Source organism: Talpa europaea, assembly GCF_964194135.1.
Source record: "Talpa europaea genome assembly, chromosome: X".
Classification (NCBI taxonomy): domain Eukaryota; kingdom Metazoa; phylum Chordata; class Mammalia; order Eulipotyphla; family Talpidae; genus Talpa; species Talpa europaea.
Window position 1 is genome coordinate 95,730,797 of NC_140081.1, and position 67,011 is coordinate 95,797,807.

General features: G+C 64.3%; 5 protein-coding genes across 11 annotated transcripts; 1 reads left to right on the forward strand and 4 right to left on the reverse strand.

The window, feature by feature from the left end:
* Nucleotides 1-3,226: 3,226 nt before the first annotated feature.
* Nucleotides 3,227-4,103, reverse strand: UBL4A (ubiquitin like 4A; the record flags this gene model as incomplete). Its single annotated transcript, XM_084258691.1, has 4 exons — nucleotides 4,033-4,103; nucleotides 3,802-3,907; nucleotides 3,438-3,652; nucleotides 3,227-3,337 (listed from the first exon to the last, which is right to left on the reverse strand). Exons 1-4 carry the CDS (start codon nucleotides 4,078-4,080, stop codon nucleotides 3,227-3,229), a joined length of 480 nt encoding a protein of 159 aa, XP_084114817.1. The 5' UTR covers nucleotides 4,081-4,103.
* An 824-nt stretch (nucleotides 4,104-4,927) lies between these two features.
* On the reverse strand, nucleotides 4,928-6,502 carry SLC10A3 (solute carrier family 10 member 3; the record flags this gene model as incomplete). Its single annotated transcript, XM_084258800.1, has 1 exon — nucleotides 4,928-6,502. The coding sequence occupies exon 1, from the start codon at nucleotides 6,443-6,445 to the stop codon at nucleotides 4,928-4,930; it is 1,518 nt and encodes a 505-aa protein (XP_084114926.1). The 5' UTR covers nucleotides 6,446-6,502.
* Nucleotides 6,503-13,542: 7,040 nt separating this feature from the next.
* On the reverse strand, nucleotides 13,543-20,314 carry FAM3A (FAM3 metabolism regulating signaling molecule A; the record flags this gene model as incomplete). The annotated part of the gene is made up of 10 exons (XM_084259063.1): nucleotides 13,543-13,749; nucleotides 14,651-14,777; nucleotides 14,870-14,954; nucleotides 15,232-15,282; nucleotides 15,663-15,721; nucleotides 15,837-15,960; nucleotides 17,643-17,666; nucleotides 18,071-18,184; nucleotides 19,038-19,109; nucleotides 20,284-20,314. 10 exons carry the CDS (start codon nucleotides 20,312-20,314, stop codon nucleotides 13,654-13,656), a joined length of 783 nt encoding a protein of 260 aa, XP_084115189.1. The 3' UTR covers nucleotides 13,543-13,653.
* Nucleotides 20,315-23,352: 3,038 nt separating this feature from the next.
* Nucleotides 23,353-35,079, reverse strand: G6PD (glucose-6-phosphate dehydrogenase; the record flags this gene model as incomplete). Its single annotated transcript, XM_084258454.1, has 13 exons — nucleotides 23,353-23,847; nucleotides 23,927-24,019; nucleotides 24,086-24,162; nucleotides 24,240-24,475; nucleotides 24,568-24,754; nucleotides 24,961-25,054; nucleotides 25,389-25,514; nucleotides 25,590-25,748; nucleotides 26,781-26,998; nucleotides 27,492-27,600; nucleotides 27,682-27,719; nucleotides 34,310-34,437; nucleotides 35,004-35,079. The coding sequence occupies 13 exons, from the start codon at nucleotides 35,077-35,079 to the stop codon at nucleotides 23,757-23,759; spliced, it is 1,632 nt and encodes a 543-aa protein (XP_084114580.1). The 3' UTR covers nucleotides 23,353-23,756.
* A 4,834-nt stretch (nucleotides 35,080-39,913) lies between these two features.
* On the forward strand, nucleotides 39,914-47,641 carry IKBKG (inhibitor of nuclear factor kappa B kinase regulatory subunit gamma; the record flags this gene model as incomplete). Of its 7 annotated transcripts, none has more annotated exons than XM_084258807.1 (9): nucleotides 39,914-40,103; nucleotides 42,149-42,360; nucleotides 43,315-43,433; nucleotides 45,372-45,524; nucleotides 45,863-45,959; nucleotides 46,685-46,828; nucleotides 47,006-47,148; nucleotides 47,240-47,301; nucleotides 47,499-47,641. In XM_084258807.1, the coding sequence occupies 9 exons, from the start codon at nucleotides 39,920-39,922 to the stop codon at nucleotides 47,639-47,641; spliced, it is 1,257 nt and encodes a 418-aa protein (XP_084114933.1). The 7 variants fall into 7 exon arrangements, with proteins under 7 accessions (XP_084114933.1, XP_084114928.1, XP_084114927.1 ...); XM_084258802.1 differs by having other exon boundaries at nucleotides 39,920-40,103; nucleotides 45,863-45,938; XM_084258801.1 differs by having other exon boundaries at nucleotides 39,920-40,103; nucleotides 43,318-43,433.
* Between the last annotated feature and the right edge of the window lie 19,370 nt (nucleotides 47,642-67,011).

The following is a 67,011-nucleotide window of genomic DNA, read 5'->3' on the forward strand; positions in this document are numbered from 1 at the left end:
GGAAACGGAGAGGTCCCCATAGAGAAATGCTGGTGAATAAGTAGAAAGAACCAGAAAACAGCCAGCCATTCTGCAGCCACCAGGGCAGCTTGGCTGGCAGAGGCATTGGTCTGGGCTGACAGAGGTGAGTCACATAAGGCTGCCTCAGGTCTGCAGGAAGCGCCTGGAGTCCTTGTGCATAGGGAAGGGAAAGTGCACCTTTCCCTTGGGGACACCCTAGGAGAGGCACAGGTGGCTTCCTGTCATTAAAAGCCTGGCCCAGAGCTACCAACTGCAAGCCCTGTGTGCCCTTGGGCCCCAGAGAGACGGGCAGGTGCTCGGGAGAAAGGGCGCTGTGAGCACAAGGGGAGCGCAGGACAGTGAGGGGAGGCAGAGGAGGGCTGTGGGCTAGGCCTGGGTACCCCCCAGTGTGAACAGCTGGCAGGGATTTAAGAACCAAAAGGCAATGGGAGGAACAAGCAGAGAAGTGAACGTGGGAAAGGCCGTGGGAAAGGCCGGAGAGCAGGGCAGAGAGCAAGGAGCACAGTTCTGTGCCAGGGAGGCCACCCAGACTGTGGTACCCGCTCCAGGGAGCTGCAGGCCCCCTAAGCAGGTTTTGGCCAGGTCTGCACCAGAGGCCTGTGAGGTGGCAGCAGATTATGGGCACAGCCAACTGCTGCCAGGGCATCTCCAATTCAGTGGGGCCCAGCTCCCAGCAAATGCTGCCATCCTGAGTCCACCATCCCCCGGGCCCCAGGGAAACGCCCCCAACCTGATGGCGGGTGCAGCTGTTTGTGTCTCCGGCCATTCTAGCTCGGGTCCTGCCATCAGCTGGGGTTACCAGACAGCCTGGCCTGAGAGCTGCACCACGTCCCCCCACAGTGGCCAGTTAGCCCCCACCTGCTGGGTGACCCCTGGCTCAGAGGGGTCAGTGCCTGCTGTGACCACCCCGCCTGGGGTGGGTGTTTGTGTTTAGGGCCGCCCCCAGTGTCAAGGCGCAGAGACCAGGTGTAGCCTCTGGCTGCTCCATCTCCACATGCCATTCTGTCTCCTCTCGCGATGCCCCTTCCCGCCCGGGCCTCATGGCGTGCCCTCCCTACTCCTGCCACAGGGGCACTGTCATTGTCCTCACTCCTGCTGCCACTTCTCACCCCAACAAGGCCGGAGAGGTGGCTCCGCCCTGCCCACACATAGCTTCTCGGCAGCGCTGGACCCCCTCCCCTTTCTGGAATTGTCTCCTTGATTCCTACACCAAGTCTCCCTTGGGCACGGTGGGGATGCCCCTGGGCCCTGGTGTCCCCAACGCTGCAATTCCTCAAGAGCCAGCTGTCTCCCTTTCAAAGGCTCTGGGATAGCCCGGCCGGATACTGGGTCCTGGCTGGTGTGGCTGCAGCAAACACCCTGGACTTTGCCCCTTGGGGGCACCAACACCTGGGAACAGTCACCCAGTACACAGCACCTACCCTGCAGAGTGCTGTCACCCAGGCCCGGGAGGCGCTGCTCAGTGACCATCTCCAGAGTGTGTCTGGAAGGCTCCGGGCTGTCGCTCCCCTCAGCAGAGTTGCTGTTTGGGGCCACCGTTCAGCTCTCCCCAAATCTGACTGCCCCTCTACGCGCACAACCTCCGCCAGACCAGAGCTGTTCTCCTGCTCACCCCTGCCCAGGCGCCAATGACTGCAGGCACAGCCCCATTCTGAGCACTGAGAGGACAGCTTTTATTTGCTGGGCATCTGAGCAAGCAGCTCACCGCGGCGGGCACTGGGGGACCGGCAGGCGGCTGTCTCTGGGTCCCTAAGCCGGACGATGCAGGCACCACAGAACGCAGAGGGGAGGTAGGAAGAAACCAGGTACTTGGTGAAAAGCGCATCTGCCAATACCCTTGGACTTCTCAGCCTTGTGAGCCAATCCGTTTCCTTCATTGTTGAACAGTTTCCTCTATGGAGGAACCAGTCATTGGAGGCCAGAAGGCGCCTGGCATAGTTTCTTCCGGATAGAAGTCAAAGGTTCGCACTCACCTTTAGAGCTACCTGAAATTTCAACACACATCTCCTGACTCAAAAGAAAAGCACTGGGAAGTCGCTGAGCTGCCCGGCCGCGGCTAGGTGGGCCCAGCCCTGGGGAGGCCAGGGCTTCATCTGTTCGTTGAAGCCTTCGACTGCCGCGCGTCTGTCCGTCTTCCTGGCGTCCTGCGCAGCGGCTCCCTTCCAGCCTCCGCTGCCCGGGGTGCCCTCGGAAGAGGAACAGGCGCCTACATGGCCTCTGGTGCCCCCACACAACGCAGGGGGAGAACTGGGGTTGCCCAGTCTATGCTCTGCCTACCCCCGCATCCCGAGCTCTCTCAGGCAGTGAGGGCTGCGCTCAGTGGAAGCCCTGTCCACGCACGCGGCAGAGAAGCGCCCCACTCCGTGCTGTGGGCCAGCAGGGGCGCCAAGGCTGAGCTCGGGAGCTGCTTGCGGAGTGGCCTCATGTCAGCCACCTGCCACCTGAGCGGCGAGAAGAGCCCCTGTCCGGGAGAAGACAGGCAGAGGAGGCGCCCAGGGGCTGCTGCAATGCCAGGAGCCAGGAGCCAGGACGCCTCGTCTCTGCGCCATGCCTGGCTGGAGCGCTGCTCGAGGCCTGTTTGTGTATGAAACAGGAGGAGGGGGTGGGTGCGGAGCCCCTGGTCTGAGCTGGAGGAGGGGCGAAGGAAACTGGGGTTTAAGCTGTGGCCCACGCAGTGAGGCAGAGTCAACTTGTCTGGGCCCATGTACACCCCTGATGCCCCAACCTGCTTTTCCATGGGCGCGCAGGCAGCTGCTGCTGTGGGGGCCCCGGGTTGAGTGTCACTTGGCCTCCCGCGCAAGGTCAGGTGATGGGGCTGGGCAGCAGGGGCCAGCTGCTGCTCCGCTCTTGGGAAGGCGCCCTGCGAGGGTTTCTACTCTGTGGGCTCAAGTCGAAATCCCAAGCCCATCTCTTGGAGCCTTCCAGAGTCCCTTTCCCCTTCTCACCCTGAGGCACTTCTAGACACTGGCAGGACTCAGGTCGGGCGCCCCCACTCGCTCCCGGTGGCCTTGCTGTCTCACCTTTTGTGCTGCCTGAGGGAGCAACCCCACATGAAGAACTCTGAGTGGCGCCCGGCACCTATGGAGAGCCAGGCCCAGGGGCCCGGCGGCTATCGTCACCACGAGCCACATCGCCAGAGGAGAAGACATTTAATGCTACATGCAGCTGGCGGCCTGATGGGACGCCTCCCCACGCCCGGAGAATCCTATTTGGGGAACCCCTTCTCCACAGCCTCCGTCACTTCAGGGTGCAGGAAGCGGCTGGCCAAGCGTTCGATGTCATCCAGGGTCAGACGGCTCAGAGACCTCTCATAGTCCTGAGGAAAGAAGGCCAGGAGGTTCAGGGGGCGCCAGCGGGGGACGTGGGGCAGGCATTGGCCAGGAGCAGCTAGCAAGGGGGTGGGCTGCCCTTCTCACCCTCTGGAGCTGGTCCAGGACTCTGCTGGCATCTGCCGCGCTGAAGTGGCGGGCCAGCACTTTGGCCACCAGCGGCCAGGCGGGTGGGGGTGCGGGCGGGGCCTCACCGGGCCTCCTGGCAGCACTTTCTTCCAGCGACACCTTCTCTAGAGGTTTGACCACTAGATTGAGCTTGGAATTGGGCCCGATGCTGTAATCGGAGAGTCTCTTCCCATCTGCCGGAGAGAGTGTCCGGGAGTTGGTCAGCCCAGCGGCGGGTGGCCCGGGGAGGCGGCTCCGGCTGGAAGGGGCCAACACCTTCCCAGGGTCACACTTGGCCGGAACCGGCCCGCGGGGCGCCCCGGGCGTCTCCGTCCCCGGTTACCTGCCAGGGCCTTGCCCTTGAACAGGAGCCGCTGCTGGCGCACGGGGACGTTCAGCTTCTCCGCCACCAGCTGCTTCAGCGCGGACACCGGCTCGTCCTCCGACACCTGGCCGGGCCGAGGGTGGGAGCGGGATTGAGCCCGCGGGTCCCGGGCGGGGCAGCGCTCGCGGCCCCCGCGCCCGGCCTCCCCGGCCCCGCCCTCGCCCGGCCCGGCCCGGCCCTGCGAGCTACCTGCAGGCTGCACTCGCGGCCCTGGAGCGCCTTCACCGTCAGCTGCATGGCGACCGCGCGGCGTCCACTGCGGCCCGTACGCACGCCCACCGCCCCGCCGCGCGCCGCCGCCCCGGGCGCGCGCCGGAACCGCCCGCCGCCGCCGGAAGCCGCGAGAGGGGCGCGCCCGGCGCCCGCCCCGCCCCGGGGAGGAGCACCCTCGGGTCCCGCCTCACGAGCGCGTCGCCCGCCCGCCAGATTTTCGCGGCCTCTCGGCCGGGCGGCGGCGCCAGCGACTGGGCCCACCCGCCGGGACCGGGAGAGGAAAGGCCGGGGCCAGAGCGGCTCCAGGGGGCGGTTGAGCGCGGGAGGCCCGGAGCCCCCCGCCCGAGCTCGGGGGAGGAGCTGCGGGCGGGGCCCACCCCCGGCGGGGGCTCCGGAGTCCGACCACGGCTGGGTCACCCCTTTGCTGGCTGGCGGGGAAGCAGCCGAGGTGGAGCACGGGCCGGGAGCTAGGCCTCTGCTTCGTTCTCCCGCTTGGGCGCGCCCCAGAGCCCGGGGGCCCGCCCGTCGAGAGGGGTGTCCGTGGAGGCAGGGCTGGGCAGGCCGCCCCGTCCCCACACCAGTCTCCGCCCAGGCCCGCAGCTCCCGGCCACCCCCCTCCCGCCGCCCCCCTCCCGGCCCAGAGGGCAAAGACTAAAGGGACCCGAGTTGCTTGTTTCTTTTATTGAAGTAGATTTTCTGGGCGGGGCCCACCTGCGATCAGCGTGGCCTCCTGAAAGCTGGAGAATACAAAACAGTAAAAAAAATAAGCCTGGATTTTTCCGAGTGCATAGTGCATGAGAACTAAAGGCCTTTGGTACACAGGGCCTGTGGGTGGTGTGCAGGTGGGGTGGCGAAAGCTTGCCCCAGGGCCTTAGTGGCCTGGCCACAGGCTGCTGTAGATGAAGTGGCCCACGACGAAGGCCAGCATCTCCGAGGTGCCGCCAAGCGCCACGATGAAGGGGGCCTGGGAGGCATAGTCTGCCTGAAGGCGGCGCAGGGAGAGCTGCAGCATGGCCAAGGCCAGCAGGCTGTTCTGCACTCCCACCTCGATGCTGACCGTCCGCCGCTGGGCCACGGGCAGCCTCAGGCAGGCGGCCAGGCAGTAACCCACCAGCAGGCCGACTGGTGGCACCGTGAGGCCCACCAGCACGATAGGCAGCCTGACGCCCGCCAGGATGAAGACCCCCATGCGGTAGGCCAGGAAGAGGCCACCCAGGAGCAGCACGAAGCTGAAGGGCTTGATGACCTGCAGCAGCAGCTGGGAGCACTTGGGGAGCTTGGACTTGATCACCACGCCTGCTGCTATGGGAATGGCGATGAACAGCAGGGTCCCCAGGATCTTGGAGACAGGCACGTGGAGGGTTTCGTGGATGCTGAGCAGGTGGCTGTAGACAGCTGAAGACAATGGCAGGAAGCCAGTGGCAGCCACTGTGGAGATGAATGTCATGGAGATGGCCAAGGTGACATCCCCTCCAAGGAGGAGGCTGAAGAGGTAGCTCCCCCCGCCACCAGGCGCCGAGCAAGTGATGATGAGGCCCAGGGCCAGGGCCTTGGGCAGCATGAAGACCTTGGCCATCAGGAAGGCGTACAAGGGCATGACCAGGAACTGGCCCAGGAGTCCCAGGAGCACGGGCTGGGGGCTCTGCAGGAGCCCCCTCAGAACCTCCAGCTCCACTTTGCACCCAAACGAACACTTGTTGACAAAGATAAGAGGCAAGAGCAGGTAGAGAATGGGGTTCTCCGAGAAATGGACTAGCCCTGTGCTGAGGGCAGCAGGCGGATCCTCAGCAGGCGAGACCTTGATGCAGAAATCTCTCTGCTCCTCGATCAGCTTAGGTGGGGTCTCCTGGGGGTCCACCAGCTGGAGGCGGAGCGGGGCCAGCCCGGGCAGACGGGAGCGGATGTTCACCACGAAGCCCCCACCCCCGCCCCAGGCCATGGTGCTCACATTCTGGATGGTCAGCACCTCTGTGTCCAGGGAGAAGGCCCTCAGCACAGGACCAGGCCCTGTCCTGTTGCCCTGCACCGGGTACTGGCTTGAGATCACAATGATGCCCTCCCTCTCCTCAGGGAACTCAAACTCCATCACGGAGCCATCCCCAATGCTCAAGTAGTGGCCCCCGGGCAGTGGCACGGTGTGGCTTAGAGCCATGCTGAGGTTGGCACTGGCTGACCCCCGGGCCCCCCACGGCAGGCTGACGAGCAACAACACGACGACCTTCAACAGGCTGACTGAGCCTGTACGCTGGCTGCAGCCTCCCGGACCAGGCCACTGCTGGGAGGTGCCCCCAATCCGGACCCTGCGTAATACCATCGCTCCTCCCGAAGGCTGGCGTGCCCCAGTCCTCTGCGGCTTAGGAGGGCAGTCCTGCTGGGGCCTGCGGGTCATCCTGACAAGGGTCCATGGGCGGGGCCTGGCCCTGTGTGGCTGTCCTGGATGGCAGAGCTCCTCCTGGGGAGAAAGGGACACACAAAGGTGGCTGGAGAGCCCTGTCCTTGCCCCGACCCAGGAAGGTAAAGGCCAGATGTCGAGCTGGCCTGTGATGGCCACTCAACTGTCCCTTCCCCAACACAACTGCCTCACACTTCCCACCCCTCATTCAGAGGCCGTGTCCAGACAGGAGCCTCCCTTCAGCTGCCTGTACCTGCCGATCCCCTGGCTTGCCCAGTGCAGCAGGAGCAGGTGGCACCATCCCCATCCTAGTCCTGTCCCCGAGAGCCTGTCCCCAGCAGCTTCCAGGCGCAGCCGCAGGGGATGCAGTTCACCACTACTGGGGGTGAACTCTTGAGTTTTGTCCGCAGACAAGGAGACCAGGGAGAGCCAAGGCAGGGCATCGGAGAGTCACCTGTCAGGCAGAAAGTGGCCGGCAAAGTGGCACGGGCAGTGGGTGACCGCAGGGTTAAAGGCCCCAGGGGCTGAGGGCTGCAGTGACACAGCTGGTACCCTGCTGCGGAGGCTACCTGGTCTACCCTACCTGCCCACAACGATGAGATGGGGGTGCTTGTGGGGAGCAGGTTCTCTCGCCCCAGGGAAGTTGCCAGAAGGGGCAGCAAGAGGGGGTCATTCCTGGCCCCATGTCAGCTGGGGAGCCTCTTTGTCAGCTCTGGCTCCTCTGGTGGTCCCAGAATTTGAGCTCCGAGAACTGCTGTGTCACCTCTGCTGGGAGTCCAGGTGCTCCTACCCACGCCCACCTGCTCCTTTATCAGAGTCTGGAACTGCCAGTGGGACGGAGGGTGTTTCTGGGCAAGAGGTTGCCGCAGGGTGAAAGGAGGAGGACTGCTTCCTTCCACTCCCCAGTCACAGCAGGCACCACCCTCTTGTCAACCTGCTGAAACTGGGGTGACCAGGATGGGGACACAGTGGTGTTACATCACTGTTGTTGGTCACATCAGGCCCAGCAGGGTCCCGATCCTGGAAGAGCCTTGCAGTCTGGGCGCTGGCGCCCCTCACCTGAGACTGGGGGTCAGGGAAGGAAGGGGCGAAGGTAGGTCAAGCAAAAGCCTCATTCCTGGGAAGGTTCTTCCCTCCACACACCCCCTGGGCTGCCGTGGCGTCTGCTGCTTGGGTTTTGGGTCACTTACCCTGGTGGCCCAGGTCCAGCCCGTGTCCCACCGCTGAAGAGGGCGGCAGGAAAACCAGAGGGAGTGTGAGGAGCAAAGTGGAGAGAGTCAGAGGGAAGTTGAAGATATCGGGACTGAAGCCACGGGGGCAGCGGCTGAACCAGTGCAGAAGGGAGAGGGGACTAAGGACCCGCCATCCTGTCCCGCCAGTGGGGCTGACGGCTTGGAGTCACGGCCAGAGGGGTTTGGCCCTGATCCCACATCTTTTCTGCTTGCGGGGTGGGAAGAGTCTGAGCCGATAAGCCCCCAGGCGGGGAGGGAATCCGGCGCGCGGCCTCTCCACCCGCCCAGGGTCCGGTGTAAGGGGAGCTCGGCCCCGGGCTCCCCCCTACCCAGACTCCGCAAGCAGTGGGGGATTGGGCAGAGGCAGAGCTCGGGCGCGAACCCGGGCGGGACGGAAGGAGGGCACGCCGCCACCGGGCCCGCACGGCCGCCCGCAGCCGACACGACCCGCCGGAGCGGGAGAGCTCGGAGCGGGGCCCGGGCCGGAGGCCGCCTTCCGTCCGCCCCTCTCCAGCCCCAGGCCCTGACCTGCCGCCGCGGCCCGGAGCTCGGCGCCACCGCCGGAGCCCACCGGCTGGCGGACGCCGGCGAGCTCGGCCCAGGCCCCGCCCCGCCCCGCCCCGCCCCGCCTCGCCCCGCCTCCGGCCCGCCTCCCCCGCGGCGACCCACGTACCACTCGCGGCCGGGGGCGCTTACTGCCGGAAGTGACGTCTCTGGGAGCGACGAGCCGACGCGCGCCGGCCAGGCCCTCTTCCGGGTCGCGGCCGCCTGGCAGTGGCCTTGCCGGCGCTCGATCCGGGGAGTCCCGCTCCGGGTTGGGGCCGGCGTCATTGTCCTAACCTGACAGGTTGGCGCCAGCAGCAAGTTCGGAGGCTTCCGGGAAAAGGCAGGGGGGAGCTGAGAGGAGCTGCTGGAGATGGTGGCGGTCTCCTTGGGAGCTCAGGTCCTCGTGGTTTTCGCTTGTTGGAAGATGGACGAGAAGTGAGCGACGGTGCGGTTAGACGACGGCCTGGCACTGGCGAGGCGGAGAGACACGATTATTGGGCCGCCGAGGGCAAACGAGGAAAACAGGTTATATAGTCTGAAAGTACAAGGCCGACCTCAGTACCCAGACGCCTCCTGCAGTGAGATTTGTAACCAAAATTAACGCGAGTGGGATCAATAATTCCGGTGGAATGGCAGGTGCACGGAGCACACCAGTGTTAGCAAAATGGCAAGATTCGTATAGCATTAAAGTTATACCTCGAGCTCAGCTGTCCAGTGATGCCCAAAGGAAAGCGGAAGCTTCCACAGCCACCAGAAGGACCAACATACAATAATTGCTTTTAGTGCATCTCAAAGTTGTCTTAACAACTGTCTACTCGTGTTAACGTCTTGATTAAATATCACAATGTAAAAGACCTCCCCCGCCCCCATTAAGTAAAAGAATTCTAGCTGATACCCACGATGACCTGGACACTTTTTTTTTTTTTTTTTTGTGGGACCCTCGCCGGCGGCCGGGGAACGAACCCGCGCTGCAGAGGCTGCGGGCAGCCTCGCAGCCCAGCGCTCAACCGCTGCGCCACCAGGGGAGGCCCGACCTGGACACTTGTAAGAATAAAACTGACCTGTCCACCCATTGTGTTTTCAGGTAACGGAGGAAAAAAGCACATTCTCTCTCTCGCTAGGGCTCTGTCCTCCGCGCATAAACCTGGGGTGCCCAAAAGTAGAACTCCGATTTCTAAGATGAAAGGATGACTGGGAGGATTGCGGCTGTGGAAGCACGTGTTCTTCTGAAAAGCACAATCTATGAAAGGAGAAGCAGAACGGCATGCCTTACCCTTCTTGCTTAGAAAACAGCTGCAGTTTAAATGGCCCAAAGTGGCAGGTAAGTTGTATGTGTCGCAAATTGTGTTACTTTCCGAAGCTGCGTAGGTGCTATTACCAATATCGAAGATTTGTTCAGGCTTGTTTTGATATCTGTATTTATAATTGAAAAAATGTCATGGGGAGAGGTTAAAAAAAAAGTGCTGAGGGTGTAGAAGGGACCTTGGAACTCAGAAGACAGTGAACCATTGCAGTGTGGAAGCGGGTTTCTGTGTCCCCAAAGGCTGTGGGAGCTGCTGGAATCCGTCTGCCACCAGGCCAGTGGCTGCCCACTGCTCTGACAGAGCCCCTTGGCAATATGGTGAAAGGCGGGGGTGCCCAAACCTGTGGGTAGGGAGTGTACACGGGAGGTGCCTATGGCATCACTGCAAATGTCCCAAAACTTAAGTGTTTAATTTCAAGTAACTTTAATAAATCTGTTTAATTCACCTAAATACACTTTCTTTTCAATGAATTCTAAAATGTGTGTTCTAAACTTTGGATTCCTATGGCCATATATTATGTAAGCAGATCTGCAGGCATCGGGTATATGCTCAGGGTTTACGTCTGTGATCAAGAGCATTCAAGGGGCCATAGCTCTCTAGGCTGTTCTTTTTTTAAAAAAAAATTTATTTATCTTTGCATACAAAAGCTGGGATATAAGCCAGACATGCAGGGGTTGAGAGGATTCACCACAGACAGAGTGGGGAGCAGAACAGGCAGATCAGCTCCCTGGCCAGGATCGCACTCTGGCTGGCTGTCAGGAGCTTCATAGTCTGAGAGTTAACCCCTGCGCTGCCAGGAGGCCCCCTCTAGGCTATTCTTGAACCCTCCCAGAGCCAGAAAGGTAGAAGGCATTTGTTAAGGTGGGAAGACAGCTGGTACCCTTGGGCGATCATACCTCTCTCTCAGATGGGCAGAGGGGTTCTGCTGGAAGCAGGTGGCAGAGGCTGTATTGAAGAGTGAAGGGCCATGGGGAAGAGGGGGTGCGGCGGCTTTGAGAACCCCATGAAACAGGCTAGAGGGAGAAGGGGAATGGGTCAGTTGGCACCCGGAGAGGACACCTGTGATTTGATTCCAACTGAATGGGACTGGGTGCCGGGTGTTGAGGAGAGGGTGGTAGTAAGGAGTTCTCTATTATCGTCAGTCGCTCCAGCTTTCCCTGAGAAGTCAGAGGGGGCTGGTTGGGTGTCTTGAGGGAATTTGGTGGTTTTCTCTGCAGAATAAAAGGGGCAGCTAACTTAAAGACAAGACAATGTGGTTGGTTCAGGGGATTAAAAATTTGCCTCAGAGGGCCTCCCCGGTGGCGCAGCGGTTGAGCGCTGGGTGGCGAAGCTGCCCGCAGCCTCTGTGGCGCCGGTTCCATCCCAGGCTGCTCCCCGGCCACCGGAGGAGGGTCCCCCATGGCGCGCAGACCCCTCCTGCCGCCCGCTGCTCCCCTCAGCAGTGTCCTTCGGTCCTTCTGCCTGCTCTGCTCCCCGCTCTGGCTCTGGTGAATCCTCTCACCCTCCCGCGCTTCTGACTGTACCCAGTGCTTGTATGAATAAATAAATAAATCTTTTAAAAAAAAATTTGTCTCAGAGGGCCTCCCCTGGTGGCACAGCGGTTGAGCGCTGGGCTGGGAGGCTGCCCGCAGCCTCTGCAGCGCCGGTTCGTTCCCCGGCTGCTGGCGAGGGTCCCACAAAAAAAAAAAAATTTTGCCTCAGAACAGTAGGAAGAGGCTCTATAAATTTGTCAAGATCGAGTTCCAAGAGGAACGTTCTCAGGACTGGGAGCAGATGCAACAAAGGAGAGTGGCGGCCAAACTGAAGGACCTGTGTGACCCAAGGCGCCCCCTCCTTGGGCAGGGCTCTGGGGTGCTCTGATACACAGCAGACGTGTGTGTGCATGCGCAGAAGGCCTTTGGGATTTACAGGGACGATGGAGTGGCAGCTGTCACTGTCACCCGCCCAGCGTCAGGGCACACCTTAGTATTCTGGGGGGACCATCCCTTCTCTGTCCTGGGTCCCCAAGGCTGCCTTGTGGATGACCCCAGGGTTGGCCTAGGGGCTGGGGACATGTCTGGGTGTAGCCAGTCCAAGCCACAACAGCCCAGTGCGAGCAGCCCGCACAGTCTGGACCTCGGGCTTTTTTGCTGGGGCTGCTGAGCTGAGACTTCGGCCAGAGCTCCCCTACCTGAGCAAGAGCGCGCGTCTGCACAGGGAGCCAGCAGACAAGCCACGCCCAGGGACGGGGTCCCACGACATTACTAGGCGAGGTCACTGGCGTGTGGGGTCATGGTGACCGCTCTTCCTGTCGTCTCTGCTTTTGCTTATGCCACGCTGGGTTGGGAGTCTGGCGCTCGTGACCAGTGATGTCCTAACCTAAGGGTGGACCTGGGGGTGACACCCCGCTAGGGCTGCAGGAGGCAGGAAGCCTTGCGTCCCTTTAGGCCGCCCCTGCCCCATCAGCCTCCTGGCCTGTGCTGGGCAAGGGGTGGCTAAAGCTGACCTGCTGTTTGCACCTGTAAGTGATGCTCAGGAGCCCTGGCGGGGGGCAGGTGGCTGGGTGTTGCCACTGGGGCTCCCAGCGCGTCGCAGCGTCTGGCCCGGGCAGTCGGGGCTTGAACCCTCCCAGGCTTCTCTCATTGAGACAAGCCGCAAAGCCTACTGTGGCCTCGAGGGGCCAGCCCAGGGATGGCCAGAGCAGCGGTGGCCCCTCTCCTGTCGGTCCTCTCTTGCTGGGGGCCCCAAGGCCCAGCGCACTGGCGGAGGGACTGAGGGGACGCGCACTTCACGTGTGGCGCCGTGGGGGTGCAGATGAAGCACTGTGAGCACCGTGGCAGCCCAAGTGGAGCCAAATGGGGGTTCAGTAGGCTGTTCATGCTGCTTCCGGGGGTGTCTGAAGGGCTCACCCCTGAACACAAGTGGGTACTGTAATGACGGCGACTCTGCTGGGCCCTGGGTGGTCACGTGGGCGGGAACCTGAAACAGCTGCAGGTGAAGCCAGTGGGCGAAGTCCTGTGCAGGGCCTGGCACAGGCTCCTAAGAGACGCGCTGGCTGCTCCTGAGCCTCTTCTCCGTTGCCCTGTGGGCCCAGCAGGGACCGTGACCACTTCCTCCCTGAAGGCCCACTTCGGCTCCCGCTCCGGCGGCACCGCCTCCCAGGCCAGTCCCTCCAGCTGGGGAGTGCGAGCCACCCTCCTTTCCTCAGACCCCCGCGGCCCCCACGCCCCAGGCGTGCTCTTCAGCCGGCCTCCGTTTCCCCGGGTTCTCGCTGGACGAAGGGAGGTGGAACTCATCTGAGCAGTGCCAGCGGCCACGGGGCTCGGCCCTTGGCGGTCCGGCCTCAGTGGTATCCGAAGCGCCTGCTGCTGCGTGGGTCACAGGGTGGCGCTCGGACGCCCTGGGTGGGAGGCCCATGCCCTCAGCGGGGGTCCGTGAGCTTCCTGCAGCCCCGAGGGCAGACCCGTCTCTCTTGGCAAGGCCTCAGAGAGGGCCAGCCTGTTGGTGGCGTAAGCCCTGGAGACCAAGGCTCTCTGCTCAGGCTGTGGGGGCGCCCTCCCCCGACCCCCGACCAAGCCACCCGACTCCACAAGGACTCCGCAAGGAAAGCGCTTCAGTCCATTGGGGCACCGCTTTATCAAGGGGTCATCGAGGACGACCGCCAGCCGCGGCACCAGGCACCGGCCAGGTCCCCTTGCTGCCGGGCTGGCCTGGCCCCCAGGTGGCCCCTTCCTGCCAAGTGAGGCAGGAGGCAGCCAGGGCTCTCAAGAGTCTCCACGTGGGGCTCACTGAAGGGATCTCACTGGAAACAAGGTGAGCTTCTGGAAGATTCTGCAATTTGCCGGGCAGTGGGGGGCCATTGTCTCACCCGATGGCTGGGGTGGCTTGGGATGAGGGGGGCTGGCCAGGGGAAGCAGTTTTTGGAAAAGGACACAGCTGCCTGGGCTCCCCACCGCGGCATGCCTGGCCAGCCCCGCAGCCTCCAGGCCACCCTCCAGTCCCTGGTCTGGACCTGGATGCACTGGGGCAAGAGGGCACCCTTGGCCACGTGGGGCACGGGTCTGTGCCCTGCCTGGCGGTGGTGCCGCCGCCGCCTCCTAGGTGGGCACATGCAGCCGCCCTGGGCTGGGCCTTCTGCGGGCTGCTAGCTGGCCACGCTCCGCCGCGGGATGCAGCCCTCCATCTCCAGCGCCTCGGGCCAGCCCTCGTACTTGTTGGTGTGCTTGCTGTTCTTCACGTGCTGCAGGCGGGAAGGCAGGCCTCAGCCCTTGGTGCCAGGTCACATGCGGCCCTCCCCCTCACGGGCCGCACCCAGACCTGCCCTGTCGGGTCGGGCACCTCCCGTTTGTCTCAAAAAACTGCCAAGTGGGCCTCCCCGGTGGCGAAGCGGTTGAGTGCCGGACTGTGAAGCTGTCCGCAGCCTCTGCAGCGCCGGTTCGATTCCCCACTGGCCAGGGAGAACCCCACATGGCGCAAGAGACCTCTCCTGCCTCGCCCGCTGCTCCCCTCAGCTGTGAATTTCAATCTGTCTGCCTGTTCTGCTCCCCGCTCTGGCTCTGGTGAATTCTCTCACCCTCCCGCGCTTCTGACTGTACCCCAGTTCTTATATGAATAAATAAATCTTTAAAAAAAAAAAACCCTGCCAAGTGTCATGGGCCTGGGGTGCCGGGCCTCTGTCACATTAACGGGGAGGGGTCGACCACTCTGCCGGGGCCCCAGGGGTGTTTTGTTGGGGTCCAGTGGTGTGCTCGCCCAGAGCAGGGAGCTGCTACAAGAGCTAGGCCAGAGGAGGCATGGTTGCTCCAGAAGCCAGAGCATTCGGGCGCCACTAGAACGGCCTATGGGCCTTGTCCTGCTGTGGGGAAGCAGGGCTTGGGGTGCCGTGGCTTTCAGCTCAGAGCCCAGCACAAGCGGCCCGGGAGGCAGCCCCAGCTGGGCAGCAGGGTTGTGGATGCAGGGTGGATGTCCGGGGGTGGGGGGCGGCGGGGGGGCTGCTGACTGGAGTCTTGCCCCTGTGAAAACTTTGGGCTGAAGCCTAGTCAGTGACCGCCCTTCGCCGTGCAGGGCTGCTGGGAAGAGGGGTGCTGCGGCGGAGGCTGGAAGGCTGTGGTGTGAACAGCAGGGACAGGCCCCATCCGTACCTGCTCAAAGGGGCTCTTGTTATGCACCCCCTTGGCCCCCACAAACACCCAGCTGTCACGGAAGGCCAGGTCCTTGACGTTCTTGCTGCCGAGATCGCTGAAAAGCTTCCTGGTCTCTTCATTCATCCTGGCGCAGCAGGAAGGGGTGTGAGCTGCGCTGCTTGGTGCGGACACATGGAAGGAAGGGCGAGGCCGCCAGCGGGCTTGGAGCTCACTTACTTGGTGGCCGGGTCGTCGTACGATGCCACGAACACCAGGGTGCCTTCGTGCAGGGGCCGAATAAACTTCAGCAGATCATTGACATCTGGGGGACACGTTCCATGGGACGTGGGGCATCAGGTCTCATGGAGCTCCCCTCCCCTGCCCCCCCATGCCACGCCCCAGTCCCAGAGGAGGGAGGGATAAGGCCAGGGCACACCCACCAGGGGCGCCAAATGAGCCGGGACAGAGTAGTGGGCCATGCCCGCCTCCCCAACCTTCTCTGAACCCGGGGGAAGTGCTGAAGAAGCCCCCCAAATGACCCGCTGGGAGTGGCATGAGGGAGACCCCCCACCCGCTGCACTGGCAAAATGGGGGCTCACCTCCAGCCCACATGTCAAAGGTCCGGGCTGCGATGAGCTCTCCACTGACCCCTGGGTTGAGAGGGGATGGTTGCTGGGTGAGCCGCCAGGGCTACCGCACCCCACTGCCTCGTCACCCCCAGACCCGGCTCAGGACACGGTGGTGGCCACTGCAGCCCTTCTGGAAGCTTTCCACAGAGCCCTTAGTCATGCCTGCCAGGCCCCTTGTTCGGGTAGCTGCAGCACAGCTAGGCTGCTGAGCTCTGCCTTGGTGTTGAGGCCCCCCAGGGGTTCCTCCGGAAGCCCCCTCCAAGTGCCCGGAAACTTCTAGTTCTTTACTTGTTCACTTGCACAGACCCCATCTTCCCGGGAACCCCTGCAGGGCGGGCGGGGAAGCAGCGGAGGGACAGAAGGTGGCAGGCTGTGGCGAGGCCCCCGCGGTGGGGACTCACCGTTCACCAGGGCGATGTTCAGGCCTCGGCCCACGTTGTCGCTGACGCTGCTCATGAGTCTGGCAGGGGGGTGGCACCCTTGAGTGACAGGTTTTCCCTCTGCGCCCTGCTTTCTCAGGCCCAGGTTCTACTCCCCATCCCTCCTCGCGGCCCATTTCACCCCAAGGAGCTCACATCTTGTCCTCAAGGCAGATCTTGGGCCCGATGACATTCGCGGCCCCGCTGACCATGCGGAAGGCCAGGTGCTCCTCAGGACACGGCTGCGGCAGGCCGCACTTGTACTTCCTGGCCCGCGGCTCTGGGGGAGACAGCAGGTGATACCCCCGAGCCTGCCCTGGGGTCGATCACCTGAGACCTGAGGGGAGGTAAGACCAGCCCAGGGGGCGAGGAGGGAGCTGGTGGGGGAGGGGCTGGCAGTACAGGCCAAGGCCTGACCCTCCAGACATTGCGCCCTGCTGAGCTGCCCCAGGGCAAAGACAAGGGGTGCCAGAGAGACTTCTCTGGCATTGGCAGCAGGAGAGAAAGGAGATGGATGGGCTGGTACCCCACAGGGGGACCCCCAAGTCCCACAGGGCAGGGGGCAGGGGCGGACACCTGTTACACTTGCCCTAACACCGGAGTGCACGAAAGCTGCGATCCTGACCCGTGCGCAGCACGGAGACAGGCTTTTTACATAGTTAGTTGGGGGGGGGCTCGTCCAGGGCAGGCCCTAACCCGAGGACAGTGTCTTTAGACAAGACGGAAGCAGTGAAGCGGGCAGAGGCGGCGCCCGGGGACGGAGGCGGAGCCGGGAGGGGAAGGAGCCCCCCCACCAGGGGCCCCCGCAGGGAGGGTAGCCCTGGGACACCTGGAGGCCCCACTTCTGGCTTCCAGAACTGGGAGAGGATGAATCACCGAGGTTGAAGCTCCCGGTCTGTGGTATGTGACAGATTCTGACAGCAGGAAGTGGGGTGCTGCTGTCATGAATCCCTAAAGTGTGGAAATGGCTCTGGAGCTGGGTAGTGGGTGGAGGCTGCGGAAATTCCAGGTGTGTGTTAGAAAAGGGTCCCTTTGACCCAAAGGGCGGGTGGAAACTGGCAGGAAAGGGTTGTGGTGAGGGCAGGAGAGGCCTGCATGAGAGAAGGCCTGCACTGCAGCAAGAGCCCACCGCTGCAACGGCGAGCGGCCGCGGCCCAGCACAGACGGGTCGCCCAGACACCGGAGGAAAGGCACCCCCGCCCGACGCTGCCTAGAAGGCGGCCGGCTCGTGTTCCAGTATTCGGGGGAAAGACGAACTCATGAGTTGTAGACCTGGCCGCTTGGCCGAGGAGAGGTCAGGGCAAAGCACTGGAGGCACGGATGCGAGAGGAGAGACAGGTTTGACCGAGGAAGGAATGGGGAAGCACGGAGCTACCAGAGCCGGCCATGTTGACCATCCTCAGCCCGACCCTGCCGCGGACACGGAGGAGGCAATCTCGGGAGCGGGGCCCAGGGCTGGCCGGCGCGTTTCTGTCGACATGCTCAGCCTCGGCAGCAGAAGCCGGGGACAGAGATGGGGCTCAGGGGCACGGTTTGGGGGCAGAAACACTGCCCGCCCGGATGCAAAGGGACAGAGGGGGACGGGAGGAAGGCGCGCCGTGAGGGAGAGCCGAGCCGTCCGGCCCCGAGGACGAGGACGAGGACGAGGACGAGGACGGCGCTGGAAGCCTCGTGGCGGCGGCGCCCTGCCGGCTGCTGGATGGACTTGGAGCCGGCGCCCCCGACTCCCTCCACCTGCTCCGGAGCAGCGGGAGCATCAGGCCCATGCCGGGGCCAGCGTGTTCGGGAGCGGGGCAGATGCCCTCTAGGCTCAGGCTCAGGGCACGCGCGCAGCTCCCGCGGAGGCGGGGTGTGGGGAACAGAAACCCTGAAGGGCGGGTGGGGGGAGCCACAGAAGCCTGAGGGGCGGGCCCGGGGCGGGCCCGGGGCGGGCGGGCGGGCGGGAGGTGGCAGGCCCCTTACCTGCGGTCGCGGAGTCCTCTGGGCCTGTGGGTGCAGAGTGGTTTCTGTTAACAGCCTGGCCCTCGCCGGGAGCCGGGCACAAGGGGAGTCAGGCGCAGGGGCCGGGGGCAAAGGCAGGCGGGCCGTGCTGCCCCCGGGCACGGGCCCCGGCCAGGAAAAGGGCGGCTTGGCCTCGGAAAAGGCGCTCGGGGCAAAGCGTCCCCTCCGCTCTCAGGGCCAGGCAGGCGAGGGCAGGGTGCGGCGGGGCCTCCCCTAGGGTGGGGCCTGCCCTTCGCGCCCGCCGGGTACCGGATCCTGCGGGCCAGTCGGCCTGGTGGCGGGGAGCAGACCTGAGGCGGCGACGGCCCCAGACACGCACAGGCCCAGGGCCGCACCCCGGGCCCGTCCCTCCCGCCCCCCACCTCGGGCCGGGCAGACCCCACACTCACTGGTGAAGAGCTGCTGGAGGCGCGGAAAGCCACCGCCGGGCGCGCCCAGGAGGCTGCTGACGACGATCCAGGTCAGGGCCACGGTGACCACCAGGGCCACGAGGCGCAGGGGGCCTGGCGGTGGGACAGACGCGGCCCGGACACCTCAGCGGCCGGGGGCACCCAAGGGCCCAGGGCCACCCCGCCCTCTGCCCTCCCACCAGGGAAGACGCGGCCACGGGCAGGAAGGAGGGCACCTGTCAGCGTCCACTAGGCCTGGCGGGCGACTCAGGTTCCTGGTCCCCGCCCCCAGCTGCTGCCCTGCTGTCCCCCAACTCCCCGGCTGCCCCAGTCATCTGGGGTGGTTGTGGCTTCATGACCCGTCTTCCCATCTGTTCCCGCCAGGTGTCAGCTGCCCTGACCTTGAAGCGGCAGTTGCGCGCCCAGGCACTCACTTCTGCCTGGCCTCCAGGTCAGCACACTCCCCTGCGGGCACTGCCGCTAGCTGCCACGGCTCTCTAGGTGCCCAGGGCTGCAGGTGCCAGCGCTGACCTGCACTACCCCGGCGTGGCCTGTTTCGCAGTCCTGCCCTGCAGGCCACACCCTCCCGCCGGCGCCGCCCGCGCGCGTCTCAAGGCTTCTTCGGTTTTGCTCGGCTTCCCTGGCGTCCCTGCCCAAGGCGCCTCCTGTCGGCTCAGCGCCTCCGTGAGTGCAGGCCTCTGCGCCCTGCTTCTGCCCGGAGCTCCCCGAAGCTCCCTTTGCCAACAGTCGCCGCTTTCGCGAGCCCGAGAAGTGGAGAAGGCTAGTCCTCATCCGAGGGGAAACGGGGCGCTCGCAGTGGGAGAAAGCGCGCGCAGGGCCTCCCGCCGCCACAGCCCATCCCGCGGTTGCCCCCGGTTGCCCCCCCCCCCCCCCCGCCCTCGGGACCGGCTTCCGCAGGCCCGGGTCGCCAGCGGGGTCCCTCTTCCGCTCACGGGGCGTCACCTACCTGCCAGCCTCATGTCCACTCTCCCCGCTGGGCTGCGGCGCTGGCGGGTGCCGGACTTGGGGACCGCGCGCTCTGGGGGTAACAAGGCAGAAGAGCAGGTGGGGGAGTCAGGGCCGAGCCCGCGCCGGGCCCAGCGTGGCGGGGCGGGCGAGCTCGGTGGCTGTGTCGTCCGCCCCAGCACCAGCCAGGCGCCTCCGGAACGCGGGGGAGCCGTGCGGGGCAGGCGGGGCCGCGGGAGCCCGTCGGTTCCTCGGGGACCGGGACGTGGATGTGGTTCCCCGACTCGGCCCCTCCCCTGGGAGGCCCGGACCGCAGACCGTCCCTCCGACCCTGGCGGCCGGCCCGCAGGCTGGGCGGCCGGAGACTTGTCTGGCCCCGAGAAGATGCGAAGTCGGTCGGCGGGCGGCACCGTCGGGAGGTGGAGGAGCTGCGCAGGGAGGCGGCAGGCTCCACAATGGCGGTCCGGGGCGGGGCCAGCGCCGGCACGTGGGCGGGGCGACACCGCCCCGCCCCGCCCCACGGCCCGCCCCCTGCGTCCCTGGCCGCTGGTGGGCGGGGCCGGGCAGGCCCGAGCCTCGCCCCAGCCCACGCCTGCCCCGCCGCGGAAGTCTCCCTTTGAGGCCTTGAGTGGAGGGTCGCGGCCCGGCGGGCTGCCAGACTTGGGGCTACGCTGGCGACTCGCGGCCTATGTCTGAACCCAGACATGAGGTGCACGGATCTGGGCTGCGGGCGATGAGAAATTGACGCAAAGTTGACCCGTGCGGCCCGTGGGAACATGGAGGTACAGAAGAGCACGTGGGGGGCACAGCAGGAGGCAGCGGCCGCAGCCTCGGGGCTCAGCCTTCCTCCCCTCGCCGGGTGTGCCATGCCACCGAGGGCAGCGCCTGCAGATTGTTCCCTGCGCCGGCGAAACAGACAGAGTTAGCCCCGTGGCCGGACCGCCCGGCGCGCCCTGACCACCTGCGGTCCCGGGACAGGGGGGGCCACCCGCCCCAAGAGCAGCTGCTGGGCCACGTGGCACACACAGAAACAGCCCTGTCCGATTTTTATTTAAGGTTTTCTTTATGCACACAAGAGCTGGGGTCTACGCCAGAGGTACGGAGGGGTGGGGTATGGGGGTGGATGAGAGGATTCACCAGAAACCGTGGGGATCCACTGAAATCCACTGCTGAGGGGAGCAATGGGGAGACAGGAGAGGTCTGCTGCGCAGTGTGGGGAGCTCCCTGGCCAGGGATCGAACTGTCACCTGCACTGCTGACAGCCTGAGACTTTACCATTGGGCCACCACGGGCGCCCCCTGCCGGATTTTTGACCCAGTGGCCCCCCTTCCAGGGACCTTCCTCAGGAAATGGGCCAAAATACAGGGAAACCTTATAGAGCCAGGCAGTGACATTGCTTTGGCTGGAATCCAACAGCTTCCACAGTGGCAACGCCAAGCTCGCTCACCCTCCCTACCCAGGTCCCTCAGCAAATGAAAGCAGTGTTTCAGGGGGCTGCTGCTTTATCAGTCAGCACGGTGGTATTGGGTTTTCTTTTTAAAAGATTTATTTACGCATACAAGAACTGGGGTACAGGCCAGAGGTGTGGGGGGTGAGAGGATTCACCAGAGACAGAGCTGGGAACAGAACAGGCAGACTGACTGAAACACACTGCTGAGGGGAGCAGCGGGGAGACAGGAGAGGTCTGCTGCGCCATGTGCGTAGCTCCCTGCCTGGGATCAAACTCATGCCTCAGTGGCTGTGGGTAGCTTCATAATGCTGAGACTTCACCCCTTGTGCCACCAGGGAGGCCCCAGTATTGGGTTTCCTTGTGAAGCTGGGATCAGGCATCATTTACCAAACTCTCATCTGTTTATTCACCAGACCAGGGGCAGCGCCCTCCCAAGTTGTCTTTCCTTTAACGCTTAGAGTTCTGAGGCCCAGGAAAGGAAGCACCTGCCACTCGAATGCTTGGGCGCCAGCCAGACCCGGGCACCTGCCGCAGCCGCTGTCTTTATTTTATTTTATTTTATTTTTATTTCTTTATTTTTTTCTTTATTTTTTTTTAATTAATAAATTTTATTTTTATATTCCCCATACATGCAGCCTCTGTCTTTAGAGGACAGCACGTGCATCTCGCTGGGAGCAGGCATTCTGGAAGAGGGCTGCCGTGACTCCCCTGAGGGGCCAGAGGCCCACCCACCATCCCGATGGGCTACAGGTCTAGCATTCACTGGTGGCTCTTCTGGGTCTCAGGAGGCACCTGTGTGCAGTCCCCTGTTTTCTCTGGGACAGCTTTCCATGGGGGTGTGGGCAAGGTTAGGCCCCGTGTCACAGGCCCTCAGGGAAGGCGAGCAGCAAGGGTAAGAGATGGCCTCAAGCTCTTTGGCTTGTGCCCCAGTGCCGCTGCTGCTGCTGAGGAGCCAATGTTTTGTCTGGGGTCCTCAGCTCTCATTCATAGTATCAGCACCTAGAACTGAGGTGGTCGGATGCCCTCAGCCAAGCCCTCCTGGTGTATGGGGCCTCTGCCCGGGTACAGGCACCTCCTGCCTCAACCCCAGAGGAGCTCCCAGAACTGAGGTGATGGTGACTGTCCTCCCCTGGGACCCCGGCCCCTACTCCAGTTGACCAGATCTCAGGTGACGGTGTCACCAGTGTTGGGACCTCTTCAGGGGCCCAGCAGTGACAGTGGACCGCCCTGAAAGCTCTGGAACTGGCTCCCCAAGTGTAGGTGCCAAGGCTCATGTCCTCTGTGCACTGTGCGCACCTGGGCCTGGGCCTGTCCCTGACATGCCGGGGCAGGGTCTGATGGGAGGCACCCACCGCTACCCTCCCCCCTTTCTAGGGCTGCTTGTACCCCGCGGCAGCAGCTCCGAATCCAGAGTCAAGGCCAGGGCCTCTGGAGCTACAAGGTTCTGAGGATTCTGGGGGCCCCTAGCTCTCCCACTAGCCCTTCTTCAGGAGACCCCAGGCCAAAACTTTGCTTCCAATCCTGTCCACAAATGAGGCTTCTCGGCTGTTCTGCGTGTGGGGTGGGGGGGCGCAGCCTACAAGAGCCACCACTTAGGGGGCTGCCTCTATCCTCTGCTGTCAGAGTCCCCTCCCCCCTATTCAGTCAGGTCCTGAAGAACTTGGTCATCCCCCCCCCCCCCCGCCGCCCCGCAGGGAGGTATCAACCCTGTTGATAGAGAAGGGCAAACAGGAATGGCCCAAGGGGGTGGCACACCATCTGGGCTTCTAGGACCAGTTGGGCCAGGTTCTCAGAGGCTCTTCAGGTCTGTGCTGGCTGGAGCCAGTGGCCACGTGCCCTATCAGGCAGTGCGCATCCCGCATCCCTCCCTGCCCAGGCCCACACCGTGGCTGCCCGGCCAGGAGACTGCGCAGGGGGCAGCTCAGGCCAGAAGGCGGGGGATGGAGGGGCCACAGGTTGGGTTGCTGGGAGTCACATGGCCTGCTTCATCCTGGACAGCAGCCCTGTGTGTCCCCTCTGCCCTGGCCATGCCGGGCCTGCTGCTTCGTCCTGCCATGAGGGGCACTGCCACCTGGTCACTTGTCTTTTTGTTCCTGCCAGGACGCCCGGAGTGGAACTGGGTCCAGGGTGCTGGCATAGCTGGGCAGCCACAGGCCTCTGTGGGGAGGGTGCGGGCTTGAACGGCTGTTCTCCGTACCAGGCCCGCCTGGAACCCCGGCACGTGCCCTCCTTGGAAACAGGTTACTGGCAGGCACGACTTGGGGCGTGCTTTGTGGATGCCTGAGCCCCATGACTGGAGACGTGGAAGAGCAGAGGGCCACAGGGAGGTGGCCATGGCTGGGCCTGGGGGACCCCATGAGGTGGGGGACAAGGCATGGGGTAAGGGGTGCCTTCTAGGCTTGGGTGGGGATATGCTGCCCATCCCTGCTTTCAGATTTGGGGTGCAGACCTGGAATGTTCCTTTCCCCCTGGCTCATCCCCCCTCCCCCAGGTGTGGGACCCTGGCACTGAGGCCTCAGGGAACAAACCCAGAAAGAAACTTGAGCCCTCGGAAGCCTCAGGCTAGGCTCTTAGGACCACCCCAACATCTGCCACTGCCACCTCGCGCCCCAAACAGCACTGGGTGGCGGCCAGCACCCCGGCGGGGCCCGTGTGCCAAGAATCCCAGAAAGGCGTGCACAGATGCGACCTGTCCTGGGGCCCCACATCTCAGACTCAGGGTCAGGGTCAGACTCAGGGGCCACCCAGCAGAGCGAGGGTCAGGCGGTCCCCAGGCAGAGGGCTGGCCTGGCCACAGGTGCAGGCAGGAAGAGTGAGGACAAATGACTCTGTTGTGGATTTAATGGGGGGCATCCCACGTGTTGGTGCTGCGTTCCCAGCGAGAGGAGTTGCTTGGGGTGGGGGGGTGTTGGCCATGGAGTGCAGTCGGGGTGCTGGGCAGAGCGGTATGGGGGCCCTCCGGCTGGCGGCCAGGAATGTAGAGGGGCTCCGAGGCTGGCGCGAGGTCTGTTCCCGCCTCCCGAGCTCCCAAGCTCACAGCTGGCACGGACGGGTGGCCTGGGCCCTGGGGTCTGCCCACCGCCCCACCCTCCAGTCCTGGGCCAGGCAGGACTTGGGAGCCCCGTGCCAGCTGCCCGCGGAATGTACTGGGGCTGGGCGGCAGCAGGCGTGGGCAGGAATGTGAGGCTGAGGTCTGGTCCTGTCTCCGGCAGCGCAGGGCGCGGGGTGGGTGGCAGGTCCAGGGGTGGAGGTTAGCACCGGGCGCTGGGCTCAGAGCTTGTGGGGGTTCACCCACTTGTAGGTGCCCTCGTACTGGAAGCCCACTCTCTTCATCAGCTCGTCTGCCTCTGGGGGGCCTCGGCTGTGATCACGACAGGTAGAGGGGAGATGTGGACGGGCTCTGGCTCCCCCTGCTCCCTGCCCCCCCCCCTGCTGCGCACCTGCCGTAGACGTAGGGGATGGGCGGGGCCTTCTCGCGCTCAATCCTGTGCAGCAGCGGCGTGAAGATGCGCCAGGCCTCCCGGAGCTCGTCGCTGAGGGAACAGGGCGCTCAGGGCGGGCACGGTTGGCCAGGCCCCCCCCCACAGGCGGCTCCTCACCTGCGCACGAAGTGCATCTGGCTCCCGCAGAAGACATCCAGGATGAGGCGCTCATAGGCGTCGGGCAGCTTCACATTCTGGGGGGCGGGGGAGCAGGGGTGAGGGGGGGCGCGAAGGGAGGTCCGCGCGGGGAGGCGGCGGGCACCCCCGGCACCTTGTATCTGTTGCCGTAGGTCAGGTCCAGCTCGGACTCCTCGGGGTCGAAGAACATGCCGGGCTTCTTGGTCATCATCTTGGTGTACACCGCCTCGTTGGGCTGCACGCGGATCACCAGCTCGTTGCGCTTGCAGCGCTGCTGGAAGATGTCGCCCGCCACGTCGCGGAACTGCAGCCGCACCTCGGCTTTGCGCTCGTTCAGGGCTTTGCCGCAGCGCAGGATGAAGGGCACCCCTGGGGGACGAGGCGGCCTCAGCAGCGGCCCGGCGGCCGCAGAGACCGGGCCGAGCGCGGAGCCGCCCCCCGCGCCCGCGCCCGCCACCTACCGTCCCAGCGCTCGTTCTCCACGTAGAGGACGGCGGCCGCGAAGGTGGCGGTGGTGGAGCCGCCGGGCACTGTGGGGTCATCCAGGTACCCTTGGGTGGCCTCACCCTTGCCGCTGGGGTTCCCCACGTACTGACCCAGGACCACGTTTTCTGCCTGCACCTCCGAGATGCATTTCAACACCTTGACCTGGGGGGCAGTGAGAGGAGGCCGGGGTGACGGGTGGGGCAGCCATGCGTGCAGGCCCCTGGGACAGGTGCCGCTTGGCCCTGCTCCTCCCATCGAGCGTCCCGCCTCCTGGCGCCCCGGAACCACCGTGGGCAACCCTCCTTTTTCTGACAGGGAGGCTGAGGACCACGGGCTGCGGACTCCCGGGCAGGCACCCTTCCGCCCACCTTCTCATCACGGACGTCGTCCGAGTCGGTGGAGGCGGGCTTCTCCATGGCCACCAGGCACAGCATCTGCAGGAGGTGGTTCTGCATCACGTCCCTAGAGGGGCGGGCCCGAGGCGTCAGCCCCGAGGTGAGGAGGCAGCAGGACAGCCCGCCCTTGTCCCCCCTGCCGGCCGGGTTCCGGGGACCCAGGCCTCCAACAGGACTCTGGAGTGACCAGTTACAAGGCGTGCTTCCTCATCCCCGGGTTGGCCAGATGCCCTCGAGGCAGGAGGGGGGCAGCACTCCTCCCTTCAGAGCCACCAAGGAGCGCTGAATGCCAACCGCAAGGGGGGTGGAGGGGCCCCGAGAACAGGGAGGGGAGACCCAGCAGGGCAGCGGCATGGCCACCACCCCGGGCCAGCCTCCCAGGAAGGGGTGCAGGCTCTGACCGGATGATCCCAAATTCATCGAAGTAGCCCCCGCGGCCCTCAGTGCCAAAGGGCTCCTTGAAGGTGAGAATGACGCAGGCGATGTTGTCCCGGTTCCAGATGGGGCCGAAGATCCTGTTGGCGAACCTGCGGGTCGAGGGTGGAGGCTGGAGCTGCAGCGCTGCGCCCCCCCCCCGGCCCCGCCCCCCGGCGCAGCCGCACCTCAGCACCATCAGGTTCTGCACCATCTCCTTGCCCAGGTAGTGGTCGATGCGGTAGATCTGGTCCTCGCGGAACAGGCCGGAGATGTGGCCCGACAGCCGGTTGGAGCTCTGCAGGTCCCTCCCGAAGGGCTTCTCCACGATGATGCGGTTCCAGCCTCTGCAGCGAGCACAGAGCCGCGTCACCCCTCTCACCACCCGAGGGGGGTGGGGGGCCGGGGCCCCAGCACAGTCCTGCGGGGCTGGCCCCCACTTGCCCCACCCTTCACCTGAGACAGGCACCTCCCACCTGAGCACAGTCCCCGCCAGGCCCCGGCTCCTGACTTTCCGCCGGGCCGGCTCCCGGCGGCCAGTGGCCGTGCCTCTCCTGCCTTTGCTGGGTCCCGGGAGCGAGTGGGGGCCCCTGGGGAGATGGGGTCGAGGGCACCTCCCGGAGTTTTCAAGTGGGACACGTCCCTTTCCCGAGGAGAGTGGGCCCAGCACGCTGCGGCGGAGTGGGCTGGCGTGGGCTGGGGCTCTGGGGAACAAGCTCCGGTGGCTGGGCAGGGTTCTCTCGGGGCAACACTGCCACCTGGGGGCACTGGCGGGGACTTCGTGAACAGGGAAAAGTGTGGCACATGTCTTTCGTGGAGCAACACTGTCATCGTGTGGTGCGGGCGGGGACTGCTGGCAGAGCCATGGGATTTTGAATGTGACCTAGCCCTGGAGGGTGGACACTGGGATTTGGGTGGTAAATGCGTGTGGTAGTAGCTTTAAAAAAGGCTGTTAGCGGGCCTCCCTGGTGGCGCAGTGGTTGAGCGCTGGGTTGCGAGGCTGCCCGCGGCTCTGCAGCGCCGGTTCGATCCCCGGCTGCTCCCCGGCCACCGGAGGAGGGTCCTGCATGGTGCGCAGACCTCTCCTGCCGCCCGCTGCTCCCCTCAGCAGTGTCCTTCGGTCCTTCTGCCTGCTCTGCTCCCTGCTCTGGCTCTGGTGGATTCTCTCACCCTCCCGCGCTTCTGACTGTACCCAGTGCTTATAAAATAAAATAAAAAAGGCTGTTAGAAAACGACCAATCTTGACTGCATTCCCTTCTTTGGAGAGCTGGTGCATGACAAGAACAGGGGCATCAACATGGTCTGGATGCCCTAGATCCTTTGCCCTAAGGCCCGGGACACCTGGGAGGCAGGGAGGGAGGGAGAAAAAGCAGCCTTACATCTGGCTCATGCAGGTCTCCCGGATGTTCTTGGTGACAGCCTCATAGACGGTGGGGGGCAAGGCCAGGTAGAAGAGCCGGTTGGCTGTCGGCCCCTGGTGGAGGCCGTTCATGTGGCTATTGAGGCGCTGGTAGGAGGCGGCATCGTCGTACTGGCCGGCAACGTAGGAGTTGCGGGCAAAGAAATCGTCCAGCCTGGCCTTCTCCTCCGGGGCGGCCTGGGAAGGAGGGATGCAGGGAAGTCAGCCCCTCTCTCACAGCCAGGCAGGGCTTCCTTGGAGTCTGCCATCCTAGCTTACACTGACGTCGCCCCATCTGCCAGCTTTACACACCTCTGGTGTGGAGGCTGAGGCAGCAGCCATGCTGCGGGGCCTGCAGTCTTAAGCCTACCCCATGATCAGCACGGTTGCCCCGGGGACCTCATGTCCTAAGACAGAGTCAGGTTTCAGGAAACTGTGATGTGGGAGAAGGCACTGAGAAATGGCAGAGCTGCCAGCTTTCCCTGGCACAGAGGCTGGGGCTCAGCGGCCCAGCACGTGGAGCGAGGATGACAAGCGTGATGGTGCAGGTGGCCCTGGGAAGGTGTCCTACCGTGGCCCTGGCCCACTGCCGCCAGGCTGGGGGGAACAGGAGGACGGTACGCATCCAGGGACAGGGTGGCATGCCAGGCAGCCCTGCTGGGGGCTGGTAGAGACTCTGGAAGCTACTCACTTTGAAGAAGGGCTCGCTCTGCTGGCGGATTTCGGCCACCGTGAGGGGGGAGCGGGCATAGCCTACGATGAAGGTATCCTCGGGCAGAAGGCCGTCCCGGAACAGCCACCTGCATGCAGAGTCAGGCTGTGGGCAGGGCGGGAGGGTGGGGTCTGGAGGCTGCAGGGCAGGGGCGAGGGGCCAGGCTTACCAGAGGGTGGGATAGATCTTCTTCTTGGCCAGGTCGCCCTGTGGCAGAGGGAACAAGTGTGGTCAGGAAGCATTCAGGCCGGGCCAGCGTCCCCACACCCCACACTCACTTGGAGCCGATGCACTGCTGTCGGCCAGCTTTTGCCTCACACGCAGCCAGAGGAGTGGGCACCCCCCAGCGCCAGCACTCGAGTGGGCTGGAGACATGACGGGAGCCACCCCTGCGCACGGCTGCCCGTGGCCACGCACGCTACCATCGGCGGGCAGCGCAAGCAAGTAGGATAGACTCCAGACCCAAGGAGACTAGACTCACTGGACGGCAGGGGAGGGGAAGGCCGAAGCCCTGGAAGATGTGGCCTCCTGGCCATTAGCAAAACCAAAAGGGCTCCCAGCTATGCGCCAGGAAGCACCTGTAGCGAGGCGCGTCAGGAGAGGGCAGAGGGACTCAAAAGCCAAACACACGACGGGAGGTGGGGAGGGGGGCGGCGACAGTGCAAACGGGCCAAGGGATGGACGAGCCCGAGGCTGGTGTCTGCACGTGGCAGTCGGGATGGGCCACCTCTTGGCCAGATTCTTCTGCCAAAGGGGCCAAGAATTAGGAGCACAACAGGGTGGACCACAGACAGGAAGCAGGAAACTGGAGGCTGTCACGGTCAACCTTAATCTACGTCCAACAAGGTGAAATGGACAAATTTCTGGAACAATCCCACCTGTGAAAATGGAGCGAGGGATGAAGTAAGCGACCGTCTCTGAGGGAGTCAAACTGCGGCCACCTGGCTTCCGCCGGCCCCAAATAGCCCCACAGTCCCCAAGACCCTCGCCAGGAAGGGGGCGCACAGGGCCAAGGTAAAGGCTCCCTGCAGGTTTGCTGGGCCTTCAGGACCTTGACACGCAAACCTGACGAGAAAGGCACGGGGACAGCCACAGCAGCGTGTCCCCTTCACAGGCACAAACACAGGCGAGAAATGCAGCCCTGCGAGGCCAGAACTCGTGACCCACGTCAGAGCCAAGTGGGGCGCATCCCAGAGACAAAAGGTTGGTTTTATAGCAAAGAAACAAAAATGTACTGGAACTCACCCCACTCACAGGTTGGGAGAACGAGCTCCAAGAAACAGCTCCGGTCCACGGGCCTCGCCCACTTGCACACTGGTCAGCTCACCAGGCGCAGGCACAGCGTTCCCGGGAACCCAGTATCGTGTCTTGATAAGAGCGCATATCAAGTTGGCAATAAAAAGGAACTTCCTTGAGCTGACACGGAGCACTGATTAACCCCCACAAACATTGCGGAAGGCAGGCAGGCGATGTGCAAATAGCCCCCTGGGAGCAGCCAGGAACCCGGAAGGAGCAGCTGCTGAGTCATGTCCCAGCGGCGGGAGGGTCAGAATAGAGGAGGTGGGGGGTGCTTGTCTATTCAACATCTGAGATCGAGCTACAGAGAAATGCTTACAATCAGAATGTGCTAGATCCAAAAAATCAACAGACGGAAATTGGCAAAGATTTCTTAGGATGCAGAAAGCAAAGACCATAAAATCGATGTCAAGACTTCATCGAAATACAAACCTCTGTCCATGCTAAGGCATTATGAAGAGGACGAACAGAACAGACAGGTCGGGAAAAGAGTGCCCGCATTCATGTTTGCATCCGGGACATACACGCCACTCCTTCAACAAGAAAACCACCCAGCAGAAAACAAGTCTCAGAGCTGACCCACCACTTCACAAGGAAGAGAGGTGAATGGCCAATAAACACGCGAGGAATGCTTCAGAACCTTCAGTTGTCCAAAAAACGCAAATGAAAGCACAAAGAGCAGCGGCTTCATACCCACGGGAACGGCTGGTCGCTGAGCGACGGTGCCAGGTGATGGGGAGGGCACAGAGCAACCGGAACGCCAGACGGCGCTGGCGTGCAGGAACATGGCACAGCCACTCTCTCAAGGAGACCGGCGGCCTCTCACGAAGCAAAACACTCCCCTACCCCGCAACGCATCACCCCGAGGAGTGGGGCTGAGTCCCACGTGGACCCCCACATGTGAAGCCTGGCAGCAGCTGACCCCCGCAGCCCCAGGGGGCACTGACTGACCCATAGGCGCCAGTGAGCCGACAAGCTGTGTGTTCCGACCACGGGATGCTACTCAGCGACACAAAGAAATGAGCTAGTACCCACCCAAGCCGGGGGAACCTCAAAGTCTTTATGCTGAACCCCAAACCCAGACACAAGACTAAATACTGGGTACCTTGAAATGAAGCTCTAGAATTGACAAAACAAATTGTGAGAGAGAGAAACTTGGCGGTGCCTGAAGCAGGACTGGTGGAGGCGGCCTGACTGGCGAGATGGGAGCGTCCTATGTCGTGACTGGGTGGAAGCAAGTGTACAGTTCAGACGTGCGCATTTTACGGAGTAAAAGCTTGGCCTAAAAAGTCCTGAAAGATGGAAAAATCCCTGAGGATGGAGCAGTGGGGCCAACGAGATGGGGTGGCAAGGCGTGGCCCTCCTTGTGCTCCTCTGTCGACTTCGTCGTTTGCGTGTGAAATTTCCCACAGCGAAGGTGGGCCATGAACACAGCAGTGCTGAGCCACAGCCCGGCGACAGCCACAGATGGAGCAGGAGGCCCTGGACAGCAGCACAAGGCCTGTCTCCCCAGCCCTGGTTGGCTGTCCTGCCCCCCCGCCCCCGCCATGTGGCTTTCATCTGTGACCTCACACAGGAGTTCTCAACTTCTGGGGGAAGGCCGAGGGGGAGGACATCCAGAGCAGGGAGCCCATGTATCTGCCCACCCTGTTCTCACTCCCGCAGCCTTGCCAACCAGACAGGTGCTGCCAGGTGGCACAGGGGCTGGGCAGAGCGTGACGCACCCCAGGCAGAAATACCAGCTCCAGGGCTTAAGTACCTCGGGGTCCAGTGCCGATGCCCGTTGAAAAGCCACATAACCATGGGGTGACTTCATGCCTATAGACCACAAGATGGGAGCCACATGCTCAGCACCAAAGTCCTCCCTGCCCGGTGGGCACCTGCACCTGGGCGCAGGCAGGTTGGAGGACCTGGGGTCTCTCCGCTGTGGATGCAGCTCAGGGGTGCCAGCGCCTGGCCGCTTTGCCTCCCATCTCCTTGGGTGACCAGCCAGGGCTGCAGGTGGACCGGTGTGGTCAGCGCTAGGTCACCAGGACCCAGCGCCCCCAGAGAGGGCTTTTCCTGGGTCAGGGTTTCCCGGATGCCCCAGGCCCAGCTCTCTCTCGGGTGCTGTGCGCCACTGAGAACCAGCCACGCTGCCGGGGGGGGGGGGGGGGCCGCACTGCTCCCCTGACTGGCTCTGCTGCCGCCTTCCACTGCACCCCTAGGCCATCCGGACCCTCACATCACAGCCTGAGGGCAGGCGGGTGGGCGGGCTGGGTCTGGCCGGGTATGGCCCTCAGCAGTACAGGCCTCCCCGCCCTTCCGGAGCAGCACTGTTTGCAAAGGCCACATTCCAGCAGGTCCAGAGGAGCTGGGACAGGCTGCGGGCAACAGCCGGTGGCAGGGGCCTGGCCTGTCTGCTGAGTCACAGTGCCCCACACCCCAAGCTGTTTGCTCTTGCTGTTCCCTTTGGGATTAACTAGTGCTAGAACCTGCTCGCCTTGTTTGGGCTCAGCCCCTGCAACAGCGCCTGCCTGCTGAGCTTCAAGGCACCCCAGAGAGTGGCGAGGTAGGACTGCGCAGTGCGGGCGGGGCACCCCGGGCTTCCGCCCATGGGGAAGTGGAGCCCTCTGTTGTCCTAGGCCCTCCCACCCAGGCCTGGGGGCGCCAGCGCTGGCCTAAAGGGCTCTGGAGACAAGGGAGCGTGGGAAGACACTTGCAAACCCTAAGCACATCATGTGTGGGGTGGGTGCAATTATGGGGGTTCAGGTAAGACGCGCTGGAAGCCTCTGATCTTTCCAAGCCCCCTCATTTGATCCCAGGAGCCCGGGGGAACGACCTGCCCAGCGACATGGGGTGACCAGCGAGAGATACCTGGCGCCACCTGGGCCCGACCACGCTCTCGGCCCTAGCTCTGCCCGGGCAGCGGCTATCCGCAAGGCTTTTGGCAGAGGGTGTGGCAAGGAGCTTGAGGCTTGGCAGAGGTGGGTCCCCGGCCTCCCCCCCCCCCAGGGTCACTGGGGTCAAGGGTCCATCTGGCCTTGCTGGGTGGAGCCCTGGGCCTGGCAAGACATGCTGGCTCCAGGCCAGCAAGACAGGCGAGCAGGGGGGCTGCTGAGCTAAGCGCGTGGCGGCCACGCCAAGGAAAGGGCCTCCCCCTACACCCTGGGGCTCGTGAGTCACAGGCCTTGGGCCAGCGCCCGTATCACGGTGACACAGCAGGAATCTTATCAGCCCAGAAATGACCGTGGAGGGGGGGGCCCAGTGTCTGGGTCATCCCGGCACAGGCCGGGTGGTTCGGTGGGGCCAGAGCACCCAGAGAGCCCATGCCCTGCTGTTCCAGGTGGGGAGACGGAGGCCCCGAGTGGCGAGGGGCGGGCTGAGGGGCCTGTGTCCCTCCTGCTTCCTTTCCTCCCCCTCCACTCCTCTCCATCCCTGGCCCAGGGATTATCAGATGAAGGATGATGCAACAGCCAGGCCCAAGGCTGCTTCCCCAAGCCAGGTCTGTAAGGAGAAAGTGGTTACTTTTGTTCCAGAGTTTTCTGGTGAGGGACAGTAAGTACCTGTACCCCTTTCCTGGCCAGGAGTGGGAAATCCTATGAAAGGGGAAGTGGCCACACTGCAGGGGAACAGAGCCCCCCTCCGGAAGAGAGTTCTCCCCTGGAGGGAAGCCGGTGTTGGGCAAGGGTTGGGCAAGCAGGGGAGGGCGGACGAAGGGGCAGAGTGGTTCCATGGCCCAGCCTGTCCAGGGGACCCACCAGCCACTGGGGGCTCTGCCAGCCCTGCTTACAGGGCTTGTGTGCACGGCAGGGGCTGGGCCTGCTGGTGGCCTCTGTCACATGCGCCACTCTGAGTTCTCATTGGTCAGCTACTGTCCACGGGACCCTGGCCGCCCACAGCTGGCAGCCCCACGAGGAGGGCAGGGCCGTGCCTACAGCCTCCACCAGGGGTGCTGACAGCCCTCCATGGAATGAATGAAGAGCTCACTGGTCTCCAGGGCAGCAGGTGGGGGAAGCCAAGGGGTGGGGGGCAGCACCCGGGAGGTAGGCAGCCACATGGAGGGGGAGCTGTTTGAGGTGCTGCCATGAGAAAGGAGGGAAAAGCAAACCGAGGGAGGAGGGAGAAGCAAACTGGAGCCCAGTACCGCGCGAGCCAGCCGCCCAGCCACGAGCCCCCGGGAAGGCATGAGGAGTCGGAATTGGCCTGAGGACCTCAGCCCTTGTTTCAAAAGCCAGTGTGCTATGCAGAGGTTCAGAGAAAGGAAGACACTCACCCCGGGGCCACACAGCAAGTGCGGCAGCTCTCCAGGGGGTGTCTAAGAGCCGAGGGCCTGGAGCTGTGAGCACTCCGGCCCTGCCGTCAGGGGGTGGTCCTGAGTTCCTCTCTCCTCCAGGTGGTTCTTGGACTGGCACTCGAGTCCGGGGTGTTAAGGTGTGTGGCCCACATGGGCACAACAGGGTTGGGGCGAGGCCAGGCCTGCCCCTCTGGCTTCATCCTGGGCACCCCATCTCGGGCTTACAGGAAATCAGACGACGGGGCTTGGGGCAGCTGTCCTTCTCCTCCCCCGCGTGGCCCCTCCTGCATCCTGGCTCTTTCTTTCCAAGTTCTCAGCAGAATCGTGTCACTGGCTGTGCCAAGGGCGGTGGCACGTAGTGACACATGAACAAAGAACTGACTCCTGTGGAGCCGAGGGACCATGACACGAAGGTGCGGGGAGACCACAGTGGCCCGCCTGGAGCTGACGCGCTTGCGGAACTTCCAGCAGCCTTGTTCTAAGTTGTGCAAGGTAACGGCAGACATGGGCCTGCGACGGCAGACTGTCCGGTCACGTCCTGGGTTCAGAGTGAGCCCGCTCCAGACTGGAAAGGAAAGCCCAGCGGCTCGCCTCCCACCCTGCCAGTCTGGTTTCCATGGAGCACCTGGAGTGTGTGCGCTGCTCCTGGCGGGGCTCACCCCTGTACTGGGATCTACTCCCCACCTGTGACCGCCCCTTCACCCCTGCCAGCATGCAGCGCCTCTGCTGGGCTTCTACTCTTCAGTTAGCCTTTCCTAGCTAAAGAAAATAGCCCCGCCGGCCAGGCCTCAGGGCTGGCTGGGTCAAGGCGTCTGTCCTTGGGCAACTGGATGTGCTTGAGAGAGACCGGGTGGAGACTGGGCTTCAGATCCTGCCCCTACAACTAAAAGGCTGTGACATCTGCTGAGCATCACACAGGTCGGAAGAAGATACCCCCAGTCTGAATAAGCTCCAGGTTGGCATCTCCCTTTTCCCAGGGCAGGAGGTGCAAGCAGACCGCCCCCATGAACCTCCCAGCTCCAGGCTTGGGGCTCAGTCAGTGGCTGCGCAGAGCTGTCAGGAGACCTTGCACGGAGGCTGGGATGCCCGTGCTCTGCAGGAGCGGGCGAGAGTCCGACTGAGGGGCACTTGTGAGGTCCCGTAAGCGACAGCGGGGGAAGGCAGACACTGAGAAGGAAGGGGACTCGGGCAGTCACATTCTAAGTCTGCTGTGGTGTAGACTCACCGAGGCACCCATGATGATGAAGATATGCGTGTCGGACTGGTGGAAGGCATCGCCCTGGTACAGCTCTTCCCTCAGGATCCCGCACACTTGGGTCCGGCTTAGGGCCACCTGCTCTGCCATGATGCTCTCTGCCGGGAGGGAGGCGGTGGGCAGGGAAGCACTGAGAAGCTGGCCCCTCTCCCCAGGGGCGATTCAGGTTCTCACCTGAAGGCCACGCGACTGAAATTACTCGCGCGGAATGGCAGGGGCGGGGGGAGGGCGGTGGTAGGGATTAGAAGCAGCGGGCCGGCCGGGGCACTGGGCCTGCTGTCCAGGCAGCCTTCCTGCCCAGCGTCAAATACGAGATGACCCCAAGCATCTGTCCATTCCACCTGGAGCCGCGCTTCCGGCGGAGCCAGGAAAACCCTGCCGGAGCATCCCGCGACCGCCCGGGGCATCTCACACGGGACGCGGCGGAAACTCCCCGAAGAGCCGGGGCCGGGGAGACAGTGCAGGAGATGCAGCGCGGCTACAGCCCTTCTTCTGCCGAGCTGGGAGAGGCGCAAGTCCCCTCTCCGCTCAGGGGCTCAGCGTCGTCGGGGGCCCGCGGGGGATGCAGGGGACAATGGGATCGGCTGAGACGCTCCCGACTCGGCCCCGCTCCCAAGCGTGGCAAACTAAGGGGTCTCGCGCACGCGCCGGCCCGCCCCCTTACCTGCGCCTCGCCGCCCGTCGCGCTCGCAGCCCCGAAGTTCGCTGCCGTTTCCGGGGGCTGCGCCCCGCCGGCCCATTTAACCCGCGGGGGCGGGCGCCCAGGCTGAGCTGACCGGCCTCAGGCGAGGCGCACGGGGCGGGGCCTCCGCAGACCCCTCCCACATGGGGCGGGGCGGACGCGGGCGCGGGAGGGTGCGCGCGCAGTCCGGGCGGGCGCGCCCCCACAGCCCCGCGCCAGCGCCCCGCCCCTGGGGCGCCTGTGTTGCCGCCGCCGCCGGCGAGCCCCGGGCCTCGCGGGTCCCGCGGGTCCATTGCCGCCGGCCTCGCCCCTCCAGCGCGACCCCGTGCCCGCCCCTCGGGGCCTGGCGCGGTGACGGGGAGCTCCACTCCCGCGGGCCTGGGGCCACGCCCCTCCGTGGGCGGGCCCACCTGGTCCCCGCCCCTCGCCGGACGGGTGGTCTGCTCCGGGCTCCGCCCGCCCCGTCAGGCTGCCCGGTCGAGGCTCCTCCCCGGGCAGGGGCGGGGCGACCCGGCTCGCGGAGGCCGGAGGCCGCCGTGCGAGAGACCGAGGAGTCTGCGGGTCGCGACGCCCCGAAAACGAGCGGGCGGTGCCTGTCGCTGGGGTGCGCTCAGTGGGCCGGTGGAGGCCGGGAGGCGCGGGCTAGCCTCCGGAGCCGCCGCCCTCGCACCTCCTTGGCCTCCTGGGGGCGCGCTAGCGTATTTTACTTCCGGGTCACACCGTGGTGACCCCCCGGAAGCCGGAAGCGAGAATTTTAGCCACGGGAGAAGGGAAGGGCGAGCACGGAACTCGGGCTCTCTCGGGGTGCCGGGATTCTCAGCGTTCGCGGCGCGTGGCTCCCGCCCTTCTCGCGCCGGGCCGACTCTGCTGGTTGGTTGGTCCTCGTCCCCGAAGGCAGCGCGCAGTCGGAGGGTGTTCCGCCGCCCCCGAGTCGCCCCGGAGGTCCCGGCTGCCCCCTCCTGCTGGGCCCGGCCCGTTTCTGCCCTGCGCTCTGGAGCACCGGCCGAGGCGGACCGAATTCAGGACCCAGGTGACTTTGGCGGCCAGCGGGACTGTTTCCGCGTCTCTCCGCCGCCACGATGTCTGACCACACCCCTGGTTGGACGGAGACTGCTAGTTCGGAAGCATTTGCTGTCCATCCAACTTGATTGCTTTTGGGGCGGTTCAGTTTTCTTAAAAGCTCTTCAACATGCTCTGACAACTAAGTGTCTGACCTCACGTGCCTTAGTTTGCGCACTTTGCAGACCGATCAGTGTCTGCTCGAACCGATCTCAGGCCGTTTCTGTGACTCGAGGATGGACGGGCTGTCCTGACATGTTTGAGAACAGCGGGAGTCCACGATGGCTACCCCAGAGTGGGCCACGGGAGAATATTCGGAGAGGAAGTAATGGGGGAGCAGATGTTGCGGGGTCATGCACACCATTGTAGGGGTTCGGGCTTTCTACCCGGAGGACAGTGGGCGCCACTGTAGGGTTGTGAGTGGCGGCGGGATGTGCTCGAAATTACCTTCCAGGCCCGATTAGTGGACTGAAATGGGGTGCACATACTGTCGGGGCAAGGGTGGAAGCAGGGTGATCTCTTAGGATATTGCAGTAATCCAGGTGTGAAACAGTGAAAAATTCCAAAGATGTACAAAAATGGAAAGAATAGTATCATAAATCCCTTGTACCCCACTCCCAGCTCCAACAGTATCACCTCGGGGCTAGATTTTTGAACTGTCCATCACAACCCTCACCTGTTACTGTTTTCAAAACTGCATTTGTTGAGATAAAATTCACTAGTCACACCCCTCTCGCATTGAGTGTTCACTTCACTGGTTTTCAGTGAACTGGAGTTGTGCGGTCATCAGCGCTTCTTCCAGAACATTTTCATCACTCGGAAAAGAAACCCCCATACTCTCTGCCAAGGACCCCTGTCACCCCATCTTTCCCAGTTCTCAGCTGTCACTCATCTTCTGTCTCTCTGTTTGCTAATTCTGGATATTTGGTATAAATGGAGATTCGCAACAGGTGGTCTCCTATGAGTCGTGTTTACTTTTTTTTTTTTTTTTAAAGCAAAGATGGGTCTTTTTTTTTTTTTAATTTTTCTACAGGCATGTCTTATTTATTTATTTATTTGTTTGTTTGTTTGGTAGGTTTATACAAGCACTGGGTACAATCAGAAGCGTGGGAGGGTGAGAATTCACTACAGCCAGAGCGGGGAGCAGAGCAGGCAGAAGGACCGAAGTACACTGCTGAGGGGAGCAGTGGGCGGCAGGAGAGGTCTGCGCGCCATGTGGGACCCTCCTCCAGTGGTTGGGGAACAGCCGGGGATCGAACCAGCGCCGCAGAGGCTGCGGGCAGCTTCGCAACCCAGTGCTCAACTGCTGCGCCACCGGGGAGGCCCGAGTCATGTTTACTTTTTTTTTTTTTTAATTTTTTTTTATAGAGGCATGTTTTTATTTATTTGTTTGTTTGTTTATACATGCACTGGGTACAGTCAGAAGCGCGGGAGGGTGAGAGAATTCACCAGAGCCAGAGCGGGGAGCAGAGCAGGCAGAAGGACCGAAGTACACTGCTGAGGGGAGCAGCGGGCGGCAGGAGAGGTCTTCACGCCATGTGGGACCCTCCTCTGGTGGCCGGGGAGCAGCCGGGAATCGAACCGGCGCTGCAGAGGCTGCGGGCAGCTTCGCAACCCAGCGCTCAACCGCTGCCCCAGTCGTGTTTACTTTTAACGTGGTGTTTGCCAGTGTTGTCCACACCGTGGCACGTGGGTGGACTGGCTCAGGTTGTTCATCAATCAGTGGCCACAGGGTTGTTTTCCCTTTGGCTGTTGTGAGTAACACTGCGAGGAGCTTATGTGTGGGTGCTCGCCTCAGTACATACCTAGGAGTTCCCCCATTATTTTAAAGCGAATTTCAGGTGTCATGTGTAAATATTTCTGCATACATCTGGAAGAAACGACTTGGAAGGAAATATAGGCACCACATCTCTGTCACACCTAGGACAGTTCTCACTAATCACTTCGAGCCAGCAGGTGGCTCCCAGGATGCACTCTGACGGGAATTCCTGGTGGGTTGGCTGCAGGCTGTGGACAAGGGAAGGGGTCAGGGATTCCAAGGCTTTGGTCCTGGTGTCTGGAGTGTGGATTGGCCCGTGGCTGCTGGAGATGGAGGTTGGGGTGGAGCTGGCTTTTGGGGACTGTCAGGAGCACAGATTTAGAGACTCCTTTCCAGAGGACTGCAGGGTGTCCGAGCTGAGGTATTGGGTTTGATGTGTGAGTCTGGGGTGACTAGGGTGTGTGGGTTTGTGTGTGTGTGTGTGTGTGTGTGAGAGAGAGAGAGAGAGAGAGAGAGAGAGAGAGAAAACAGTCTGGATGGACTTAGTTTTGCAGTAGTGGTATTTAGAGAAGAGAAGGAGTCCTGGGACACAGCCCTGGGCACCCCAGTGTGAAGGAGTGCATTGATAAGGAGGATCTGTTCTGGAAGCGGGGCGGGCGGTGGGTCCTATAGCGCTGGCTGCTCGGGCTCGGTGGGCTGTTCTGTGGAGCAGTGGCGAGTGCCTCAGGCCGTCTGAGGTTATATCTTGTCACAGTAGCCCACTTTCAACCCATGCCTGCTTCTGAAAACTTGTATTGGGGCTGGCCACATCCTCTGGGTAGTCTTTTGCCAGGACTTCAGCGGGCTCCTGACTGGTCTGTCCTATGCGGCCTACCTCTTGTTACCCGGGGACACAGGCCGCTCAACCTGTCTCTGCTCTGCCATCTCAGCCTGTGAGCCACAAGCTCCAGCCTGGATGCACAACTCCCGCCCCCGCTCCCCGGGGTTACCTTATCGGGCTCTGAGGGGTTACCTTGGGTGCCTTTCACTAGGCATGTTTATCCCTTACGTCTGCTTTAAGAGCTAGGGGGCTTCAAATAGCAGCACTCTGTCCTATTAGGTTCTGGAGGCTTCTGGTGATCAAAGGGTCAAGTGCACTGTGCTCCCTCCAGAGGCTCTAGGGGACGATGCTTCCTGGTCTCTTCCTGCTTCTAGTGGCCCCAGGTGCTCTTGGCTTGTGGCCACATCACTGTGGCTTCTTCCTCCACCGTCATGTGGTTTCATTTCTGTGTCTGTGTTGTCTCCTCCTTGGTCTCTTAAAAGGACACTTGGCATTGGATTTAGGGCCCAGCTGGATTATCCAGGATGATCTCATCTTAAGATCCTTCTCTTAGTTATACCTGCAAAGACTTATTTCCTAAATAAGGCCCCAGTCACAGGTTTCTGGGGGTCAGGATGTGGCTGTGTCTCTTTGGGGTCACATTCAGTCCACCGTACTGGGTTAGCCAGCACCCTGCACTCCTGCGTGGGAACGTGTAGGACACCCAGCACGCAGACATCTCCCTCCAAGCATCACCTCTTCCCGTTTCCCTCCGATGACATCCTGAACTTCAGTGCATAGCCCGAGGGGAGGTGGCAGGCAGAGGCGTAGACAGTGCCTTCCCGAGCCCCACCAGCAGACCTGCGCCTCCCTTGGCCACCCGGCCATCCCGGGCGTTGGACAGAATGCAGGCATTTTGCCCAAGGTGTGCCCCCGTGCCGTGGGCCAGCGCAGCGGTAGATTAGCAGGGCAGACTCAGGGATGAGAAGTTGTGCAGGATGGTCAAGGATTCGGCGCATAAATGACAGACAGACACACTTTTAGAGTGAATATCTGAATGTGATGTGCTCAAATCATTATGCATTTTTATACATTTTTAAACAGTATTAGATTACATAAGATCAACAAAAGAAGATACCAATCATAAATGACATAAGTGATGTATTTTCTTGTTTCTCATGGGAGGGGGCACCGCACCCCCGGGCTCACGCACAGACTGGCGTCAGGCCCGCGGGGTGAGAGGATCTATGCCCCTTTTCTCTTCCAGGCCTAACTTGGTGGATGAACAGGCCCCCCTGGAAGAGTCAGCCGTGTGCGATGGTGCAGCCCGGTGGCGGCCCGGCAGGGGAGCAGGACGCACTCGGGGAGGAGCCCACGCTGGGGAAACCAGCCATGCCCCACCTGCCTGCGGAGCACATGCCTGAGGCCCTCCAGCGCTGTCTGGAGGAGAACCAAGAGCTCCGAGGTAAGCAGGACAGCGGGGTGCAGAGTTAAAATTCGGGAGACTAGCCTGTGCCTCATATTTGCTGGGTCTGGATGGATCTGTGCCTGCGAGCCCAGCCACCCCCGTCTTTGTCTCAGGTGGGGTCCCCTGGAAGGAAGGGGGAGGACCTTGAACTAGAGTAGCACATGGGGTTTTTCTGCGCCTTCTTGGGGCCCAGCTGGCAGGGAGAAGGCGGGATGGAAGCAGCGGGGTGTGGGGAGCTGGACTGCAGCGGCCTCTGCTGGGAGCCCGGCTGGCCTGGGCCAGTGTGCTCTGCCTGGGGCAGGGGAGGAGCGGGCCTCCCTGAGAAGGGCCTGTGGGCTATTTTGGGAAGGGGGTTGGGCCTCCCAAGGGGTGGTGTGAACTGGGTGTCTGAAAAGATGGCAGCTGAGGACCATCCTCTGGCATCTGCCCCCCATGTGTCTGGGCGTCTAGTACTTGCTCCAGCACCCCCAGCATGCATCCCCAGCCCCTGCCCGCTTGACCCATCAGTCTTACCTGCCTGGGGCAGTTTGTCCGGTCCCAGGGCCCTGCACCTCCCCGCCCCGCCCTCCTCTCCCCGTGATCATGTCCTGGGTGCCTCTTCTGGCTGCTGGGCCGTGGCGCCTGTCGCGTGGGTGCACCCCTGGCTTCAGTTTGGTGAGACGCCTCGTCTCTGCTGTGGGGGCCGTTGTAGATGGCCAAGCCCCGGGCTGCGGGCTGGGGGCTCCAGCACCCTGGTTGGGTCCCGCAAGTGATGGGGCCCGTGTCCCTCAGGCTTCACCCCTTGGTTCTTGTTGGAAACTTAGGTCTTTTATTTACTTATTTTCGTTATTGTTTCAGTTTCTAAAAATGTTCTATTTGGTGTAACATAGGTTTGTCGCAGTGCCTGTGATTTAGGGGTACAGGTTCACACTCCTTCAGATGTATGTCGCCACACCCACCACCCAGGCACCTGGAGTCCTCCAGCACAGCCCATTGGGCCCCGCTCCCTCTGCTCCCCATTCCCTCCCTCCCTCTCGGTGGCCCCACTTCTGTGCTTGGGGCTGTCGCGCTTGGTGCGCCTGCGCTGTTGTTTCTCTTGGCTCCAGATATCAGTGAAGTCACCTGATGCGTGTCTTCTCTTCCTGCCTCGTGTGCTTAGCATCATCTCCCCCAGGGGACTCGGGCCTTCAGGTCACGGCCTCCCTGGACTCCGCGTCCCAGAGGTCGGGCCCCCCCAGGGTTGTGCTCTATCTAGAGGGCGTCTCTGTGATGCTCCGTCAGCCGTGCGTGTGACATTGCTGATGGAGGCCTCTGTCATGGGGCCCCCACCCTCTTTGCTGGACAGTGTCCCCCAGCGTGTCAGGGTGTTCTGTGGGGCCCCCTGCTGTTGAGTCACCTGCCCTGTTGGCCTCGGGGAATCCAGATGAGGTCCTGCTGGCAGGAGCCAAACTGGAGCCCAAAATGTGTGTCCACTTCCTGCTGTCCCCGTGTTGGGGGGCTGCTGCCTGCCCAGAGAGCCTTTGGCTCAACGCAGCCTTCGGGGGCCATGCTGGGTACGACGGTGCCCCCGGGTCTTATTAACTGTCCCCAGGCCATGCTTGTGGCCCGCTCGGCCGGCGGAATCTATGTCACGCTCTGGGCACTTTGTCTGCTTTGCCCCTGAAGCCTCTTCATCCTCGAGGCGGTTGTCACTGTCCTCAGGAACAGGCGGGTGAGGGCACTGAGTGGTCCTTTCCTGTGGCCACCCCAAGTGCTGTGGTGGCCCCGCACCTCTGTCACCAAGGTGGTATAGACATTGACCCAGGGCAGTGAGGTGCCCGCTCAGGCCCCCGACCCAGTGAGAACACAGGAGCGACTTCCAGAGGCTCCTGCAGCAAAGTGAAGCTGGGGCGCTTGCTGCTTCCCTGGAGAAGCTGGGGGTGCCTCATTAGCATCGTTGGCTTTGAAAGCGTTCCTGGTGGAGAGTGTGGGGAGCCTTCTCGCTGGGCGGGGTCTGGGGGTCTGGAGCGGGGCGGGGGGGGGCCAGGGCTCACCCGCCTCCCTGTGCTGTGCTCTTGCCCCAGATGCCATCAGGCACAGCAACCAGGTGCTGCGGGGGCGCTGTGAGGAGCTGCAGCGCCTCCACGGCAGCCAGCGCGAGGAGAAGGCGTTCCTGCTGCACAAGTTCAAGGAGGCCAGGGCGCTGGTGGAGAGGCTGAGCCTGGAGAAGCTGGAGCTGAGGCGGCAGTGTGAGCAGGCGCTACAGGAGGTCGAGCACCTGAAGAGATGCCAGCAGGTAGCTGTGACAGGCTGGCCCTTTCTGGGGAGCAGGGAGCCACTGGGCCGTCAGCCATCTGTGTTGCGGGAGCCCCTGGGAACCAGTAGCCAGGCCCCCAAGAGCCGGGGGCGGGGGGATCCCTCAGAGCTCAGAGCCAGGCCGCACCAGCTAAGCTCAGCAGAGCTGATGGGCACCAGGCTGGCGGGCTTGCGGCTGCAGTTTTGGGCTGGGGGTCTCGCCCACTGAGGCTGAGTCCGTGCTCCCGGAGGGTTCCGTGGGGAAGACTTCTGGGTCGTAGGGTGCGTCCTCTATCTGCAAGGCACAGTGGCCACCTCGCAGTCGGGAGCCCTCGGTGAGTGCTCTCAGATGGGGGCGCTGTGGTCAGGTGCAGGCTGGAGCAGATGGACATTTCTCCTGGCCGCGTGGCACCTTCCCAGGCAGGCGCTTCATGGCCACGCTGGAGTTGGGTCAAGTCTCTGGGTACAGGAATCTGCATGGAATTGAGTTGAAGTCATTTTGGGCTGATTTCTTCGTAGCCCTCAGGCGGGGCCCAGCCCGGCCTCTCGGGCCAGTGGCGTCAGAGCGAACGTGAGGAGGAGATGGTGGCTCTTGGCAAAACACCTCAGCCACCGCCTGCCCGGAGCTCCCCAGGCCTCCCTGGGTGGAAGCCGGTTTCATAGGTGTGGGCAGGGCCTCCACCATGGCTCCGTCGCAGCTGGCGGGTCTGATTGTCCTGGGTACTGGTGAAGACGCAGCTTCACGGGGACGGTGGCAATGCTGGTTGGCACCACCCTTGTGGAAAACCAACTGTTGGGCATTTTTTTCTCAAGTTGAAAATTCAGGTCGCCCCGATTCAGCAATCTTCCCCAGGTGTTTACCTGAGAGAAAGTCAGGACAGAGACTGCGGGGGCGGCGGAGGGGGCAGCTGCGGAGAATGACTTACTGACAGGACCTGGCTTTTGTGTCCTGCAGCAGATGGCCGAGGACAAGGCCTCGGTGAAGGCCCAGGTGACGTCCTTGCTGGGGGAGCTGCAGGAGAGCCAGAGTCGATTGGAGGCCGCTACCAAGGAGCGGCAGGCTCTGGAGGGCAGGTGAGTTGGGGGAGGACCCGTGGAGGTCACTACCAAGGCATGATAAGAGTGAGGCGGGTTTTGGGGCTCCAGGAATCTCTCGGTGAGAGAGCACGTGCTGAGGGTGCTGTGGCTGGAGGTGCTGTGCACCGGGGTCCTGGCCAGACTTCTGGGTTCACTGTCCTTTCGGTGGATGTTGGGTCCGTTCCTTAGGGGGCATCCCTAGGACACCTGAGGCCTCTGTGCTTCTCGGAAGCACCCCAGTGCGCTCAGGACAGAGGTGTGCTCCTGGCAAGAGGCGCACGGCAGGACCCATGCCTCGGGCTCCCTTTCTGCCTCCTGCCGGCGTCCCCTTCTCTGACCATGGAAGGTACCGCCGGAGACCGGGGGCCCCCCGGGAGACTCGTCGTCCCAAGGGTGCCCGGCCCAGTGCCCTGCGGTGGGGGCGGTCCTGGCGCAGGAGCTGCCCCTGTGGGAGTAGTGTCCTGTGGGCACCGGGGGCTGCGCCGTCCTTCTGCTGCCCCCTTCTGCAGGACGGTTCCCGGAAGTGGGGCCGCCAGGTCAAAAATCGGACAGGGCTGTTTCTGTGTGTGCCACGTGGCCCAGCAGCTGCTCTTGGGGCGGGTGGCCCCCCCGTCCCGGGACCGCAGGTGGTCAGGGCGCGCCGGGCGGTCCGGCCACGGGGCTAACTCTGTCTGTTTCGCCGGCGCAGGGAACAATCTGCAGGCGCTGCCCTCGGTGGCATGGCACACCCGGCGAGGAAGGCTGAGCCCCAGGCTGCGGCCGCTGCCTCCTGCTGTGCCCCCCACGTGCTCTTCTGTACCTCTATGTTCCCACGGGCCGCACGGGTCAACTTCTAGACTGCTCAAGCGTTTCCTGCCCATCTGCCCTCTGTGCATGTAGACTAGGCATTGGCGGGGTGGTGCCATCCGTGAATGACTGGACCCGGGCGTTCTGTGCCACCTTGTAGGCACCTGGACTGCCTCCTTTCCTGCCCCTCGCCACCTGGGAAGGGACTCCTGGAGCTTTGCTTGCTTTTCCAGTCACGTGGTGTGGACATTTCAACAGCTTCACACTGCGTCCCATGGATGCAAGCGCTGTGGCCCTGCCTGGTTGCGGGGTGTCAGGCAGAGGATGAACTTTCATGGTGCCACAGATGTGTGTTCAGTGGTGCGGAGAGGCTGGCCAAGGAAAGCCTCGAGGGACTGCCACCCCTCGTCCCGCCAGTGCTGGGGACCAGGGAAGGTGTCACAACGGCAGGATGATGTGGCCAGAGCCTGGAAGGGGAGACTGGGGGAGCTGTGGGGAGAAATGAGTGCGGAGACAGGAGATTGGGGAGCTGTGGGGTCACTTGGGCCCTGGCTTAGAAGTTGAGGGGCTCGGGTGACCCAGGAGAGAAGACATGAGCCGTTGCGTTGGGGGTGTAGCGGGAAAGGGGGTTGTGCCTCCGGCCGTTGCTGTCGCCCGGGCAGGTGGGTGGGGGGCTCTTCTGCCAGATGTGCGTGACTCCAGCTGAGCCACGGAGGTGGGTGACCACTTTGCTGCTCCTGGAACAGCCACTTGCGGGGAAGAGCTGCCTAAGCACGCTGACCCTGCCTCTCTCCAGCACCCCCATTTCTCACCTTGTCTCACCTCCCTCCTGACCTAGAAAGGCCCTCTGTGTACTCTCCTCCCGGTCTCGGTGATGTTGCTCTTCCAGGGCCCCCAGCGCCTGTTGGAACCCAATGGGCAGTCCTGGGGCCTCTCACCCGGCCCCACTAAGCCCTCTTCTCCTGACCTTCCAAGACCAGCCTCCTTGCTGTCTGCACTCAGACAAGGCACTTGCTGCCTTGTCCACATCGCCAGTGACAGAGCCTCCGACCTGTGTCGCTCTGCCTTGACTGGAGGTCTTGGCACACTCCCGCTGCCCACCTTTCTCCTGCTCCCCGGGCCGCCATGACCTCCCTTCTTCTGTGCCAGGGCCCGAGCGGCCAGCGAGCAGGCCCAGCAGCTGGAGAGCGAGCGGGAGGCGCTGCAGCAGCAGCACAGCGTGCAGGTGGACCAGCTGCGCATGCAGAACCAGAGCGTGGAGGCCGCGCTGCGCATGGAGCGCCAGGCTGCCTCGGAGGAGAAGTGAGTGCCTCGCCATCCTGCCCTGGCCTCCGGCGGGTGCTCTCCTGTGCGGGCAGCGTCCTGCATGCCCTGCATGGCAGCCACGTGGCTCTGGGGTCTGCCCCTCTCCCTGGGGGTGCTGCTCCAGCCTCCTGTCATGTAGACCAGCCCTCCCGCAGGCCTGCCTTGCAGGGAAGGACGGTTTGTGTGGTCGTCAGCATTCCTTGGCTCACACCGTTGTGGGGGCTCACTACCTCCCAGCTGCCGCCTTCCAGGCCCGAGCACAGCCCAGAGGCCTCCGCCCTGCGACATGCGAGGAGGCAGAGGGCGGAGCGGGCAGGCAAAGCTTGTTTTTCTAGGCGGAAGCTGGCGCAGCTGCAGGTGGCCTATCACCAGCTCTTCCAGGAGTACGACAAGCACATGAAGAGCAGCGCGGTGGGCGGTGAGCGGAGCCGAGTGAGTGCCTGGGTGGGGCCGTCGGGACTGGCGTCCTTGCTGCAGGCGGGACGAGGGAGTATGTCTTGGGATGGCTGCTTGGCTTGACGTGCCGCCGGGGCTTAGCTGCTGGGACCGGGCCTGAGGAGCTGGCGGCGCTGGGGGCACGGGGCCGAGCCAGCCTTGGGCTGCCTGTGGCTGGTCCTCCTGCCGGCCGCTGCCTGTTGCGCTTCTGACTTGGTTTTTCCCAAGCCCCGGGAAACTGCAGGGGTCTCCAGCCCGACATGGGAAGGCTGTGCTTGGCGCCCTCTGAGTGTGGCGCCCTCAGATGCATGCGGAGTATGGTCTCTGGGCCTCGCGTGTGCAGGAGGGTGTCAGACAGGAATGCGCCCCGGCTCGTGTGAGGAGGAGCTGGTTATGAACCACCCTCTGATCTCTAGAAGGCAGGCCACGTGGGTGGGTGTGCACGTGTGAGCACCTGCGTGGCTGTAAATGGGCGTGCGTCTGACGTCTGTGTGTTGTCTTGGGCGGGGCGGTGCCGTGCCGCTGAGGGAGCAGATGGCAGCGCCTGAGGCTTAGCAGAGACGTGTGGCGACCCGCTCACTGGGAGGTGGTGCAGCCCGTGCTGCCTGGGGTTCTGGGAAGGCTGCATTGGCCTCTCCAGCTCTGCCTTCTGGCCGGAGCAGCGGCCTTGCTGGGGGTGGCCCACTGGCCCAGCTTCGCTCCTCAGCCCCTGCTCCCTTTAGGGAGTGCAGCTGGAAGATCTGAAGCAGCAGTTGCAGCAGGCCGAGGAGGCCCTGGTGGCCAAACAGGAAGTGATCGACAAGCTGAAGGAGGACGCCGAGCAGCACAAGATCGTGATGGAAACCGTCCCGGTGCTGAAGGCCCAGGTGAGGGTTCTCGGGGCCGCCACCTCCTGCTGCCACCCACCCTGTCTCTGGCCTCTCCAGATCACTCCGAGCCCTGAGGCTCCTCCTCCACCTCTCAGGGCCTCGGGGTCACTACCCCTCTGTGGCAGGGGCCCGCCCCGAGTGCCTGCTGAGTGTCGGCCCCCTCGACTCTGCCAGGCGGACATCTACAAGGCGGACTTCCAGGCGGAGAGGCAGGCACGGGAGAAGCTGGCCGAGAAGAAGGACATCCTGCAGGGGCAGCTGGAGCAGCTGCAGTGGGAGTACAGCCGCCTGAAGGCCAACTGCCAGGAGTCCGCCAGGTGGGCCTCACGCGGCGCGGCCAGGCTGTGGGGCCGGCGAGGGCGTGTGTCCTCCCCCCGCCTTGCTCATGGCACGCTTTCTCCTTCCAAGGTTCGAAGATCTGCGGAAGCGGCACGTAGAGGTCTCCCAACCGCCCTTACCTCCTGCCCCAGGTGAGGGCGTGCAGGGGAGGGCGGGCTGCGGGCCCAGCTTTGGTGGGGGAGGGGACGCCCACCCGGCCCCCCCTTCTGCCCTCCAGCACGCAGCACCTGCTCACCAGTCCCACCCCAGCCCAGGGCGTGGGCAGGGGGCGCCTTCAGCTGCTCTTGCCTGCATGGGAAGCTGCCACACCACGCCGCTCTCTCCCCAGCTCACCATTCCTCTCACCTAGCCACGTCTGGCCAGAGGAGGGTTCCCCCTGAGGAGCCGCCTGACTTCTGTTGCCCCAAGTGCCAGTACCAGGCTCCCGACATGGACACGCTGCAGATCCACGTCATGGAGTGCATCGAGTAGGGGTGCGCTGGCCGGCCGGACGCTGCGGACGCATTTCCCTCTCCCTCTCCCTGAGCTGTGGGCTGGGGGCATAGCCCTGGCTACTTCTTTGAACCCCAAGAGCTAGCTGTAGGCCCTGCGCTTCAGCTCCCCCGTTCTCTGCCTTCTCTCTTGTAGGGCGCAGAGAGCCTTGGCCAGGCTCCAGGCTCTTTCTGTTTGTTCTGTCTGCTTGAACCGCTTGCCTCTGGGGTCCCCTCTTTTTCCACTGCCGCGGAGTGGGGGTGGTCAAGGATCAAGGCCGGGGCTCTCAGGGAAGGCTGCTTGCCCCGGCCAGCTGTGGGCTGCACCATGGCGAGTTCATCCTGCCTGCTGCGATCTGTGCTGCGTCAGCCACGTCTGCCTTGGGGTCGAAGCCTTTGAAGCAGCACCGTTTACATCTGCAGGTGGCAGGTGGAGCACCCCCAGTGTCTTCCTGCTCCCTGTTCCTTCCCCAGAGCCCTGTGGACTGGCGAGCCTCAGGCTGGGCTGCATCTGAGACCTGCCCTGCCCTGCCCTCTTGGGCCAGGGCTGGCTGTGACATGCCATGCCCTCGGGCTATGCTCTGTGAAGCAGCAGCGTGTGCCTGATGCCTCTGGGCCGCAGGCTCCTGTTCAGTCTGTTAATGGTTTGCTTCAGGCCAGTGTTTGCTTCAGGCCAGCAATCTCAGGCCTTGTCTGAGATGCTGTTTGGTCACCAGTGGGCGCTGGGGCATTTGGCCCGACGTTTGCTGTCTCCTGTGCTCACGCTCACCCTCTCCGTTACTTCTGGTGTGCAGTGGCTGCCAGCGGCTAAGGGAGCAGCGCTGCCCACGCTGCACTCTGTCCCTCCTGACGAAGCTGTGCCGGCTAGGCGAGTACAGGAGGGGTCTGCGCTTTGCTGGGATCCTGTTTCCTGGGCTTTCGCAGCTGGGGCGTCACCCTGCAGCCAAGCAGCAAGTGGGAGCGCAGAAAGGAAGCAGGTCCTTTCCTCCTGTGGCCCATCCTTGGCCTTTGGGTGGGGCTTCTGCTCTGGGACCTGGGGCAGCATGGGAGTGTGGGACAGAGGCCCCGCCTGGGCAGGACCTTCCTCAGTATCCGCAGGGCCCTAAAGCCAGAGCTGCCCAGACAGCATCTGCACTTGTGGGCGCCACGTCTCAACCCCCATCCTGCCGTATGCTACAAGAGCACTTGTAGTTTGGGGGTGCATTTGCTTCCTGTGGCTGCTGGAACAAAGAACCAGAACCTTCGTGGCCTGAAACAGTAGAAATTGTCTCCCACTTTTGGAGGGCCAAAGTCCAAGGTCAAGGTGTGGGCAGGGTTGGTTCCTTCTGGAGGCTATGAGGGCACTTGGCCTTGGGTTTCTTGGCTGGTACAGGTGCGCGCTTATCTCGGCCTCACGTGGCCTCTTGTCTCTTACAAGGGTACCCGGTGCTGGATGCAGGGGCCAGGTGGTTAATGCTCATTCTTTCCTGTTATGTCTACAGAGACCCCATTTCCAAATAAGGCTATATCACAAGTTCCAGGTTGTAGGATGTGGACATATTTTGGGGGGCTACACGTGACACCAAGGACTTTAGATCCTGCCATTTGCTGCCAAGTGAGGGAGTCTGCTTCCTCCCCATCTGGCTTGGCTTCAAGGGCCTCCCGAATAAGGAGTTACTTTAGGGCACCAGTGGCGGCAACACGTAGGAAAGCATTTGTGCTGCCCTAGTAACCACAGCAAGAACTAAAAAAAAGTGATGTCAAGACTGCAACAAAAGAAGGTGATGTTCCTGCTGGCAAGGGGCAGACGGCAGGCCTGTCACCCCTCTGGGCTGGCGTGACGGGATGGAACAGGCACTTCGGAAGTGTCCCCAGGCCTCACTGTGACTCTGGCCTTGCAGGCCTCACTGTCCTGTCATCTGCACGAACTGAGCAGGGTGGCACCTGTGCAGGCACCAGCGATGTGCTGCTCACGGGGTGTTTCCTGGCACGCTGTGGTGAGAGCCAGGAGACTGCAAGTCAAGGGTGACGCTGACAACGTAAAAGCGAGTGTGCCTGCCTCGTGGGTGGGTGTGGCGGGAGGAGGGGTGCCTCGGCGCCCCTGTGTTGTGTGTACTGTCTAAGTGCCAGAGTTTGCATGGAGTTCTTTGATACCCAGACAATACATCATTACCGCAAAGTCTGCCTGCTGCGTGCTGCTGTCCGGTGGTGCGGCTGTTGCTGGAAGGGCGGGTGCAGGGGTGACCGCGGCAGCGTCTGTGCTGGGCCTGCTGTGACAGAGCAGCACAAGTGGGGCCTGAGCTAAAATGGGCTGCCGCCCGCTTCTGGGGGCCCGGAGTCTGAGATTCGGGTGTGGGCAGGGCGGGTTCCTTGTGAGCAGGGTGCAGCCTGGGCTTGGAGGCGCCCGCGTCTCCCCTGAGCTGGCACGTCATCTCCCCTCGGCGTCTGTGCCCGGATCCCCCCTTTTTATTGGGCTCTCCCATTGTGTCGGGTCAGGCCACTGCCTGACTTTGAGCTTGATCACCTCTGCACAGACCTGGTCTCCAGATCAGACCCCCTTTGGTTAGGTCCCCCACACCCTTTTTGGACACGGCTCAACCCATCCCAGATGGATAGCCTAACCCTATTGTACGGGAGGCTGGAGACAGCGATGGGTCCGTCTTTTGTGTTAGAAAACGTGGTGGCAGCCTGGTCCATACTGTGGCGAGGAGGTGTCTGTGGTGAGCTGGCTGCCGAGTGTTGGGACAGTGACAGGGCCAGGATGACCTTGCAGCCAGGACCCCAGGGCCTGCCCAGAGAGAAGCCAGTGGGTGGTGCCAGGGCCAGGACAGGGTACTGCTAGAGGCACTTGCCCTGGGCACATCTGCCGTGGGTACCGAGCCTTGGTCTCCGCATCTGTGAGAGGGCACCCATGTCACCTTCACAGTGGCCAGGGATGGGGGTGGACCGCGCCTTTGGGGTCCCACTCTCCGGTGTGGGCAAAGCCTTGGGGCCGGGGCTGTTGTGGTTACCCTCCGGGCAGTGCTAGCACACAGCGGCCTCCACCCAGAGGCCCCGGCGCAGGCAGTACAGGTCAGAGTGGGGCAGCGTGGTGCGGGTGTGGCCAGCCTGCATCTGCGCCGCAGGGTTGGGCGCCCATGGACCTGGGCCCAGTTGTCTCCTTTGCTGGCCGGTTTCCCAGGTTCCGCGGGGCTCAGGAGTGCAGCTGTCCAGACGGGTCGGGACGGTCCCACCGGAGAGCAGTGTGCTGGCTTGCACTGTTCTCCCGTGAGCCCTCACCTGGCAGGGCTCGCTCCCAGCTAGACGTAGGATGCACAGCACAGGTGGCTTCCCGACAGTCCCGCAGGCCTCGGGGTGGCCTTGGGGCTGCTGTCCTTGGTTTGAGGAGCCGCTGTGCTCGCCACAGGGCAGCAGGCCCGCGCTGCGTTTGCAGCGGAGGAGCTGCTGAACTCTGCCCATTTGCTTGCTTTCTAGGGCAGCCCCCTAGGACTTGTACCATGTTGCTCTAAACAAACAACCCGCACACCCATTTCCTGTTTGTTGACCCTGACCTTGAAGCGCCTGAGCCGCTCCAGCCTTCCTAACCAGGGAGAGGCTCTGTCCCCCACTCATGGTGAGGGGGCCTCGCACTCCCTGAGCGAGTCCAAGGATAGCCCTGATTCACTGTATGAAGCTGCAAGTCATTCCAAGCCGGTGAGACACTTTGCACCTGATCTAAACATTTTACTTTCAAAGCTGTTCTGCGAACGCTGCAGCCGGGCAAGCTGGTGGAAGACACGTATGAAAGTGAAGACGCCACTTGCGCGCTGCACTGAACTGACTGCCACAAGCAGTTGGAAGCGGCCGGTTCCGGGGCACTGAGTTCTCGCACATGCCTCTGCAGCCACCCCCACCGTCCATCTCCAGAACTTTTCACCTTCCCCACGTGAGACTCTGTGCCCATGAAATGCTCCCCCACTCATTCCTCGACTCCCCACGCCAGAGCACAGGCCTGTGGTCAGAGAAGCACCACTGAGTCGTGGGGGTCTGGACAGGGTGCACAGGGCCGCCTCGAGCTTGGGAGCCCTGTCAGTAGGTGCTCTGAGATGGGGGTCCGGGGGCAATGCCAGGTCAAACACGGCAGTGCTATTTTCTCTAACAGGAATTCAAAAGCAGGCTGGGCCATCCAGGGACATGACCTGAAGCTGCCAGAAGGTGGACCAAGCCCCAGTGCAGGGTTTTTGTGTTCCTGCCAGGAGTTGGGGCAGTTCTCACCTTCACCCGTTTCCCCCTCCATCCGACACAGGCCACTGTTGCTCCTGTGTCTTTTTTTTTTTTTTTTTTTTGTGGGACCCTCGCTGGCGGCCGGGGATCGAACTGGCGCTGCAGAGGCTGCGGGTTGCCTCGCAGCCCAGCGCTCAACCGCTGCGCCACCAGGGGAGGCCCCTGGCTCCTGTGTCTTAAGGCCTTTGTCACTGCTGCCCCTCTGCGAGGAATACCTTTCGAGGAGAATGTCTGCAGTGCGAGGTCAGCCCCTCACGGCCCTGCAGGCACCACCCTGTTGGAATCGTTTTTTTTTTTTTTAAAGATTTCTTTATTTATTTATACAAGCACTGGGTACAGTCAGAAGCGCGGGAGGGTGAGAGGATTCACCAGAGCCAGAGCGGGGAGCAGAGCAGGCAGAAGGACCGAAGGACACTGCTGAGGGGAGCAGCGGGCGGCAGGAGGGGTCTGCGCGCCATGGGGGACCCTCCTCCGGTGGTCGGGAAGCAGCCGGGGATCGAACCGGCGTCGCAGAGGCTGCGGGCAGCTTCGCCACCCAGCGCTCAACCGCTGCGCCACCGCGGAGGCCCTGGAATCGGTATTTTCTGGCGTGTTTTCTCTGCCCGCCGCTAGATGGCGCACTCGCCTCGAGCAAGGCTCCTGCCGGCGGTCGGCCTCTGGCCGCATCCTTGCAGTTAACGCCCTGTGGCCACCAGTGGTACCTGGCAGAACCGCCTATTCATGTGACAGAGACGGTAACACTGACAAAGCACGATAGGGAGCACGTGACTAACCTCTCCTAAGCATCTGTATTTTTTATTTTTCTGGAGCTTGGACGGGCAGATGGTGTTGGCCTTACAGTGCAGAGGCAAGAACACAGACCGCAGGGTCACATGGACCAACCCTGGCTCTGCCTCTTATTTAAACTCCTGGATCCTTAGTTTCCCCATCTGTAAAGTGAGCAGGGAGCCCTCTGTGTGCCCTCAGATTACTAATGAGAGGATGCATGGACCACAGCCAGGGCAGGGCCCAATGCAAAGTGAAGGGAAAACCATAAAAGCAATCTCAGTTTATTTCATATGCCAAACTGGAGCTCCCCATCAAATTATAATGACGCTGAATGAGGATTGTTTAAGGACTAAATTGAAGAATTTGGTGGGGGGGAAGGGGTGACTGCTGATGGAGACAGGGTTTCTTTTGGGGTGATAACAATGTCCTGAAATTGGCACACACCTGCTGAATGCAGTAAACACGGCTGAGCTGCACGGTCCAGTTGGGTGTGTCATGTCAAAAAAACTTGTAAAAAACGTTTATCTGTTCCATGTGCTGCCTCCTGTAAGGTAAAATTAATAACATACTTTAAGGAGGTAGAAAAAGGAAAATGAAACCAAAAGCTACTAGAAGGAAGAAAATAATAAAAATTAGAGCAGAAATAACTAGAAATGAAAAAAAGTAGTTCAAACATCAAGGAAACCAAAAGCTTGGTTTTTGAAACTATATAATAGATAAACCACCCATTAAGACTCATTCAGAGAAAAAGGAAAGAACCCTAAGAAATAGAATTACAAATGAAAAAGGACTTTTTAAAAATTTTTTTAATAGAGGCATGCTTTATTTATTTGTTTGTTTGTTTGTTTGTTTGTTTGTTTATACAAGCACTGGGTACAGTCAGGAGCATGGGAGGGTGAGAGAATTCACCAGAGCCAGAGCGGGGAGCAGAGCAGGCGGAAGGACCGAAGGACACTGCTGAGGGGAGCAGCGGGCGGCAGGAGAGGTCTGCGCGCCATGTAGGACCCTCCTCCGGTGGCCGGGCAGCAGCCGGGGGATCGATCGAACCGGCGCCGCAGACGCTGCGGGCGGCTTCGCCACCCAGCGCTCAACCGCTGCGCCACTGGGGAGGCCCAAGGACATTTTTTTTAAATTTATTTTTTTATTATTTTTAAGATTGATTATTTATAGAAGAACCGGGGTACAGGCCAGATGCGCGGGAGGGTGAGAGGATTCACCAGAGACAGAGTGGGGAGCAGAACAGGCAGACTGATGAAATACACTGCTGAGGGGAGCAGGCGAGACAGGAGAGGTCTGCGGGCCATGTGGTATCCGCCCCCACCGACTAGGATCAAACTGGTGCTGCAGAGGCTGCGGACAGCTTCACAGCACGGTGCTCAACCACCTGCGCCACCAGGGGAGGCCCCAAAGATTTATGCACACAAGAACTGGGGTACAGGCCAGAGGTGTGGGGGGTGAGATTATTCACCAGAGACAGAGCGGGGAACAGAACAGGCAGACTGACTGAGGGGAGCAGCGGGTGAGGCAGGAGAGGTCTGCTGCGCCATGAGGACAGCTCCCTGGCCGGTTGGGGATCGAACTCTGTGCTGCAGAGGCTGCGGATTGCTTCATAGTGCGGTGTTTAACCCCTTGCGCCACCAGGGAGGCCCTGAAAAAAGGACATGTTACAACAGATGTCACAGAAATAAAGATCATAGGAGACTGAATATCTTTATACAAATCGAAAAATCTAGATGAAATGGGCAAATTCTTAGCCTTATACAACCTTCCAAGACTGAACCAGAAAGAAGTAGAAAATTTGAACGGACCAATTATAAGTGATGAAATTGATAACAGTAATCAAACGTTTCAAACAAAACAAGAACCCCAAAGCCCAGGACCACAAGGTTTCACAAGTGAGTTCCACCAAACCTTCAAAGCCAGCAATACCTGTGCTCAAAGTCCTCCGAAAAATCAAAGAGGTACGAACGTACCCTCAGTGCTAGTCGGCGGCGGGCAGGAGACGCGAGCGCTGCAAGTTTAATTGCACGTGTAATAAAAAGGCCAACGAGAGAGGTGGGGGGGCGGCTCAAGGGCTCCAGAGAGGGCAGTGTTCGCTTGTCAGAAGGGGGGGGGTGCTCAATGCAACAAATATTAAAATTTCACTTAAATGAGTTAAGTTCAACTAAAAAAGCAATAAATCAGCACTAGTTGTCGTTACTACACTTCACTGTGCTCTCTCGTCCGGGGTGATCACCGACGGTGTGTCGATATGGGGGAGAGTAGGCAGCGGGGTGCTGGGGTCCGGGCCCCCGGCGCGGGCGGCGGGCGGCGGGCCGCGGCAGGGGCTCCGCGTCGGTGTATCGCTGGCTGCCCCGACCAGAGAAAACGTTGATGAAAACTGAACTTGAAAACGCGCTGTCCGTCACTTGTCCATGGGGAGTAGCACAAACATTCGAGAAAACACCTTCTCAGCGCTCGGGGCTCCTCTTGGGCCCGGCCGGGCGGCGACGGGAGCGGCTGGGGGGCGCCACGTGGTCCCCGGTCCTCGCCCGGCTTCTCCCCAGCGCGCAGGGCCACGCCAGGCAGCACTCCCGCCGCCCTCCCTCTGCCCCCGTGGCCGCCCCGGCTGCAGACGCAAGACCGCGGCGAGAGCCGACTAAGGGCAGCGCGAGGAGCCGCGGGGTCCACGCCCCGGGTGTTTCGGAACTGGCTGTGCTGCCGCCGTCGAGTCAGAGCCCCGCACACGGGACGCGGGGGAGGGGCACGTGCTGCCCAGCCCGGGGAGGCCCCTGTCCGCCCTGCCAAGTACGCGGCGGACGAGGGGTGGCCGGGCGTCGGGGGACGCCGGCCTGTCGGTACCGGCCTGGGCTCCCCGGGGCAGGAGAGGAGCCCTGGGAGGGGGCGGGGTGGCTAGGGTGAGGCGGGGACCCTCAGCGCCCAGGGCGGGGTCGCGGGTCTGGGGGATGCCGTCCAGGCCCCGGGGTGCCAAGCTGTCATCAACGGCCTGGGGCGCTGTGCGGCTCGGCTTGGGGGAGGCCCGAGGGGCCGGGTGCCGCTCGGCCGGGCGTGGGGCGTGGGGCTGTCGGACGCGTCATCCCAGCGCCTGAAGCGGGAGACACCGGCCGGCCCGGCAGCGCATCAGGGTGCCCAGGTGGCCACGCCGCCCGGCACCCGTGGAGGGGCCCGGCGGAACGCAGGGGGAGCACGCTCGCCCTCCCGCCCGATGCCCGCGTCCCCTCCCGGTCGGGGCGGCCGCACGAGCCCGTCTTGCTCGACCCCAGTCCCAACCCGGACCCCGCGTCTCCGATTCTTTCGCCCCCCCCCTTCGCCCCACTCGAGTCAGGCTTTTCTATGCACCCCTTACCTGCTTCTCTTTCCTGCTCTGTGTGACCCTGCGAGCCACTCTGGGGTGTCCTCGCCTTGACCTCCAGCAGCACCCCAACAGAGCGGACCGCTTCCTGCTCCCTGACCCGGGGCCCTCATGAGGCAGGACCCACATGGTACCCTCGGGGACCCTCACCTGTGTCGGCTCCTCTTCTTCCCCGACACCAGAGCCAACAAGAGCCTCGGGCTGGGGCTGGGGCTGGCCCGATCCCTCAGGGCGCCTTGGGGAGCTCAGCCGGGCCCAGGGCTGCCGAGTGTCTCTCCAGCGCATTCTTTGGGGGAACTGCTGACTCTGCGCCCTGGGGTGACGCGACCTGCAGGCTCGCCCAGAGCCCCCTCCCGCCGCCCCTCCCAGCCCGCCGGCCTCTCTGGCGACGTCGTCGTCGTCAGTCCCCGGGCTCCCCTCTGGGGGCCTCCTGCTCCTCCGGGAGCCTCCCCTCGCCGTCCACCTACCTGGGCGCCCCGCGAACAGACCCCCCCTCCCCAGACTTCTCCCCGGGGGGCTGCCCACCAGACTCCGCAGGAAGCTCCCCCCTGTTGCCCCTCGGGAGGTCACCTCAGTGGCGCCGTGGGAACCCCCTTCCCTGGAAGGCCGCCCTCACCTCCGAGCCCCCGCCGGGGGCTCCTGTCGAGCAGCGCTTCTGCTTTGCTCCCCGAGTGCGTCAGGACCCCGGGGAACAGCTTCCTGCCCCTTTCCTTCCTCCCGCCCCGCCCCGCTCCCAGCTGCCGTGGCAGGGCGGGATCGGGGTGCGGAGACCCCGACACCGGCGGCCGGCCCGGGGCGCCCCGCTCGGACCGGCCGGGGGGCAGGCGGACGCGGAGATGGAAAACGACAGGATTTTATTGCTATGTTCGCGGTGGCTTTTAGCACAGTAAGAGGGTCCCCGCCGGCCCCGCCCGCACCCTCCGGCGACGTCGGGGCGCGGGTGCGCGTGCGGGCGCGGGGCGGCCTCGGAAGGGTCCGCTCGGCTGTCTGGGAAATGGAGGTGACACCGACGGGGCTTCATTCAAGCTGCTACGTGGAAGACTCGAGCCGTGGAAAGCGCACGGGCCGTGAGCTCGCGGGCCGGAGCGGCGCCCGAGGTCCTCCCGGGCCTGGGCCGGGGCCCAGCTCGGGTCCCCGCAGGCGTGCCCGGCCCAGGGGGGCAGGGCGAGGGCCGGCCCCGGCGCGCCGGACCCGGACGGACAGGACGCCGGCTTGGGGGCAAAGAGGCGAGCAGGGAGCGACACACCCAGCCCTGCCAGCGTCCAGCGGTCCCGGTCCTGAGGACCCCCACCCACACGGGACACAGACCAGCATCCAGCAGAACGGCGGACCCACGGCCACCTCCCTGGCACGGCCGTCCGGCCCCCCAGGGCCGCAAGCGTCTGTTCCTGGGAGCAGATGGGGAGCGCGCCCCCGAGGATGAGCCACCGAGGGCCCGGGCACGCGGGAGGCGGGAGGCGGGAGGCGGGAGGCGGGAGCTGGGCCAGGGGTGCGCGCGGCCGAGTGTCCCAGTTCCCTCCCAGGGCCTGAGGGCAGCGGGGCAGCGGGGCTGGCGCTGGACTACGGACATGATCCAAGGAGGCCGGCAAGCGACCAGGCCCCATGGCGGGAGGCAGCGACAGTGCCGCCTGGGCCCGGCCCACGCGTGGGCGCCCGCGGGCGTTCGCGCCTCTTGGACCTGGGGCGGGGCTGCGGCTGCAGGAGAGGCCCGGCGGGCTGCGCGCGGCACCAACTGCGGGCCCGGCCGCCAGGGGGCGCGCTGGCGCGGAGATGCTCACGTGCCGCGTGGTCGCCGCACTCCCGCGGGGCCGGCCTGACGTCACACGTCGGGGGCGGGGCCTCCAGGGGCGGCCGCCCGCAGGAGCGCCAGGAGGCTGGGCGGGGCCGGGCCGCGAGCCAATCAGCAGGCATCCTGGGCCTTGCTCCCGAGCTGCCCTGCGCAGGCGGGCCGGCCGGGCCTCTGTCCGCTGAGGGCTGAGGTGGTGTCAGGCGGGTGCTCGGCGTGGAGGGCGGGCGGCGGCCATGCAGGCGCCCGACGATGGTGTGGACGGCGCGCAGGGCCCGGGAGGACAGCGACGGCCCGCTGTCCCGTGGGGCCCCGGAGGCCAGGGCCGCCCTGGCAGCCAAGGAGCCGCGGGCAACACTATGGCCGAGCCTGTCGGACCCCAACCACTCCCGCAAGGCCTGGGCCCTGCTGGAGACGCCGCCCCCGCCGCCGCGGAGCCTGGCGGCCGGGTGCTGGAGTTGTATCCTTTCCACGGGCCTTCGGGCGGGCAGTGCCGGGCTGGTGCCCACCGTGGGCGCGGGGTGGTGACAGGAGTGGGGGCAGCGGGCGCGTCCCGGGCCGAAGGCGGGTCGCGGGGTGTCGGGAGCCGGGCCCGAAAGCCAGTCGCCGCTGCCGCCTTAACCGCCAGCACGCTCACCTTACCGTTCCGGTCCCCCCTGGAGGCCGACATGGCCCGCCGGTCCATGGCCCCTGACGCCCCGCGCTACCTCGGGGTGGTGCACAAGGAGCTCACGGTGAACGGCAGCAGCCTGGTGGTGTGAGTTCTGGGGAGGGGGCGGCACGGGCCGCGGTTGGGCGCGAGGGCGGGCCGGGGCCTGCGGGCCGGGCCTCCTTGGTCTCATGGGCCTCCCACCTCACTTTCAGGCACTGGACCGCCGAGGACCCTGTTCTCTTCCGAATTTCCATCAACTCCTTCCTGGACCAGCTTTCCCTGGTGATTCGGAACATCCGCCGTATGTGGCCGCCGTCTGCACCCACCCCCGGCCGAGGAAAGGGACCTAAGGTGTGACCCCCTTGGCCGACTCTGCCAGGCACGGGAGGCTGCCCTGACCGGCATTCTGGCGGCCCGGTCCTGGGCCGGGCTTAACGGGGCACCGTGGACCCCTTGTTTGCTGTCCCCGTTGCTAGAGGGGAGGGGCTGGGCTGTGCCGCGTTACTGCACAAAATAAAGTCCAACTTGTGTTCTGAGCCCGCGTTTGTCTTCCGCTAGTGCCTCTAGCCGTCCCGCCTCGCTCCTGGGCGGGAGGGGGCGGGGTGCACGCGATCCGAGGGCACAGGCCACGGAGGGCTCGGGAGTGGTCGCACCCACTCCCACCGGCCCCCTCCTCCCGGTTGCTGCCCCTGGCATCAGACGTGGAGAGCTTAGTGGGGGCTGGGTTTGGGTGGCGCCTCGGTAAGGTTCTCTGATCGGCACAGTGAGGGCATCCGTGGTTCCCCTGGTGACCCACTGCTCTTACCACCGTCCCCGGCGCCCTCCATGAGAGCAGGAAAACGGGTTCTTGATGTTCTGGGAGGCTCTAATTTGGAAATGCTTTCACCGTTTGGAGTCTCGCTTTTAGGAAAGAATCGTGAACGAAAGCATCTCCGGGCCCAGGGTAAGAGCCAGGTCCACAAAAGGCAGTTTCAGGGCTGTGGCAGCAAGGCCCAGGGCGAGTCCCTTATTGCAGCGCAGCCGCCACCGATATCATACTCCTACTGGCACCTCGGCTGCCCACAAAAAAGTGTACTGATGAGGTCTGAAAACGCGTCTGGCCCGTTTGAAGAATCAGGAAAAGCTCACGTGGCAGGAGGAAGCGGAGGCAGAAAATGCTATGCGGGCAAAGGCAGACAGTGACAGATGCCCGGGCCGCGGCGCAGGTAGGAGGACCCGCGAGCCTCGGGCAGCAGGTCCCTCCATGGCACCCCACGGCCGCCTCTGCCCCTCCCCACCCCGTCCCAGCATCCCGGATGGCCCCGAACCCCAACGAGCGGGGCCTCCCCGGCCCCAGCCCCGCCCCTGCAAACCGGCGCCGGGCCAGAAAGGGGGGCAGGGCGGCCGCTGGACACAAGCAGACGGTCGGGATGGCGGGTCCCGTTTATTTCCCGCGGGCAGCCCCCAGCGAGCAGGCGCCAGCAGAGCGGAGCCCCGACAGCCCCCGCAACGGCCCCCCGGGCGCCAGGCGGCGTGGCCGGGGCGGGCGGGAACCCGGGGGAGGCTAGCCCCGGAACTCCGGCCTCGGCTTCACCACCACGGGGGGCCCGGAGCGCTGCAGGGCCCGCACCACCGCGGAGAGCTGCTCCAGGAACGCGGCGACGGACACTCGCAGCTGGGCCGGGTCTTCCGCGATCAGCAGGCTGCAAGGAGGGGAGGCGGCTCCGTCGGCCCACCGGGCGCCACCGCCCGCCGCCCTGCGCCTGCCCACGAGCCGCGCCCACCCCGCCGCACGGCCCTCCGGGCACTCACACGGACAGGATGCTGCCGGACACCAGGAGCTCCGCGCGCACGGCCCCGGGGAGGGGCTGGTCACGGCGGGCCAGCGCCTGGCGAGCCACGTGCGCCTCCACGGGCGACCGGAAGGGCTGCGCGACGAAGCTGGCGGGCGTTCGGTTAAGGCACAACCCCCCGCGCTCCCGCCGGGCCTCGGGCCCCGCGACGGCCCGACGGCCGCCCCCCCCCCACCCAGGGTGGGCGCCGACCCTCCCGTCCCTCAGGGGCCCCCTCCCCTGGCCGGCCGGGCCCGGCCCGCCCCCGCCCCCGCCCCCGCCCCCGCGGTGCCGCAAGTAGGATACAACTGGATCGGGCGGCTGCCCGGGGGTCTGGGTGCGGGCCCGGCGGCCTCGGACGGCGCGTGGGCGCCGGGCCCGAGCGCGTCCGCGCCGTCGGCTCCGAGCGCGCGCCGCGCGTCGCCGGCGTCGGGGTCCCGGTGGCCGGGGTCGCCCAGGCCGTCCGCGCGTCCAGCCGCCTCGTCCCGGCCTCCGCCCGCGGCGCGCATGGTCCCGCTGCCGGCTCGGCCGACGCGCCCACGACGCTCGCGCCGCAGCAGCGCGGCTCGGCCCCGGCCCCGCCCCGGCGTGTGACGTCAGGCAGGCCCCGCGGGAGCGCGGCGGCCACGCGGCACGTGAGCCTCTCCGGCGCCGCAGGTGCGGGGGGGGGGGGGGGGGGCGAACGGCCGCGGGCCCGGGCGGCGCCGCCGTCGCTCCTCCCGCCACGCTCGCTCGGTTGGTCGGTCGGTCGGTCGGTCGGTCGCTGAGGACGGGGTGCCCTCCCGGGGGCGGGTCCGCCGCCGGCGGAGGAGCACCGCGGGCCGGGGGCGCCGGCCACCCCCACCGCCCCCGCCTGGGAGCGCTGGCCCGGGGCCCCGCTGCCCCCGCACCCCGGAGCGCACTGGGACACTCGGGGCCGCTGCCACGCACGCCATGGCCCGCCTCCCGCCTCCCGCGTGCCCGGGCCGTCTGTGGCTCATGCTCGGGGGCGCGCTCCCCATCCGCCCCCGGGACACACGCCTGCACCCGTGAAGCCCCGCTTCCCGCCCCAGGCCCAGCCGCAGAGGCCCCTGAAGGCGAGGCCCTGGCGTGCCCGCCACTGCCCACTGGCCCCTTCCGGGGAGCCTGCAGGAGACCACCCGTTCATCGGGGAGGAGGAGGGGCACGCGCGCCCCGGCTAAGAGGGACACGAGCCGGGGGGCGCTGGCACGGACCGGGATGCGCGCCGCCCGCACCCCGTCGCCCGCCCGCGTCCGGCCCGCGCGCGCCGGGCCCTGATTGGCGGAGACCTCGGCGGGGGTCCGCGCGCGCTGGGCCCTGATTGGCGGAGACCACGGCGGGGGTGGGGGGCTCGCGAAGGGCGCGCCGATTGGCGGGCGGGATGCGCGTGCGCCCTGGGGTCCGGGCCCCTCGCGACCACCGGTTTCCACCGCCCGCGGCCGACAGCCCCGAGGGTGAGGGCGCCGCGTGCCCGCGTCGCTGCGCCCCGCCTCTCCGGCGACATGGACACCTGTGGCGATGACGGCGCATCCACCGGGGAGCAGGTCTGGGCCCGCGGCCGGGCACAGCGAGGGCAGTGGGGGTGGCGGCGGCCGGGTCGGGGCCGCGTGTCCAGGGCCGCCCCCCCAGGGTGCGCGGGGCCCGTGGTCCGCGTGGGGGGCCCGCGGGCTCGCGGGGCCCGGGCTGGGCGGGACGGGCGGAGCGACGGGGCATGCACTGACCCTCGCCGGGCCCTGCAGGGCCAGACGTCGCCCGACCAGCCGCCCTCGGACCCCGAGCCGTCCGACTCGTCCTCCCACGTGTCCCTGGAGACGCAGATCTTGGAGGAGGCCATTTTCCCCCAAGGAGGGAGGTCGGGCCGGCGCGGGGGCGGCAAGGAGCCTGCAGAGGCGCCCACAAAGCGGGCCCTGCGCGCGCCGGCTGCCGTCCGCTCCTCTGCGCCTGGCCCCTCGGCCGGCCGAGCGCACCGCCCTGCGGCGGCAGGAGGGTCGCAGGTCTCTTCGCCCAGCAAGCCGTCGTCGGAGAGGGGGCCTGGCCGGGTCAGCGGGAAGGCGGGGGACAGGCCGAGCCTCCAGCCTCGGCGCAGCGCCAGGAAGAAGGCGCAGCAGCACAAGAGGTGGCCCGCGGCGGGCAGCGCGTCCAAAGCTGTGCCGGGCAGCTTTGTGCACACCCTCCCGGCGGGGCGCCCTCCGGCCGCTGCCAGCTTCCCCCCCATCTCTGGGCTGTCGGTGCTTGGGAGAGCGGAGGAACACCCCCTGGTGTCGGGGTCACCCAAGCAGCCCCGCGGGAAGAAAGCCGGGGCGAGCGGCTCGCAGGAGTGGGAACCCGTGGGCGCGGAGGATGCCAAGCCCGGGAGAGAGCCAGCCGCGAAGGGCCCGGTGAGTGGGCCGCCTTCCCCTGCCCCGCCCAAGCCCCAGCACCCAGGCTGGCGGCGCTGCTGCTGTCCTGGGGCACGGCCCGAGGGTGCCGGTGGCTCGTCCCACAGGGTCAGAGAAGTGCTTGGTGTGGGGCTGGGGCTGCGAGGGGGCCTGGGTTGAAGGGGGATGGCAGGGCTGGCCAGCCCGGGGGCTGCGGGGGGCCTGGCATGAAGGGGGATGGCAGATTGGCACCCCGGGGGCTGCCGGGAACCAGGGGGCTGGGGAGGCGGCGGCTGGCAGCTGATCGACACCGACCGGCCCCTTGAAGGATGGGTCCTCCGATCCTCTGCCCCCTCACACGGCCCCGGCCTTTGTAGCACCCCGCTCCCCTCCCCGGCCGTCTAGGGGCACAGTGCTGGAGACGGGGGCCTGCTGGTGGAGGCCCTGCCTCCTCGGCCCGTGCCAGCCCGCCCCGCACACGCACACGCAGCCGGCAGCGAGACACGTGTGTTTCAGCTGCCCGCGCACAGGCCGGGACCCTCTCAGCGGGCCGCGTCGCTGGGAGAACACGGGGGCTCTGCCACCAAGGCAGCCCCGCAGTGGCAGCTTCGGGCCACGGCGCAGGAAGGCGCCAAGGCCAGAGGGGGCCCCCGCTCCGGTGAGCCCAGAGGCCTGGGTGGCCGGAGGGGGCAAGGCGGGCGGCGGCGCCGGCCGGCCGGGGTCCCGCCGGCCCCGCTGACCCGGGCCCTCGCCCCCAGGCAGCTGGGTGGACCCGGCCGACCTGAAGCCCCGGCTCCCGGGAAGGCCGGCCTGGAGAGAAGGGTGGAGCTGCTGGTCGGAGCACGGGTACCTTCTGCAGGGGGGGCAGCGCTGCCTGGGCCTGGACCCTGCCCGCCCTGCGCCTCCTTCCCCGCCCCGGGGGAGCCGCACTTGGGCTTCCGCTCCCGCAGGCCAGGGGCTGCTCCTGCACCCGCCCCGCCAGGACAGGAAGCCGCTGGCCCCCAGCGCCGGGGCCTGCCCCCGGGTAATGCTGCCTTGGCTGTCGGGGTCGGGGTGCGGGGGGGGGCACCCGGGGGAGGGAGGCTGCCTCTCGCCGCCGGGGGCTCCCTGCCGCTGTAGCCGCCGGGGTGGCGCGGGGCTGGGGCCAGATGCCTTGACGCTGTCTCCGTCCCCCGTGTGCCGGCCCAGTGCCCCGTGCTGCTGCGGGAGATCGACCGGCTTAACCGTCGACTCGGTACGCCCAGCTGGGGCGGGGTGGGCAGGTCCGGGGGCTCTAGCCCAGACACGGGGGGGGGGGGCTGTGGGGGCGCGGCCCGCCCAGGGGCCCCCCGGGGCGCGGGGAGGAGGCCGAGGCCGGCCTGGCCTGGCGCCCCTGCCGGGCCCGCCTGTCTCCCAGAGAAGCGCTGTTTGACCCACCGGCAGGTCCGCCCGGCCCAGGGGTCTGGGCGCCTCGCGCGGCGGCTGTGCTGGGGCTGCGCCGACGTGGCCAGAACCGCCCTGCGCGGCGAGGGCCCTGCACCCCGCCCGCCGCGCCGGGGTCGGCCGGGCCCTGGGGAGCCTTCACGGGCTCTAGTGCGGCCGAGGGGGCGGGCCACGGACAGGGGTCCGTGGGTTGCAGCTGGGGCCCCGGGGGGCTGGTGTCGCCCTGGAACGGCCCCCCGCCCACGCCCTCCTCCTTGCAGTGGACATGCAGTGCCTCGTCGACGAGTTCCAGATGCTGTCCAGCGAGGGCCGCATTCTTCCCGGCCCCCCCGGTCGAGGAGGGCTGGGGCCCTGGCCTCACCTGGATGATTCTCCCTGAGGCGCTCTGGGGGCTGGGCAGGGGGCAGCGGCTCCAGGGCACCCAGGGCCCAGGTGGCTGGACTCCCCCATCCTGGCCTGTGTCAGCCCAGCCCTGCCTGCTGCCCCGAGGTTTCCTGGGGGCGTTGTGCCCTCACCCTGGTTTTAATAAAGGTCCTTCTTCCATCTTGTGGCCGGTGTCTGTGGGAGGCCCCTGGGGGAGGGGCCGTCAGCGCGTTCACAGGCCTCTGCTCTCCGCCCTGCCTGCCCCCCACCCCATCCATCCTCCCAAGGGGCGGGTCTGCACAGCCATCGGTGGTGAAACATCAGGAGACCGCGTTACACTAGTCCAGGGCCGCCGCCCACCCCTGGCTGAGCTCCGCTGCCGGGACCCCTCATCTTCCACCTCCCCGGTAGCGCCGCAGCCTTCCGTGCCTTGCCTGAGGCTGCATTGTCGCCGGGAAGGGGAGCTGGAGCTGCCTCCGATGCCCATCGCAGCTGTCACTGGCCCCGGTGTCTGGAGCTGCCCGCCTGCCAGTGGGACCCCCACCTCCGCCGGAGGCACCTCCTCCTCTTGCCAGACACCCACCTCTTCCTTCGCCGCCCCCCAGGGATTGCTGGCAAAGACACGCAAGCTCTGTGTGTGCCGGCCTTCCTGGCCGTCACCACCCGCGTCACTCTGGGTGCCAGTATCTGTTTTCGGGGAGGGGCTCCTTCTGGGAGACCGCAGCGCAGCGCTGGGAACAGTGCTCACAGAGGCCCTGCTGCCCGCACACCCTCGTTCCCGCCGGCCCGATCTCTATGCTTCTCTTTGTCCATCTGGCGGTAAGAGAGAAGTGTTTGGTCCGCCCCGCGCTCTTTGTTCTCCGCAGCCTCTGTGGGGAGCTGACCTGCCTCGCGGCTGTGTTCCTGGGCTGAGAGGAGCGGGAGCCCCGGAGGGCAGCAGTTTGCAGGCGTCGAGGGAGGAAACTGGAAGGGCAGAGAGGGGCTCCGCCAGGGCAGGACAAGGGGTCCCGGGAGTGGGGGGAGAGGCGAGGGCCGCGGGGGAGCGTGGGGCGCGCCGCCCGGCCTTGTTGGCGCGCTTTGTGTTGGGCTGGTGCCGAATCTTCAGAATCGCGCTGTGCCGCCCGCGGGCCCTTGGATGCCCGAGGCTCGGGGTGGCGCGAACCGCTGGGGCGCCAGCGACCACAGAGGGCTGCCCGCTTCTGCCCCGGCCGAGCGGGGGGTGTCCGATCCACGGGGCTCCTGAGCTCCCGCCTCTGGCATCTGCCGTCTGCAGGCTGGTGGTGGGCCACGCCTTGCGGCTGTTGGGTTGGCCAGAGCCGCCCCTCCGGGCCAGTGGCGGTCCTGGGGTGACCGGTACATCACAGTGCAGTGCCCGGTCCGCCCGGCGTGACTCCCACGGCCGGGAAGCACCTGGGTTCCGGTAACAATTCCCCACTTTCCACTTTTGTCACCATTTCTATGGCGATCCGTAGTACAAGCCTCACTGTTGTCTTAGCTACAGGTGACGGTGTTGCCCGGCACAGACGTCGCTGCTGACAGTCGCGCCCTCGGCCTCGTCAGTGAGCTCCAAGCCGCTCTGTCACCCGGCACAGGAAGCACGACTTACACTCGCACAGATGAAAACCTGACAGGCACACGAGGCAGCACCGCAAGGACCAGGCCCTGCCGTCACAGTCGCGCTCATGTCCCATGACCCTCGTAAACCCACAGCGCCCAGAGAGCACGGTGCGGCGCAGTCGTGCTTCTCTCCCTTCAGCAAGCGCTCCCGGCCCCCCCAGGTGCGCAGGCCCGACGCGCTCGGGCTGCCAGGCTGTGTTCGGAGCCCTCTTCGCTCTGCAGCGACATGCCCGGGGTTCTGAGCCCGTCAGCCTCAGAGTCGCGTGTGTGGCGAGCACCGCACCGCGAGGACCAGGCCCCTTCTCCGACAGGTCGGGCGTGGGCATCTCCGCCGGGCCAGGTCTTCAGCCCTGGTCCCTCGCTTCCTCCATTCCTCGTGGGAACAACCGTCCTTCCCCGCCGCGTGCCTTTTCTCTTCCTTCCTCAGGCCTTCATTTCTCACACGCTGCCCGTTTCCCACTCTGCAGCGTCCCCATGAACCCGCACTTGCAGGCCTCCTGGCCCTCTTTTCCTTTCTTTCTCTCTTTCATACCTGCTCCCCTTTCTCTTTTCGCGTGCAGCGGCTTCCTCTCCGCCACACGCGCGCTGACTTCCCAGGGGCTCTTATTGGCCCTTCTCTCTTCCTGCTGGAGCCTGTCCTGGCTCTCTCGCCACAGACAGCAGCGCGGGCCTAGGTCTCCTGTCCTCTCTTTCGCTGTAGACTCTGGGCCCTGCGTGCACACACGGGGAAGGAGCCACTCCTGCAGCATCTCCATCTCAGTTAACTTCCTCCTTGTATTGGGGTGCTCCGGGGGTGGATGTCGTATTTACTGTCCGACTGGTTCTGGAGCCCCAGGCTTTACATCCGTGTATCTGCTGTACGCCTGCACGATTTCTTCAAAGATCTTCATTAACCTGTTGCTGTGCCTCTAGGATTTTACCAAAACTCTTTTGTTTTGGGATCCCCTACCTTAGCCCTACTAACACACCTACACATACACCCCTTCCACATGAGCCCCCCC